The sequence below is a fragment of the Vidua chalybeata genome, chromosome 5 (assembly GCF_026979565.1).
Source record: "Vidua chalybeata isolate OUT-0048 chromosome 5, bVidCha1 merged haplotype, whole genome shotgun sequence".
Classification (NCBI taxonomy): domain Eukaryota; kingdom Metazoa; phylum Chordata; class Aves; order Passeriformes; family Viduidae; genus Vidua; species Vidua chalybeata.
Window position 1 is genome coordinate 51,088,502 of NC_071534.1, and position 72,089 is coordinate 51,160,590.

The 72,089-nt window shown below is 38.1% G+C and overlaps 1 protein-coding gene across 1 annotated transcript; it reads right to left on the reverse strand.

The window, feature by feature from the left end:
* Nucleotides 1-3,565: 3,565 nt before the first annotated feature.
* WASL (WASP like actin nucleation promoting factor) lies at nucleotides 3,566-54,138 on the reverse strand. The gene is made up of 11 exons (XM_053943320.1): nucleotides 53,717-54,138; nucleotides 28,283-28,417; nucleotides 27,108-27,194; nucleotides 26,481-26,577; nucleotides 21,509-21,532; nucleotides 16,546-16,714; nucleotides 13,454-13,496; nucleotides 12,933-13,086; nucleotides 9,346-9,866; nucleotides 7,748-7,856; nucleotides 3,566-6,335 (listed from the first exon to the last, which is right to left on the reverse strand). Exons 1-11 carry the CDS (start codon nucleotides 53,828-53,830, stop codon nucleotides 6,274-6,276), a joined length of 1,515 nt encoding a protein of 504 aa, XP_053799295.1. The 5' UTR covers nucleotides 53,831-54,138; the 3' UTR covers nucleotides 3,566-6,273.
* Between the last annotated feature and the right edge of the window lie 17,951 nt (nucleotides 54,139-72,089).

Sequence of the window (72,089 nt, forward strand, 5' to 3'; positions counted from 1 at the left end):
GGTGGAAAGTCAGGAACTAGAAAGATCTGTAGTAATTTCATAGCTAAATGATTTCATATTGCATCACTCTTCTGGAGGATTTTAGGACCAACAGAAAGGCTGTTCTGACTGAACACACAAGGGATGGAACTAACAACTTGATCTACCACAGCATTTCATTTCAGTCAGCAGGTTGAAATTACAGCCTTTCAGAAAACAAAAATACCTTGTGTCTACAAGTAACACTGTGACAATTCACTTCTGCTTGGCAGAATACACAGGTCTCACCAAATCCTCCCCCACTGCAGCATAGCTGAAGTTAACTCAGGTAAAACTTATCATCCAGGGCACAAAGTACAAGGAATCTGCTCTGAGGTCATTCCCAATCCAGGTATCATCTCTAGACTGGACAGGCAGCTTGACTGAGGATGCATATCCTATATATAAAATGTCGGAATGATGATGATCAGCCTGACTGGTTGCTGCCCAATGTGTGGATGGTTTCCTGACGTTCATAGTCAGGAGAGTGAGCACACACAATGAACCAGGTAATGTGCCCACTACCAAAGAAAGACTTTGGTATTGTTTTTTTTTTTGTTTTCTATGCCAGCAGCAATCTATGTTGGGTTGCTTCCTTGAAGAATGCTTCTTGGATTACACCTATCCTTTAATCAGCCACCCACCTCTCTCAGTGCTCTTGAGAGCAACCAGCATGGTTTTTTTCCCAACTGGTCATTTAGGATCTGTTGTTCTTCACCTTGGTATATAGGTAAGACCATTATTTTCTCAAAGAGAAAATCAGAACAACTTCTGTTCCCTTGAAATGTGCTAAACAACAGCTGTGTGCTGTAAGCTGCTGAAGGTATTTGTGCTAACTGTATTGCGCTAACTTGTATTTCTACCAGGTTTAGGGGCATTATTAGTGAAGACAAAAATTGTCAAGTAGTAAGGGCTGAGATGTGGTAACATCTGAGTTATCCAGGACATTAGTGCAGTAAGAGTCAGAAGAGTATCCCAGCTCCTGTAAGGCAAGCACAGAAGATACTACAGTACAAAAGAGATCCTTTAAATTACAGAATGATTTCATACTATTTTTCTTCTAACAACTGCAGGCCTGAGCACTGTGAACACAACTGAGAGCAGAGAGGTTTGCTCTCCAAAAACTCCTACACTTCTTACCAGACACAGCAGGTGAGTTCAGTAACATATTCTCTAGGGATTAGATACTAGTAGCTACTACAGGCAAAAAAAGACTACTACTAACTAGCAGATTTCTGCTTTAACCATAGGCCTTTCACATTCATACCCAGGAGATGAACCACAGAAAACATGTTTTATGTTAGTTTGGTGTAGTCTGCCTTTTCCATTTCATTTTGAATTTAAAAAAAGCACCAGATTCTCTGCTGACAGTTGGAGAGCCGTAATTCTTAGTGACTATATTCTGAGGATTACTTCTCTTGATTATTAAATAAGCACTATTTTGGTCCAAAGGACTACTACTCCATTGTATTAGCCAGAAAAGAAAGAGAACAGAAAATGTGCAAGATTCTCAACAGTTTGTCAGGCCATGCGTCTTATATCCTGAGCATCTGGGAATGACCCATCTACCAACAAAGTGCTCCAAATCTAGCTCAGATGCTCCAGCAGATCCCTGGTTTTTGGCATCAACATCCAGAAGAGCCAATTCCCAATTCTGTGTTCCTGCCAATGTCATTTAAGCAAATACTTTGTGCCTGATATATGATACAACCATCACCCTATTTCTTAAGCTTTAAACATCAGATTTCATTGTGTTCCCAAAGTGGTGCATACAAAAATATAGTAGCTGGTAATGGCTCATTTTTAAACAAGAAAAAAAACAGCCGGTAATGGCTGTTTTTCAAGCAAAACTTGCACTCCCTCATCTAGTCCTTAAGTAATAAATTTAGAATTCATACTGCACAAGTAACCAAACTCAAGATGATGAAGCTTCAGGGAGGAAAAAGCACACACATTAAGTAATGGCTCAAGAATTTCACTCCAGAGAAACTCCAAAACCCCTTTAGAACACAAGGAAAAAACCCTTAAAGTATATTTGTTGATACTAATAGATCAAAAAAAAAAAAAACAACTCCACAATAAATGTAACATATCAAACTTCCTATTATCAGGCACTGTTTATAGATGGGTAAGTCCTGCAGTTATTACTTAAAAGTATGTAAGATAAAAATTTGAGTAACTGGTAAATTACTAGTCTAATTCTTTTTAGCAGGTTACACCTGTAAATACTGTAAAATTCAGGATAAAATAAAATATGTCAGAAAAACATCCCACTAATTATATTTTGGCAATGATTCTATTCCTCAACATGTATCTGAATTGTTTTCAAACCTGAGATTTCAAACAACCAATGTTTTATTTTTTTTCAAGTACAGTACAGCAGACAAGCCATAGCAATTTGGCAATTAAAAAAAAAGAAAAAACCAAAAAGGCTCCTTCACAACTGGATCAACATCCTTAAACTTTCAAAGACTGTCTTAGACTTGTCAGGCTAGAGTCACTGACAAGGTAGTTAAAACACAGTATTAAACCTCCCCAGCTCACATTCTAGTTCTTACTACCCCATCCTTTCCATCTTCTCACTCACAAGAAAATTCCAGGCAGTAAACAAATACATAGCAACAGGAGTCCCCACTGCAGTGCTAGAGGATAACACTGGTCCTTTGAGAGACAAAGGCTGAGTATCATCTAAGCTTCCCTAAACCATTTTCACTTTTCTATAAATAAAGCTGCTTATCACTGTACTTAAGCTTCAGGAACTTTAATTAGACCAAGAATTCCTCTAATGATTAGATAAAGGCTGTTGCAGTGGACTGCTAACAGTCTTAAAAGCAATAGGATCTTTCCTCCTTTTTCCTCCTTACAAGAATCTTAATTTGGAAAGTAACCACTGTTGAATAAAAAAAGCCTCCTTTCAAAAGCATATTTTAACCTTCTGCTTCTGAAGTGGAAATGATTATAAACCTCAGCTCATCCTGCAATTAACAATTCCAACTTTGCCCCATGCTTAAGGCTGAGAAATCAGATAAGCACTAAACCCCAAAACAAAGCGTACACCAGGTAACAGTTTGAAATGCTGGACTCTTCAGATGCTTTAGGAGAGAGAAGCAAACTTCTGAAGTATCCTGATCTCCCCTTTGCAGGACAAAGATTTACATCTGTATAATCCAGGTTAAATCAGAGCATTCACTAACAAGAGTTAATTATTTAGAACTTCTTCTAGAATGTTTATTAATGATCCCATGTTTGTTTGACCTTGAAATGTTGCTGGTTTATTGCACTTGCCTGCAGCCGTAGCTGTTTCCAAGGAGGCTGCTTAGCAGCGGTGAGATCTGCCAGGAGGACAGGGTGTCACATTCTTACTCATTGTGTTTATTCAACAGCACAATCCAACTTTCCAGAGACATGAAACTACTGCGATTTGACAGTGGCTTTGTGAACTTGGCCAGGTGGCCAAAGTCACTTTTAAAGTGTGTAATCAATCTAGAGATCTATTTTTAAACCTGTGCCACAATCAGCACTTAAAAACCACACAGTTTTACACTAGTCGGGTCAAATTAATTTTATTATGCTTCATGATGAATTGCCACCAGTGCAACATCCTATTCACTGTACATTTCAAAAATTCACATACTAAAAATTTCAGTTTGATAAATGGAAAACTGAATGATTGAGAAGTTCTTACGAATTCCATACGTACAAGTGGCTAGCTGATATTGTCTATGCACATAGAGTGTTGAGATACAAAAGCCTCATGCTAGTTTGTTAATTTCTAAGGCTATCTGGACAGTCAATTAACCAGAATATATAAGAGGCCTTCATTACAATGTTTAGCAACAATGCACCAGTATCATGAATTGATGTCTTCTGCTTGGACTGCAAGTGGCAGAGTGCTGAAGCATGCAGCTATGACTAACTTAACTGCCATCACAGTCTGGATGCCTGAAATTTATCATGAACAAACACTACTTGAAAGTAAATATTAACCTGGACACCACAGGTGTGAGTGTACTTTTTGTATGAAGAAATAGAAAACCCAAAAACTTTCTTTGGCCAGTATCTACAAATAAAAGTTTTATTCAATAATGCAACTTCAGAGCTCCCAAAATCCAGAACAGAAATTTGATTAGTGAACTGTGATGCTTAATTATTAACTATATTACAGAAATTCCAATTCTGGGAACATAACAGCTAAACATATCTAGTAAGTAGCATGTTAGGAAAACCTCTAGGCCTCATCTGCTTAATTTTAAAATGCCCTATATGCAATAAAAGTAAGAGTGCAGTGCTGAAGTTATATGAAAGCCATACAAATATTTTCCTTATACACAAGTTGCTAACTCCACTGCCATTAGCTACACCAGGCTGCACTTGCACTTGATCCAAAGCTCAAGCCATTACAGCAGCAAAGCTAGCAGAAGTGTTTCCAGCAGCAGAGGCCAATGAGAAAGTTACTGCAAGAAAGTGAGACCACTTGGCAATTTTTTTTCCTCAAGTTATGTGCTTAAATTACTCTTGGAAGGAAGCTAGCATCCTCTGAATAATTTAACTACAACCTTACCTCTCCCACTACTTTTCAGCAACTTTCTTTTCTCCTCCTACGACTAAATTAATTCGCTAAAGACTAGGTTATAACTGGGTTAGAAATCCAAGCCATATCATGCAGGTCCAGCCTGTCAAGATCAGGTCAACACTGGGTTTCAGTCAATACTTTTCTGATAACTTAAATTTCATTTGTTACCCTGACTACAGTCAAAGACCCAGGACACTATGTATTAAGTACACTCCAAATGTAACTGACTTAACTAAACATTCTGCGTCAGATAATGTGGTTTTTAAAAAGATTTTCTACCTGAAAATTACAGTAAGTACAGTAATTAATGCTGCAGATATTAAATACCCACTTAGCATAGATTAGTATTTCATAATAGGCAGATGTGCCAATATTTACTGCACTACAAAGTACAATGTATATAAATGTGCAAGCTGTGAAATGAAAATCCCACTTTCTGTCCACTTATTCAAATACTGTTCTTGTGAATCAAGTTCTTGATCTTCATCACAACCCTTGGTCTTAAAGCCAACATATGAAGACAAAATACTGCCATAAAATTCAGTACTTATCCATAGTGTTTAATTCTGAGTTAATGACTTTCCAACCTACAGGATGTAGGACTGGTGTTTCAGCATCTGCTGTGTACCATAAAGCAAAGACTGCAAAGTAATACCACTTGTATTTATTAGTACACCAATGTCCTACAAATTTTAAAAAGTAATTAAATGCTATTGAAGCAAGCCTTAAATGCAGCCCTTCAGCCTAAAAACCACAAAAAATTGATTTTAAAAATAGATCAAGCTGTAGCGACTGCCAGCCTCCAGTACAGCCCCTAGTAATTTAGATATCTTCACTCTGAAAGAAAGAGCAGGGAAGAAAAAAAAAATCCCAACCAACAAAATCCAACCCCCCAAAATCCCCCAGAAACCCTCCCCAAAACCCCAAACCAAAACAAACCAACCAAAGTTGAACTTGTTTGAATCAAAGTTGCCTTTACCACTATGACAATACAGAGCCACCCTGTTTAAGTTCAGATAGAGGTCCCCCGTTGAAGAATTTAATTACTACTGCTGTTCAATAGCAGTCAGTACTATAGTTAGGGCAAGGTAATTTTCACAACTAGCTGTGCATTTCTGCAGTGCTTTTCTGTTATGTAAAGCATACTGCTAAGATTTGAACTGCAATGTTTTGATGTATTTGAAACCATGCAATAGTATAAACCAGCCTCAACATTCATATAACATTTCATTTGAAATCAAGGGGCTAAATAAACTAAGAGCTGCATCACTTAAAGAACATAGTGCTATACTAGGCTTTAATAAGAAAATTTAGATACAGAAAAAGTAGGGTATGAAAATAGTGTTTTCCTTCTTGCATTATAACTAAATTACATTAAGGTTTTTGTCAGTCTCACATATTATATTTAAACTCCCTTATTGATGGAATGGAAAGTATTCACATGTACATGATCATCCAGGTGTAAACTTGCACACATTAACAGGGAGTAGCTTTGTAGAGGATTATGACAAACCTTTATAGATTAAATGAGGTATTGCACAGATTAATAAAAAAGCAAAAGGCAACAAAAATATACAGCAAATTGGTAGAACATTTACATGATAATTTTACAGAATCCATAGACAGAAAGCAGTGTTTAGTATATCATTCACCTTAAAAAATATATATATAATAATATACGATCAATCATCCCATTCGTCATCATCCTCAAAGTCTTCTTCATCATCTTCATCCTCATCTTCATCTGTAAGATAGGAAAAGCAAGTTATTGCAAACACAGAATTAACATGATAAAAGTATTACTAATTTCTATCACAATTTTCTGAAAAGAGAACAATCAGTTCAAGGTCGCCATGACAATACATTTAGTAATATTCTATTTTAAGACTGCTAGACATGACATCCAGTTCAGATAGTTACTAGCTGGAAGTTAAATCTAATTTGTTTCTTTACTCACTCTTTTCTTCACAGAGGAAAAATGTGTTTTGTTCTAAAGAATAAGAATCAGAAGTTCTCATTTAACAGTTACTATTTATTACTGCTTCTTAAAGAATGTGCAAGTTGCCAGCTTGTTCCAGACTGGGTGTTAAACTTCAGGAACATATTAATTTCTGGAATATAACAACTGCTTCCCCAGGTTTGTTACATGACGGAATTTGTTTACTATACAAGCGGATAAAAAACCAGCCCTCCAAAAAAGATCTGGTGAGCTAAAGTCCATTGTGGATACAGGAATATTCAAAGCTGTGTAATGAACATCAACTTCAAAGTCAATGCTTGTTGACTTTATTCAGCCTTCCACTTTTTTTATACGCATCATACTTTAAAAATGTACCCTGATAAAATTAAACTACTTACTTGTTGGACAAGAGCATTTCCTTCCCATAGGAAAAAACTATAAGGGAGCATTTAGCTCCCTTTAGGTATTTAATTTATATTAAGTACTAAAATTGGCTATTATCACATAGGGCAGCATATCAACAAACCATACTGCACTTGGTCAGATGCTCTGTAGACTGCATATCCAGCTATCAAGGCAAGCTCTAGAAATGTATCAAAGCCTAAGCAGAACAGATGTACCCAAACAGCTGCACTGCGGCTACTGAACTACATTTATTACAAGCTGGCATTTGAGAAATGCAAATCCTCTTGCAGCCCTAATTTTTCCCAGCACTTAAGCACGGAAAGTTGATTCAGTCCTGGTAGAAGCCTAGTCAAGTAACACTGCTCCTTATCCAGGAGGTGGCAGCCAAAGCCCAAAGGAACTGACAGTGCAGGAGCTGAATAATGTGAGAGATTCAGTGTCAACAAACAGAAAGCATTGAAAACTTTCTTCCAAAATATTGTGACCCCTTATTTAATCAGACAGCTAGTAAACAAAAATAAGTCAGTTGCAACAACAACAACAAAGTTTTTCTAAGGATATGAACCTTGCTTAGTAACTTAGTCAAGGATTCCTGTGAGTTGCTAGACCCCAGTAATTTCAAGCAGCGTGAAGGAACCATTCGCCCCATCACCAGGGCACCACCGAGAGCAGTCTACTCTGCACTATTTGCTGGAATCTATGTTTTTCTCCAGCAGCATTTTACAATAAACAGAAGTGTTAACTCTTGAAAACCTGACACTGTGAGGTCAGAAAAATTTCATCAGACGCACCTGAAGAATGAATGGCTTTGCTCCTTTTCTGCATAACTTCCATTAAAGCACCCACAATCCCTGAGGTGGGTGCAGGTGTAGGTGGTGCACTCTCCTGACCATCAGATACCTTGGAAAAAGGGTTACAATAGAAAGATGCAATTAGCAAAACAGAACCTCTGTATTTTGAGACAAACTTCCTTGTACAATTAATGAGTTTATTTTCCACCAGAAGAAAGTATGGAACAGCTTGTTCCTGTAGCTCAAACTGCAAAATCTTTACTAAAAAAAGTCAACTTTTCAACCATGTAACAGAACTGTAGTTAGTCATACACAAATTTAAATATTTAAGCTCTGATGAAGTGAGCACTCATCTAAAAGAAAGCTTCTTAATATGATTGTACAAGCATGACTTGTGTGGCTGCATAACCATTATTTATTATCTTTGGAATATACCACAAAATATTTTTCATTGTTTGGGTTTGTAAACTGAGTCTGCTTTGGGTTGATAATCCCTTCTGAAGTAATTAACTTTGATAATGCCTACCTCTAATGGCAAATAAATAGGAACACACCCTTACACTTCTTACAGCAGAAGCCTCAAGTGCAGAGGACTGGCAAAAAATAAGCATCAACAGGCAAAATAGTTTTTAAGAAATTATTTTTAAGATAATCATTGGCATCAGTAAGAAACAGTAATAGCCTGTTCTGCAGCAGGGAAAGCTACAGCAACTCTTGTGGGCAGCACTTGTCAAAACACAGGCAGCTATAGTAAAAAAGGTACCCCCAACTGGGAAGAAATGATGATGTTTGGTTCTAGATTAGAAGGTTGAAGGATAGCTTTATTAAAACTATATTATATTACATTAATATATTATTTAAAGAGATTATTTTATTCTATATACATATTTCTTGTTTACTTATTAACTAACAACTCATGACTTCTCTGCTGAGAGTCTGAGACACAGCTGGATTCAATTGGTTATTGAATGTAAATAATTTTTACTAGAATCTAATGAAGTAATTACTTCAGGTAAACAATCTCTATACTAAATTCTACATGGAGAAAACAAAGGAGTAGCTAAAGATTGTTTTCTCTTCTTCTCTCTGTGCTTCTCCTGAGAGGCAGAATTATGTCTCTCTGTCCAGAGAATGTGAATGTCACAGGCAGCCACCTTCTTACAAGCCTCAACATTTGCGGGACACAGGTTCATTTTAAGATGAAAATAAACTAATAAAATCTAGTGTTTGTCTTCCACTACCATTACTCCTAAACTCATCCCCTGCAGTTTAGATTATTTAACTTAACAGTCAGGAAACCAGCGATCTTTAATAATCCTTGCAAAAGTTCTGTACAGCCATGATACTATGGCATCTTCATTGTAGGATTTACAGATTTTACTCAAAAGTGAGAAATGAATTTGAAAAGGTAATTTAATGCACCAAAACTCATCTGTAGCAAATGTGTGTTCTTCGCGTTTTCTTAGTACTACTGTTTAGTCATCGCTTCAGAAACTCTAAAACTTACAATCCAGCCCCCAAAGCAGAGCCACATTTTACTGTTCATACTGCATTTGCAAGTCCCAAGGGGACCTGGATGAGAAGCAGCTTTTACTCACAGATTTCAACTGTATACCCTGTCGTATCTGGTCTAGCAGTGCATCTCTTCCTGAGCAGGACACTGGTCGACTGTTCTGTTCTACCTTCTTTAACTGAGCTCCTTCTCTGATTTGATCCAAGAGAGCTGCTTTGTTTCCCGCAGGAACCGGAAGCTGGTGATCAACCTCTGAAGGAAGGCCTGGCGGCGGAGGAGGACCAGGAGGGGGTGGAGGAGGTGGAGGGGGCGGAGGAACAGATGACCCACTTGCTGGTGGAGGTGGGGGCGGAGGAGGGCCGGATGGTGCAGATGAGGAATGCACTGGTGGTGGTGGAGGATACATCCGGTTGGGAGGAGGTGGGGGCACTGTTGCACCAGGTCTAGATGGAGGTGGGGGTGGAGGTGCTGCTGTGGGAGCCCTTGAAGGAGGTGGAGGTGGTGCCCCTCGGCCCCTAGCAGGGGGAGGAGGAGGGCCCGAGCTATGGGGAGGGGGAGGTGGAGGGGGAGGGGGTCCTCCTCTGCACGGTGGTGGCGGAGGTGGAGCTGAAATGAAACAAAACAACTTCGAATTACCTGCTACTCAATACCTGTAAGTCCTTCAGAGACCAGCAGAAAAAGAACACAGGCTGTGCCTTGCCTTTTGCAAGGATCTCTGTGCCTGTGCAAATTTTACCAGTTCTGGATTAAAATGGATACAGCTGAATATAAGCCATGTCTATAGGGCAAACCAAGCTAAACATAGCCTATGTCAGTTTTGTATTTTGTAAGAGTCAACCACCACAGGAAGCAGGTACAAGACTTAGAATGACTGATTAAAGTTCAGAAGAATTCTGTAAACTTTTGTTGAGCTAGGACAGAACAAAAGAGAAAAACTCTTCAGAAAATACACTTGAAGTGAAATACAGAATTTCCACTTTCTAATCTATCCATTATTTTATTAAGTAATTACAGAAGGAAGCATTTTTTAAAGCAATATCTTCTAGTAACACCCCCCCCCCACTAATGCATTATAATGCAGCATAAACAGACTCTTAGTCTCTTTTACTGAAAATTACTTCTAACAGTATCTTTATGGCAGGGTCTGTCAAAAGGAACCAACTTTAGGACTACACACTGGATAATTTCTCTGTGAAGTGGCCTTGAAATGTACTTATTCTGCTAATGACATTTAAAGTAGCACTGTTTCATCTCCTCTTCCATTAAGCATCTAATGGCTCATGGTACTTTAGGTTGTGTGGTTGCTATACCTAACTACTTAATAATCCCGTTGCCATCATATAACTAGGAAAATTCATGTTTGATTTCACATGCCTTTAAAACAAAAAGGGTATTACACTCAAGAAGATACTTCTTTACCTCTTCTATTATCCCCTTCATGTTACTGGCAAAGAAAGCAGACTGACTGCACTGGCATAGAGAAGGGAACATCCATAAAAACGGGATTTTGGGGAAGCAGGAGTCACTAGTACCTCAATGCCTCCTTCCCTGCTTATCTTTATAAAAAAATACAATTCTTAAAAGCATGTATTATGTTCTTAAGTTCCACGAGCTGCTGTTTTTTTCCTACCCCTTCAAAAGAACAACACAGAGAGAATTGCATCTGAAATACCATGTATTTTCGAAGAGACACACTGCTAACATTCTGGATTTTAAAAACTGCCATTTTTGGCTGATATGACTGTAGTTCCGCTTAGGGCCACTGGAGGGCGGTAATACCAAGCGTAACAACCCGCCAAGCACTACAGACGGGTTTTTGCAATCCTGAGGAGATAATCGGCACACTCATGGCCCCAGAGTCTGTAGTCACCCTAGATTTCTAACACGAGAATTAGGTATTCCTGTGGGGAAATGGTTTATTCGCATTATAACTAGAGAGATATGCCACATTGAATCTGTGGGAACAGCATGCTGCCTGTCTGCACTCAGCTGTAGTGAATTGAGGGAGGAACAGCAAGGTGAGAACATTATTAAGTTATCCTCTCTCTCCCCCCTCAAACAGATGGTACAAGCAAAGCAACAAAATCATCTTAGGTTTTTTTATAAATGTACATTAATCTGTACACTGATATTAACAATAAAATTTGTGTAATCATCTATAGATGGTACTGTCACCAAAAAAATAACCACCTGTACCAGAACTAGGGAAAGAGCAGGGAAAACAGAAAAATAATTTCTATCTCAGCAGAATGGCTTTTCTGCAACTCTCTAGTCAGCATGCTAGCAGGGTGAATATGTAAGCACAGAAATTCTTGCAATAAACACAGAAAAATGTTTTTCAGTTGAGAAAGAACACTTCAAACAGCAGTCAAGCCCATACATCAAATAACACAATTGTGGATAAACACAATGAAATACTGAAATATTTTATCTACCTCTACAAAAAGGCACAGAAGGTAGATTATCATCATGCATATTAGAGATGAGGCAGTTTTTCTTTTAATTGCATACATGCAAATGGCCATAATGTGAAGTTAACACATACAAAATAGAAAAACAGGCATTTAAAAAATATTTTAAGCTAGTCATAAGACTCCAAGGCAAGTCTCCTCAAACTAGTTTTAAAGTTAGCAATATGGAATCAACAACATTGTAAGCATTTAAACAGAATTAAGATTCTATAGAGAAATTGACAGATTTCTTGCTGAGAAAAAAAATCATAATTGGGAATTCTGTTTGCAATTTAACTAAGAAGTTCAAACATAATTTTTAATATTGCATTCAAACAGGTGCAGACTAAGGTATCATCTAGGAAAGAAATCACACAATAGCATGAATACTTTGAAGCATATGCTCAGATGCCAGCTCAAGTACATACCGCTCCATGGAGGGGGACCTAAGAAATAAATGTAACAAGTCACTGTATCCTGATTCTCTATCTCTTCAGTAACTGAACAACTCATTAACTGCTTTCAAACCACTATAATTTCACCTTAGATAATTCTTGAGAAGAGCTCTAAGTAAATTTTTGAAAGTTTGACACTGGCAGTGTTATTTTAAACTGACTTGCTATCTTCCACTAGATAATGCATCAGCTGAGGTCACATTTAAAGGTTAGGCAGGCAGCACTTATTTGAGAATTTTTTCCCAGCAGAAGAATCTCAAAACTAGTATTTTTAATTTCAAATTAGAAAAAAACTAACTTCAAAAAAATATAAAAATTGCAGGTCCATAGCTGTTGCAAGGCTCTCTACAAAGTGTTGCCAGTGTAAACAGGCAGCATACACACCTGCTAGCCATCTACTACCACTACAGCATTATGTCTTCCAACATTTTCATTTACTTATAAGACTAAGATTATAAATAAACATTTAACGTACACAGTCTGAAAAGACTGTATCAAACATACTGTGTAGCTTTGCATTCAGACTAAGTGCTACTGGAAATTATTTAATTGGCATAAATATCCTTATTCCTCAGGGACAAGGTACTATCATGGGTCATGGCTGAACATTTTTACATAGTGTATGGAAACATGATCCCGTGCAACTGTAGTGACACGAAGCCCAGAAAAGAGAATCAAGAATTGCTCACCATCAACAGTTTCTACTCTAATCCTTAAGGCAAAAAACCACCCTGTTAATTTTTACATGGAAATAAAAGGAATCCCACCTTGTCTGCGCAGTTCATTTTTAACAGCTTCCACACCTCCTGTTTTTTCAATGAAATCATATATGACCTTTGAAGTTTCTTTGTCTTTTAGTTGAGCCTCTGAAATTCCACACAGATCAAATAGATTTTTCAGTTCTGGGTCTAAGTTGTTCACCTGCAAGTCAGATACATTAGTTTTAAGTAGCTTGGAATGTGCAGATATTTTTAAGACATCATTTGTATTAGGGAAAAAAAAAATACCCACAAGCCATATCATTAAAAGGAACAGCAAGGTGATACGTGTGTCTCTGAGTTGGAAAGTATGACTTTAGCAGAAATAAGTACCCTGCATGAAAAGCTGAAGGTTTTGACTACTTCCCCCCCACAGTCTCCCTTGCATATTTCCCTTCTACTCCAACTGTTTATATCACATTATAAAATCCCAATTTACAACTATTTAATGGTACAGTTAACTTGTTCTTTAATGCAAAAAGTCTCTAAAGATTAAATCATAGTCTTCAGCAACTTATTAAATTACTTACATCAAAACCTGTGTTTGGATCCCAACCAACATGTCCAATGTGTCTAAAAAAGAAGAGAAGTCCATTTAATCAGCATAAAAAGGATCTTGTTAACTAAAATAGGAGAACACCAAGATAAATGGAGATACCATCTTCTAAGCAATTCTTATTCCTCAGTGCCCCACCTGAGAATGGAATAGTAAAACATCTTTACTTTCACTTTTTGTCTCATGTCTAGAAGACCAAGTGGAGAATTTCTCTCCTTAGGTTACAATGTGGCAAAATATGAAGGCTTCATGCCACCCTGTGGTGCATACAGATAATGATGGAAGCACTGCACAGAGATCAAGGAAAAGTTTAGCCTTTACACAGCCACTGGACCTTGAGCTATTGCCAAAATTTTCAGTGCCATGCAGCTGGAAAATCTCCTCCTCCCTGTCACCACTGTGTGTATCGCCCCTTTTCCATTCATATCTTTCAAAGATAAGTCAGGACTGTTTTCAGCTGCCATCTTCCTAAGTTTCTAGCAGCCATCTCATGTGGCTAGTAAAGTATTATTTTATGTGATGCTGTAACCAGTTAGAACACAGACAAGTTTTGTGCCCCTCCAAGCTTTTTTTGCCCCTCACAATACTGCTATTGGATATGGAAAAGAGAACCAGGACTCCATGTTTTGTGATTCTTTTCACAAACAGTGACTTCTAGAAGCAAGATGCAGTTTTCAGGAAGTTCAACTCAGAGTTATAAAAAATACCAAGTGAGCAGTTTGTAGCCAATGCAGTCTAAGCTAAACTTGATAAATTACTAAGACTGTTTGGCTGCTGTTAAACAGTGCCTTGCACAAAGGACCTTGCAGTCTTGCTTGAGTCTCTTTTTATCAGCAGCACATGTTTTCTTCATTAAAATACTGAAGTACAATGATCAGTTTTGGTTTTGGTATAACTATGACTAGTTAACTACTTATTTTAAGAAGCAAGAAAAGTAAAAGGTTTGGTTTATAGTGAAATTATGCCATAAAAAAAAAGAAAACCAATGAAGTCCCTGTTTTGCCTAATTATTTAAATGCCTTTAACTAACTACCAAAATATGGGATGATTTGTTTACAGAATTTCAGAATGCTAAAATACAGCTTGCTTCACATAAATTAGACATGCATTTCCTAACAGCTCAGAATTGATCACAATGTATTAACCTGGCATATGTAATCGATATTAGTTTACCACTAATATAATCTTAACCACATATTTGTGCACATCTGTGTGACTTGGGATGCTCTTTTAAGAGGTTGTGAGCATACAACTCAATTTAGTGCACTTAATTGACACTGAAGTTTTATATGACATAGTTTTAGCATTATTGTTTATTTTTCACCCTTCAGAGTAAGACAGATTACTTGTACACATTGACTATAACACACATTTTTCAGATCTTTTCAATGCAAATACATACTTATCGGGTAACCCCAAGTCTTATGCTACTTAGAAGAATGTATACAATAATAAGTTACCATTCATTGAGTACACATTGTTGGTTTTTTTTTTTTTTCAAAATACTGAAACTCCACATCTGTCTAACAGGAGACATTCAAAAATTTTATCTACTGATTGCAACTTTGACCTGGCATAAACAGTGACCCTGTTGATCTTCAAAAGTATCATAGGACAAATGATACAAGTTATCCTACTGGCTTATTTGCCTAACAATACCAAATGCCAGTTTCCAGATGTTTGTAAAGAGTCAGCAGTTAAAGTAAGATGACATATAGCTGTTGCAGTCTACAGGATATGATACTGGAACATATCTTTTGTTTAAATGTCATTAAATATTTTATCACCTTACTCTCAGCTTCTCTAAGTCACAATGATAGACATCATAAACAAAGTCTCAGAGCAATTTTATATCTATGCTGGTGCACATCCCCTTCCACAAGTTCCAAACAGAGGCCTGACAAGATAATGCAAATTTTGTCCACATATGCTCAAGTCTTCATCAGTACAGTCACAACAGTGACCAGCTACTAAGCACTCTTCATTTTTGTTTTCCTCTTCCTTCTTTTCTGTATTTTTCCATTCAAGTGACACTAACAGATGCAGCACTTAAGTAATACTCAGATCAATAAGAACACCTCTTTTATGTTCCATCCACTATCTATTACACAGAACACTGTCCCAAAACACTGTGCAGTAATGTTACTGTAGCTAGTAATACCAACATTACTTTAATGGAATTATATTCTGGGAAAACACATCAGGGTAATGATGCAACATACCACTTCAAAAGAATAAGACATTCTTGGCATGTAAACATCACACTGGTTTTCTCATGCTTCACAGAAACCGATCCTTCCTGTAACTAACTCAAGCTCTAAGTTCCTGTTGCTTCAGCAAATAAAGTACATTTATTTTAAAAGGGAGAAGATTACAACAATTAATGTTCAGGAAAGCAACAGTTAATTCAGTAAAGTGACCAAAACCAAGTTTCATGGAAGTGAAGCTCAAAGTGGTACATCATAACTACTCCAAAAGATTAAAGATACGTAAGAAATGACAATAGGAAAAATTTCTGAAGGATGCATGCTGTACTTTCATCACAAGATACAGGTCTTTAGCCTACACAACAGAAAGTTTGTAAACAGAAAGCCAAAGATGAAATCATGGCAAGTAATTTCTGCAGTTATGACAAGTCAGGACCCAAACGTATATTTCACATGACAACACACAGCTAAGTATGTGCAGGTGTAGGAATCACAGTGTTAAAGAGTTGACCACTGAGCCTGAATATGAGTCTTCACTGAGCTGACAACTTCAATAAGGTACCTCTATGCAGCTTAAGTCCTTTTTAAGCTGATTTTCGATAGCAAGTTACTTTTTGTTTACAGCTGCAGGAAAATCCTCATCTGTGTATAAGCTAACCTTCTTTTAAACCCCAAGAATTCCAGCTAGCATTTGCTTAGTTCAGGTTACACAGATTCCAGAGTTGGCCATTTTCAAGTGTAACTGGCACCAAAAAAAAAAAAAATCAGAAAAGCAAAATGTCAACATCTCTCCCTACCACCCCAAGCAACAAAACTCCCACCCATCCAAAACCAAACTCAAACTCAAGAACATACTTACTGGAAATTAGATGGAGTTCCAATATCTGCCTTTGTCAATCTTCTCTTTTTAGGTTTTCCTTTCTTCTTTTCTTTGGTATATGAAATATTGTTGACTTGTGGAGTATAAAATCTGTTAGTTGTAATTTCTGGGTTTTTGATATCAACAGTTGCCATTGGTAGATTTGGGCCTGTGAAAGTAAAGTATAGGATTTTTACTACTGTGTTTCACCAATGCCATATTCAAACCACAGACTCTGGGAGCTGTTTTTGACCTGTAGAATACTTGTACTCTAGCTGTAGCTCCACATGCATCCAGATGGGTTCTGGATGTCTAACTAAGATATTTGATTAAAAAAAAAAAAGTTGCTAGAGCAGAGCAACAGGAATATTTTCTGAATTACAAGTTATTTTTTGCAATATGCACAGAACACATGGAATGATGAGACACATTAGGATGCAACATAGCTAGAATCCCAGATAAGATCAAAAACGTGACTTTCATAAACAGTTAGACCCAAAGAGCCAAGAGGCTGTTACCTGGGCAGCACACTAAACTGATCTTTCAGGAGATAGAACCATCATTTAATAAATGGGAATGCTTTCTGCCATCACACACACAACCTGAACATCGCTTCAGAAGGCTGCTCTGGACACACTACTGTCTTCAAATATAGGACAATGCCTGTCGAACTATTCAGGATTTCTTATGCCTTACTCTTTGACAGGTTTTCAAAACAGTGAAGTCCCAGATAAGAAACAGCTTGCAGAGACAGTAAAAGAGCACTAGAAATACTATTTGTAATTTTTGTGTTTCATTTACATTTTCAAACTTTGCTCTTAATTAGAAATCATTCTGAATTATTATTCTAGTTATTTAAAATGCATCTGAATTATACTCCTGCCAATTTAAACATTTTAAGTTACTTTTGTAATACTAGCAAACAAACATACCTAGTGTATGCTCCACGCAGGTTTTTTAGCTTTGACAGAAGGTAATTCCTGACATAAGCAAGTGATAGCAGTACTTAAATACTGAGGCAATTTATGCATTTATCATATAGGTACATATGTATACATACATATATACACAGATGTATTTTTAAAGAAACCTACAAAAATGGTAAGTAATTTCAGTTTTGGAAGAATGAGATTAAGCAGGTAATTTAAAACCAGTTTGGCCAAAAAGAGTTTGAAAACATTTCCTGCTTCCTACTGTTAAGTTAGAACCCAGTAGTTAACAAATGAACTAAAGTAAGACACAGTCTTACTGGGCAGATGATAAAAAAAGTATAATTAGACTTTGATAAATTTGAACCTTGTTTTGACACTATTTTTTCATAACTGCATTCAGAAAGAACCAACAAGCCTTATGTTCACAGTGCAATATAAAAATCAGAAAGGACAAATAGACAACACAACAGGTAACATAGCTGACACTTGCATTTAATCACCTCAGTGGGAGGCAACCAGTACTGGCCAGGACGAAAAAACAAAACCAGAAACATGACAGTGGGCTAGACAAAACTCATCTAAAACATACGACAACTCCAACACTCCTGTAGGAGTCTTAAAGGACAAGATTAAAAACTGCATGGAAAAAATTCTAAAATGTTTTCTGCTAAGCAGAAATGCTCTTATCTAGAAGTGTTTTGATCTAGACAACTGTCCATTGAGAAGACCAAAACATAAACTGACCACTTAAGACTACACAAAACAATTTGCATTATTAAGAGTTTCACTTAAAATTAGCACTGAATTGACTAATCATCAAATATTATCAACTCTAAACTTAACAACAAGTTCAGTAAAATCTTCAGAATGAATTGAAAATTAGTCTTAACTTCCTTGGTACAAAACAAAAAACACTAGGAGTTAACCTTCACTTTAATCACCTATTACATTTTTTGTTATATTCTGCCCATTTTCACCTATTATATTGGTATTTACAGTTTCAGTAGCTGTACTGACATTCAAAAATGAAACAGGTACCTCTACAATGCTAGTAAGTTGGTGATATTCTTCTCTCAATTTCTAGCAGTCTTTGACATGCATTTTTCTGTATATAAAATCCTGAACTAACCAAACATGGGCAGTTGTATGTAAAGCAGCAGCGATTTGCAAATGGAAGCTTAATTCATCTGAGCTAAAATCAAGGACTGATAGCCTGATTCCTTGACAATAATATTCATACAAGAGGTTAGAGTAAAATTAAAGATAAAAATTCTTCTTACCGTCTAGTTTAGACCTTAGATGTCCACGAGGGATAAAAGAACCTTGGAAAGAATTGTACTCTTCTAGAACTGCCATATTTATATCCAGTAAAATTTTTCCCATCATTACACATGCACCTTCCCCAGCAGGTGTAGACAGCTCAATAAATGAAGATGAGAGTGGCATATAGAGCTCATCATTAGGAAGCACTTGACAGTACAGTGGCCTTAAGCATCCACTGTTATCAATACCTGTGACATCTTCAGAAGTAGCTCCAGAGAAAGTTGTACAGAACATTTTTAAATGTTAATTCTAGTCTGTATTTTATTTAGATCCTCTCTAGGTACCTGTCCCAGACTACAAACAGCCCTACAAGAAATGCAAACTGTTCTAGTTAATAGCTGAAACAAAATTCCACCACATGGTTCCTCAAGATTCCCTCAAAACCTAATACTCTGACAAATCCGTCCAGTACTTCACTACGAGGTCAGTTCAACCACAGTAACTCCTCTTTATTTGCATAAAGAGAGCTAGCAATTACAAATGAGTAGAACACAAATCCCAGGAAATTACAGACTAATACATTTTACATAACTGTTAATGCCAATTTGAGTTTAATCCTTCAATTCTACCAAAAAAACCCCACCAAACCTTAAATCCCTATCATTGAAAATGTCATACACCAAGTGCTTTTTCCATGCAGCTTCAATGTATGCAGAAAATCCAGACTAACAAGCCCCAGTGAAACAAAATTCCTCTCAGTATTTCAACCATGGGTCATGTGAGTACAGAAATGTGACTGTTCTCATTTTTCAGTTTTAGAGCTAATAATGCATTAATACCCAGCACAAAAAAAGCAGGTGTTTCATCTTTTCTCCCCAACAGAATTTCTGAAAAGAAACTGCATATAAAAATAAAACCAAGCAGTTATTACAATAGGTGGGTTTTTTTTTTTTTTCATACAGTTACATGCTGATAGTATGTATCTGCTCTAGTCTTAATTCCAAATACTGAAATGTGAAGTCTGTGTAGGGTGTAACAACCTGAGGCTATAATCCATGCCTTGACCACATCTTATCTGTGACTACTGAGGACATGACCACACAACTTCTCACCAGCAGAGAAGCCAGGCATTACAGAATTTGATAAAATCAGGAAGAGAAAAGGTTTTGACAGATTTTGAAATAGTATGTGCATGTCCCAAGGAAACAGTTTATTAAAAAGCAGATCTGAAACTTGTATATAACCTGAAGTGATTGTAACTCTGAAACACTGAGCATAAATGCTATGTCTTCTACAGAACACTCAGGATAAATTCAGCATAGGGATAATGACTGCAAGTTTAGTATGAGAGAATTTTTCTCAGAAAAATATTGTTCCCAAGGTCTTACAGCACAAGTTATGTAGAGTATTTTAAGCAAAAAAATTTTTGCAGGCTTAGTTTTCTTAAATCTTGCTCTATTCAAGGATAGCAAACTAGACCAATACATTGTTTGTGTTATAACAGAGACAAAAGCTAAATATTTTTTGCGGAGGTGTTACTACATGATCACCACTGCTGCTGTAATTCCCATTTGCTCTGCATCAGGGATGTGCTGTGTAAGTAATAAGCAGAGCAGTTAAAACCTTTTGAAAGCTCAGAAAAGCTGGCAAGACCATCAAACATGGTATTACTGTGAGTGTTTCAAAACTTAACAGCCCAGTCAAAGTTTAATCTATACTAAAAATGCCTGACTTAAACTGATGATTGCCTGAATTTCCTCAAAACGTAACGTTTATGAAAAAAGAAAAAGCAATTTTTGAGAAGTATTCCATATGAGGGAGGTTTTATCTGGGTATATAAAAGGAATCATTAGTCCCCATAAATCAGTCTTAGTTATGAATTACCTATTTTGGTGACCTACAGAGAAATGCTTGAATTTGACTTGGCTAGAACAAATTTTAAGGTTACCACCTCAAACCATAAGCAGATTTCAGAAGAGCAATTGACTCTACCCTTGCTCAAGCAGCAAACTCATAGATACATGCTATGACCTATATGATCTGGATCACCGACAGAAATACGACAGGAGAAATCCCTTTGTAATTTCAGTGTGAATTCAGAAATCAAAACCACCAAACTTGATATTCATTGATGTGGCTTTTTCATGATTTTAGAATGGAGGGTAAAAAAGTTCTGTATCAGACTGATACACAGTTTGATTCTTTCCATCCATTTAGTAAGATCTCCTGAGGAATCTGTATCTTCATGCTAGTGAGACATGTTCCTGAGGGGCAAGGAGATTCAAATAATTCTTCATTCAAAAGGACTTTAATATTGACAAACATATGATATAAACACAAAAGACTATGTTATATGGTTAGCCAGATATGCTGAAATTAAAATATTATATTAAATCCATCAATATTATGCCTGTCATTAAAACAAATGGACTAACTTTGTACTGTGATCCTATACATGCATATTCTGAAGATCAATCAGCAAGTGCATGCTACAAAGTTTTCTCAGTTTAAGCTGAAGGGCCCTTTCTCCTACTTGCATCAAAACATGCTTCTCCAGAAACATTCTTTACAAATGCCAGCTAAGCCACAAAGTTTTCAAGCCACAACAAATACCAAAGAACAGAGACAAAAAGAATACTGTAACCTCCAGTGTACTGCTTTTGTCACTACATGACTATCCTGAACAAATCTGAAACAAAGCTATACATAAAGAGCAAATGACAGCAGAAGGAAAAAATAAAATGCAGTGATTCATACAAAAAGCTTACCATTTGGTGGGTCTCGTCTTTTTTCTGTTGAAAAAGAAAAAGAGCCATTTAATCATAGGTATCACAGGAAAAATGATTTCAAATTTTAGTGTCTAATAAAGTTTTCAGTGACCTTGACTCAAACTTGGAATCTATTAATATCCTTAAAGTCCACTTGTGCATTTGAAAAAAATTATTACAGAACAAAAAAACCCCAATCTTAGATAATAAGCACTGATTTCAAGTGTGCAAACTGAGCAGGAGCATAAGGCAATAGCTACTGACTTAGTTTCAGACATTTCAACTATAAATTAGAGTGAAATATTCAAAAAGTTATGTGTTTTAAATACAACTTAAGTAAGATTTTTGAAGCATTATGCTTTCTGATGTCCACTGAAAGAAACTGTTCTTTCATTTTTATCTAAAATGTAACTAGCACTTTGTAAAAGTATATAAGTATAAAAGTATATGAGTATTATTCCCTAAAATTTAAATAAGTTTTAAGTAAGAACCTAAAATTTAAATAAGTTTTGCTTTATGCCTAAAAAATAGGACGCGCAAGGATATCACTTCACCCATGTTATCCAACAGGTAACGGAACAATATAGAAAGAACTAGAATGTCCTTGATACTGATACAATATTCTATTCACAGCACCAGTGTTTCACAGACTATGAAGAATCTAGCTTGATGATTTAAAATGTAAAGTTTTTACATCTCAATATTCTCAGCCTGTAGTAATAAGTTCCCCTTTAAAGGAGATTTCCCTCACTTACTATTAATTCCTATCCAGCCCCTGGTACATATTTACACTATTTATGTATCTATACACACACTCTTAAGAAATTTGGATTTAGCAGCACCCATAAAGGCAAGCAGTTTATCATCTCACTACAACAAAAGCCACAGCTCTGTAAGGATCTAGAGTATCTGTAGTCTAACAGGGGCTCCCAAGAGTTGTATAATAAGAATTTGTAATAGGCACTTTACTTTCCAGAAAGACCCAGAAAAACTGTTAACTTGTTATATTCGTCCAGACTCACAAACATAAGAAGGGAGAGGGTACCTCCACAGATGATGCTTACCTTGTCCTAGGAATACTTAAAATCCCAAAAATATACAATCCTAAGTATGCAAGGCTGCTGATCTTCAGGTAGGAATAAAGGAATCTGTCAAGATCATCAAACCTTCATGGGAAGGTGACCAAAACCCATTGAGAGTCAACTTTTGATGGACAAGCCTTCCAAAGACAATTGATTTTTAGGTCATAGCAGGTTAGTTTCAGGCATAGAGCTGGAGAACCTCTGCAAGGGTGCCTCAGCATAAGGTATTAGGTCTGAGGTGAGGAAAAAAAAAATGGCTCTTTGGCTAAGTACTGTGCTCTCTCTTCCTACAACATTCAGCTTAAGCAACCATATCTTGTACTGTCCCCTAAAAATAAATTTAAAAAAAAAAAAAAAAAAAAAAAAAAAAAAAAAAAAAAAAAAAAAAAATCAACCTCCAACTCAATCTTTGGACCATAATCAGAGTTCTAGTCAGCAACTCAGAGACAGCAAGGGAGAGTGCAGGACTGGTTGCAAGTCATCTGTCACAGGATGGGAAGATGGCAAAAACAAGAAGTATTCATAGGAAGCGTTAGGTGGCCTTGAGTCAAATCATGGGAATCCTTTACAAATTTCATAATAATAAATAGTTCAAGAGAAAAAATAGTGGGAAACAACCCAAAACATTATATACACTTCCTGTAATTTTTACTGGCTAGATTAATTTGTTGCCCAAAGAGACTAGCTCTGTTTTCCTGTGGTTACCACTGCTGACAAGGAAGCATGAACTTTTGCTCTTGAAGTGCAGATGATCTGACAAGAGTGGCAGATTTTCCAGTTTTTGAAGATGAACATGTCTACTGATCTAAAACAGATGAATATCAGCAGCTGCCTATGTACAAAAAACACAGCTCCCTTCAATGAGCATTCCTGAAAATTAGAATAATCTCTGCCAAGACTTGAATCCAATGCAAGCCAAGCAGGTTAGAGATGCCCTTGTCACCCAGGCAGCAAAAACAAAAGCTGTGACCAAAGATGAAAGAAAAAAAACCAAAGCAAATTAAAAAATCCTTCTCTATATGAAGTATCTACCTTGAAACTTATGAAATCCATTATGAAGGTACTCAGGAGGTAAAAGCTTGTGAAGGAAAAAAGCACTTTCATGGAAGGTTAACAGAGCTCCCACACATGAGCTACAAGCAGTACATAAAAATTAGTCAAGAAGCCTCCTACTTCAGAAAGAACTATTTGCAGTTAAGAACAAGTGTCTGTTTCCCTTTTAGGGATGAGTGCTCAGCATGTGGAGAAGGCACTTGTGTGTGTACACACATTAACATTTCCAAGACAAGATAATAAAAATAAAAACTAATAGTATCTATGTGCCCGAAGTGAGAGTGTACTACAGTGACAAGCACTGAGAAGAGACACACTGTGTTCACCCTGTTTACTGGGGGAACTGTTTGGGATTGGTTTAAGAATTAAATTAAGAGATTATTTAAGTAAATCTACAGACTAATGAATTATGGAAATTTCTTTCTAATCTCTGGTTAAGAATTTATTTGACTAAAAAAAAAAAACCAACCCAAAACCAAAAACCTCAAACCCCAAAGCAAAAAGGCAAACCCGAAACAGAGTTTAGTTAGATGAAACTCTGCACTATTACAAAGATTAAGACACAACAGATCAAGAATTCTTTCTCTACCTTTGTCCCTCATCTATTCTCTACTTGGTATTTTGTACATTTGCAAGCTTTTGTACATTCTGTTTGGAGTCAAGCTTTCACCTCTCTGGAACTCCAGATGCACTTACTCAGGGGTTGTCTGTATACTGGAGTGCATTTCATGCTGAGTGAGGAAGAGCAGAACACTGTTGTGTCTTCTCTTGGCTGTCAGACAGTATTTTGTGTACTAACCTCAGCACCAAGCCATTGCATTGTGAGCCAGAACTGCTGTTACTGCTACCTTTCAACAACATTAGTTTTCCCTAAGATGCCTGGAGAAGTCTAGCAAGCCCTGAATGGCATAATAGGCAGCTAAATAATCACATGGAGTACTTAGTTGAGTTTAAAGCATCTCAAGTGGCACTGCTATGAAATGAAACATAGTTTGGAAGGTATGAAAGTAAAAATCCCGTTAAAACAGAAAAGCATTAAAATTATCAGACTGTTACCTCTGTGATTGAGAAATTAATATGTATAAATATTATAAATGATATACAACTCTTGTATCATTTGTATCTATATATAAATCTATATGTAAACTAATACACATTTCTTATAAGCATTTATAAATAAATAAAAACAAACACCAACAGCAAATCAGCTTTCATTTGAACAGTGCAAAGTTTGTTATTTTAGAAGCACAATTAAATAGTCACAAGGACAAATATAGAACTCCATCTGGTGGCTTGACTAAGGAATCTCGTAACTGTTTTAAATTCTTGGTTTGCAGCTCTTAACAAGTAAAAACCTGAAGTGATTTGTTTTGAGGGTTATTTTTTGTTTTTCATTTAATTTTCTTTTTTAAATAAAAGATGTCTTGAAGTTGCAAGTGTTTGGGGAGGGGGAGTTGTTTGTTAAAATAATATACAAAGTAACATGAGCTTTAGCATAAAAACAGAGGTATTAGTTCAGAGAGTAAACAAGAAAAACTTACTCTGGTCCTATGAAAAAAAAATCACTACGTGGAAGAAAAACTCTGTGAACAGAAGGTTTGACTAAACCACTATTTTCAAACAAAGTTTGCTATGGCTAATAATGCAAACATACTTCTTCCCACGTCATGTCTGTGCATTGTAGCATCGCATTTCAGATGTAATAGAGTGAAACTTCAGGAACAGTAGATGCAAAATTGCTTTTGCAATGTGAGCATGAGAAACTTTACAATTGCTACTTCTTAATGATCACACTTCTTCTCATGAAACCTTACGACCTTATTCTGAGCTGAGGGAATCTTAAAGAAGTCATTTAAGCTCCTGGAGTAAGTGCTCTGCTCCTGAGTCACCATGCCTTGGTGAAATCCAAGTGAATACATATAGACAATGCACATTTGCAAGAGCACTTGCAAGGGCAGCTCTCCAGGATGAAGGCTTCCTCCTTCTACAGAAGCCTACACTGCATTGCTAGAGCGATTCCAGAACGTATTACAAAAACGCATCCTGTAGCTTGCACACAAGTCCACACTGCATCTTACAGCAAGCCTGAACACATCTACTTGTTCCAAGCTTGTATTCTGTATTACTTTATCCTTCACAGACATATGGCTGTCAAGACAGAAAAGTTGTTTATGGGATCCCTGGAAAATGACCAAGACAAGATCTGTAGGAAGCCTGAGCTGCCTTTAAAGCAGTAACCACGTTCCCAAGGCATCTTGCAGCTGGCAAAAAGCATGCTGTGCTTCACTGGCTGTCCTGTGCTCCTAAGGATAGTATAGGCACATTATGTCTTCTGTTCTTGGCCTGAGCCAAGATCACTAGTTCTGAATAAAAGATATTTCTCTATTAACTGCTGGATCAATGCCAAAAATTCATGAACTACTGAACATGCCAGATGGTAAAATTTTTGTTACAACCCACTTGGGCAGAATTTAACAAATCAGTTATAAACAGCCCAGGGCTAAAAGAGGGTTTATTCAAATATGAAAACAACTTAGAAAAAGATTTCTAGTTTTCTCAATGTCAGCTTACAAATTTTGTTTCCCTCAATCTGTATTTTCAAATCACAACCTCGAGGTCTCAGCTTACACTCATAGAACAGAACACCAAGGTGAGTTGTTTCAGGAAAGTACTAAGTTCTGCACACTAGAGAAAGAAGCAGTTTTACAGCATAATTATTTCAAAATATAAATATGGCAGTAGTGCCTCCAGTGGCTTTCAGACATAGCAGTAGCTTCCTATCCCCCCCCTCAACTAACATAAACAAGCCTGAATTTAAGATTCATTTGAATATTTACCAGATTTTCTCTGCCGTCGTCCAAGTAATTCTGTTACTGTTTTGCGGAATAGTTTAGCTTCTTCTTCATTAGCAAAATTAAGACCAACTTGACATGTCTGAAAAACATAAATATTTCCCCCTCCATGACTAAGAAAATATTTTAAAGACTTTCTTAAATATTCTTACACCTTAAATATTTCTTGCACCTTTATAAAGGTATAACAAGAAAAAAATCACTGCAAATTAGGAACCAAGTCTTAGTGAAACATTGTATCTTAGGAATGTCTGTCTACTAATCAAGTTTCTAAACATCACGGCTTACAGATATGAGCAAAATCTTGCAGCTTCAAATCACAGAGGGGAGGGGAAAGAAAAATTTGTGCTTTAAGAATACATGATATGTCATAAATATCATCTGCAAGTCAAAATGCAATTTCATTAAAGAAAGTTGAAAATAAAGAACCACATTTTATGCTTCTGTGCTATATATTAAATTTTCTAGTTGAGATACCACAAAAATTCCTTTAATAAATAAGCTTTTACAAATAAATAACAGAATTAATTAATAACTTCAGTTACATTAAAAGAAAATACTGTTCAAACCAAAGGTATTTTAAAATAGGTATTCAAAGACATTGAGACTCACATCTCCAGCAAAGGTATGAAAATATCCTCTAGGACTATTATATACAAAGTTATTGTACAGCTCCTGCTCCCACAATAATTTCCCATCCTGAAAAGAAGAAAACAAATAAAAAAGAAGACTATAAAACTTCAGATGAAATGGCAGAGTTTAACTTCTTTTACAATATAACCTATTAAGAATTGGACACAGCATAGCATTAAACATCTGCCTTGCTATTAACCCAATGGATAAGCTCAATCAAAATCAAAGTACACCAGTACTTCCAGTCTCCTGTTCTTATCTCAGGCTTGACTTGAAAACAGTTAACTAAAGAGAACAAAAATCTCATCTTTTTAGAAAGTCTCATGTATTTAAATGACATAGTTCAGCACCCAAGGAAGAGGTTTCTGACAGAGTCTTAACAACCAAATGACCAAATCACAAAGTCAAATCCAAGTGCCAACTGGCAATCCTGAACAAATCTGAGAGACTTGAAGCACTGAATGCTGACAGATAAGGAGCTGTTGCCTGGCTGCAGAGATAATGGGAAACTTTCCAAAGTCTCAGCACAATCAGTAGGACTCTAGGTTTCTCACCATCATTTTTGTTATGAAAACACATTTGGACACTTTGTCTCTCATTTCCCACTCTCTTGAGTACAGTATTATAACAGGACAAAGATCTTCAGTATAAGTTTATTTTTTGTGGAGGGGGAATGAAAGAAAAAGCCACCCACCCCACCCCCCCCCCAGAAAGTCAGATCACACAAGTTGTTTGTCCTGCAGTTTTCACATGCACCACACTGGCCAAAAAGATTGTTTCCACCCATACATAAGACAGCATCTATTTCTTCAAACCATCCAAAGTTGTGACACCTTGATAGCTATCCAGATCAGTGACACTACTGATTTCCACTAATGTGACTAATCAGACCTGTAGAGGAGAGCTTTTGAAAGTCGTAAGAATAATTTATATTTATTTCATCCATTAAAGATGACATATATGAAATTGTTTAAATTTAGAGTACCTGAAAAAGTTGTAATTGCCTATTGATAACAACTGCAACTGCACAGGTTAAAGCACAACAATTCAAGAATTTCTATGAATGTGTAGCTACAACTTATACTCATTGAATTCAAAATGGAGAATGAATACAATTGAACTTAAAGGCTCTGAAAAAGAAAAAATATGCTTACCTTAATGTCAAATATTCTGATAAAATATGATCTCTGTGGATTGTCCTTTACAAGGCAAGCTACACCACAGCACTTCTTTGACCACATGGCATTGCGATCTGCTGCGTATATCTGAACAACTGCTGAAGACATCGTCTAAAAAGAAGACATAGCTATTACTTTTAAGGAAAAAAAATCATAAATTCTATAATTGATCCTTTCCCAAAGCATCTCTTAGTTTTGCTCCTTGTTCTAGGCAGCAACTTTGCTGATTTCCCAGGTAGTTAATACCATAAGGTTCAAATGACCCCAAATCATTCCTGTGCTTTAGATTTTCACTTCAATGCAAGATTTAGACACCTCAAGAACCCAAATGAACTTCTCATTCTTCTTCATGAAAAACAGCAAAGAAATTTTGCCTGTAAGAAGCAGATCAGTAACTATGGTGGTCACATAGAGCAGCCCTACTGTGCAAGGAAATGTCTGTTTAGTACTTCGAACTGAAAACAAACACAATACTCAAGATGAAACTGTAAATTGCACAGTGCCTGGACACACTCCTGGCTACTGCAATGCAGCTGGAAGACATTGCTTAATTGCTTAAGTGGTCTCTGGCACAATTTTAACCTATGCCAACTGGTGAACTCCAAAAATTCCGGGGCACGGTTTGAGAATTCACATGACTTAGGCTCATTCTCAGCTGGCAAAGAGAAACTGTCCTGTTTTCAAACTGAGAGGTTTTAGTAAGAGATGAAGATTATTCCACACCAGTTTGCTTCAGTCACTAGAACATTCTTGAGCATATTTTCTAATATATGTGTGTCTTACCTTACGAGTCCCATAAGGAAAGGAAAATGGAAGCCCTCAAAGAATATTTATTTAGCAGCCAAGTCATTAAGGACATAGAGCTTAAATGATCTGTAATGGGCCAGACCAGAGGCTATCTAGCCCAGGATCTATGCTTCAGCAGCACCAGATGCCAAAAGAAGGTAAGAATACAAGAATATACCATTACAACTATGGAAGCATATTCCCAGGAACTGCCAGGTTGGAGCTCAAAACTCCCCAAGCCAGCAGCACAATACTGCATTTTTCCTTTGCGAATTTGTCTATTCACTCTTCAGACCCATGTGAAATTCTGAGCATGATAACACCGGACAGGATGGTGTTTCACAGTTTTCTTATGCACTCCGTGAATAATTAGCTCCTTTTATCTCGACTTTTGCCACCTGCTAGTTTTAGTTGATTGTCCCTCCTTACTCTTATGCTAAGAGATGGTGTTGATGGCTTCATATTTGTTCCTTTATGCTGCACATCCTTTTATAGATATTTGCTTCATTGGCCTCTACGCTCTCTTTAGGAAGTTTAAGAAGCTACACTAGTTTTTATGTCATTCTTGTACCAAGAAAAAAAAATCATACTACACATTATCCTTGTCACTTTTACATGGATATTAACTAGTCCTACTATGTCCTTCTTTGCATAGGGGTAAGACGATATATGAATCCAGTTTGTTAGCCCTTTGAACATAGGGCATAGGGTCACAATAGTAGTTTTCTGCTGTGCTCTCTACTTATTTCACTATCAGTCAAAAAGCTGCATTTCCTTTATCACTATGAAATATTAGGCAGATGTTATTTTAGATCTGTTATAGTTCCAAGACCTTTCTGGATTACTTATACCTAATCTGAGTACTGGGCTCCGTCTTAGGTTTTCCCCACCTGCTCCACAAGGTTGCCTTCATCAACACTGACTACTTGCTGAAACAGCAGACATCTAGAATGTAGGCACGTCTTCTTGCATTGCAAGATTATCTATTAAATATCGTTGTCACCATGGCCATACTTTTCAAATGGCTTAAAACCTCAAAAGAATAGCCTAAATTTCAGTGGATTTTTTTTATCAAAAAACTTCAGTTTTGTTAAAATCGAGTCAACATAATATAGCCAGACTGACAGCTACAACTTAGGGAAGCCTATATAACCTTTGCCCAAGCACTGTGATGCCAACTTTCACAAGCCAAGATATATTTCTGTTTCTCTTTGCAGCCACCTCGTCAGAAGTTGTCAGACTGACTAATAATCTTGCTGGTAACCTAAAGAAGAAGTTAAAGCATGATTAGCTGATGAAAAGAGTGCTTTGTAGTTGCTTCCTCAAATGCTCTACAACTAAGTGTGGAGTAAAACTTCTCTCCCTATAATCCGCAGAATAATATGAGTAATTTAACCATAACTGCACTTGTCAGAAAAGTAAAAAGGTACCTAAGAATTACCCATACTACCACAACAGAACAGTTATATCTGCAACTAAATACCATCTAAGAGATGCCATTTTCCCCTCTATGTTGGAAACAGGCAATGACCTGATTTAGGACACAGCTACGCAGATTTTGTTCAAAACCTTTGCTTCTCTAACAGCCTCTCCCACTCATTTCTCCAATATTGTCTACTTGTTAAATTGATAACCTTATAGACACAAGACAACACACTGGAGCAAAATGGGCCATTCTACAGTTCACATTTAAACACAGCAACTATCTCTCTACCCCTGCAAGAAACCTTCTCAATACTCCAAGACAAGTCCATTTTCACTAACCTCTACCCAACAGGACTTCTCACAGAAGTGGGTGGTCTTGGCAGGAATTATACAACTTAAATTCAAGGAACAGGAGACAGTAACCTGTGTCAAGACATGGCTCCCTATGCATTGCTTATTAGCATATCTAACAGCAAAAGCACCAACTGGAGTATCTGGGTAAACCAGTAACTGTCGTAACTTGACAACTGCTTGTAAAACCTTGAACCAACGCCTACCTCATGAGTACAAAGAAGATTATTACACAGAGTGTGTGTCCTTATTCTGCATAATAATAATAATATATTTAATATATACTTGGTTACTCTGTGAGTAGAGCTTGATTTAGAAGATAGAAAACAATTTCACTGAATCTAAAGTAGGTTTTGTTTTGAGGGCTACCAAGTTTAGAGTTCAACTGCATTTCAACTTACTCATTAGCACTGTACAAATTCCTAGCGTTGACAAGCTGAAATTAGGCTTTTGCATATTAGAATATAAAGTTACAAAAATCTGCTGTCATACCACTCAGGTTTTTGTATTAAAGGGCAATAAAGGAAAAAAATAGAAAGTATATTTTGGGGGGCAGGGGGAGGAGGACAATCAAATCCAACTCCTTTTACTTCATCCCCTGTTCATTTTCATTATGTAGAGCAGTGGTGCCAAGTTTTCTGCTACTCAGCTTCTGGAACAAAGACAGTAAAAGTAATGATCCACACCATTTGGAAATTTACACACACTCATGGTGAAATTTAAAACTTGAGAAAATAAAACTTCATCTACTGCTATTCAATACAAATTCTAGCCACATAAATTCAATTTAAAAAGTTCAAATTTGAATTGCATAATTGTAGCATCTGAGAACATTTACACAAATATATCTGAATATTCTACTGCATTTACTGAGTAATTACTGTCTATTTTGAAGCCAATTAATGTAGCTAATTGTTTCATTTTCTCACAGCATTCTTGAAAATAATCTTGAATTTAAAAGTATGGGTTCTTTTATATGCAAATATTTCTTCAGAGTAGGTCAGATCATTGATTCAACATAATGATTGTATTTTTTTCTGACGTGTAGTAGGTTTACTTTGTTACTACTGTATTTTCAGGAGGAGGATTTTGAAGTTGTCACTACTGCTTTTTTTAAGAGCTTTGGTGAGGACCTTGTCCTTTTTATATAGCTGTATATCCAGAAAAGATAGGGGGAAAGAAATAAGCTAGTCCACCAAAAACTGATGGGCCATGGAGGTGAAAACCAACCCTGCTCAGCTCCCTCTACTTTTTCCACAGTCAACTGCCAGCTGGAGGACATACCATTGATTCCAGGAACCTGTCACACCCTTCAAGCTGATGAGCTATGAAGCAGCAAGTCTGTGTTGTCAGCTGTACACTGGCTGTCTCACTGGAAGAGCTGGTCCTACCCTCTGACCCATACTGCAGGATATGCGGTATCAACAAAAGGCTCATGAAAACACCTTCTGCCTGCAAAACTTAGCCACAACCAGTCATCACTCATTTGCAGAATGTGATCACAACAGCCACTGACAGTTTCCGACTGGGCAGCAGATAGATGTGCACTTTGATCGGCTTCTGGTGTGAACATTTGCTGCAGTGGCCTGTCAAATTAATGACTTGCTGTAACTCAAGTATTTCTCAAAAAACAGTGAAGCAAGCCAACCCAGATGGTGGCACATCTCATTACAAAAAAGAATCATTACAATGCATGGCTTATGGCTGACAGACATTAAAACATAGTGGGCCAAAAGTCACAACAAAGAGTGGCAGCAAGATTAAAGCTGCAAGACATTCAGCCACCTCAGTATACAGCAGAACAGAAAGCAAGACCCATTTGAATAGTTTTTTCCAGTGTTTACATACAGCTGACAAGAGGTTGTGATGCAAAGATCAAAGGCTCATAAAATGACTTTGGTTGGATGCGACCTCTTTAAGTCTTCCAGGCCAAGCTCTTGCTCACAAAAAGGGTAATTAAAAGCCTAGAGTTTATTTGCTCAGGGTTCTGTCCAGTTAGATTTAAGGGCTACAAAATCACTTCTGTACTTAATAACTCCTGTTTTGGTGCTTGTACAAAGGTTTCATGTATTTCTCTAATGGTGCAGTATTGTTATGTGTTACATGTTGACAGCACTACTGAGAGTGATGGGCTTTTTCCCATAAAGGGGCACAACCATGCATACACACAGAAGTTAATCACACGACAGGCTGGCTTTTCTCAAGTTATCCTTCCCAAGCCCTGAAAGTATCTTACAAATAAAACCAGGAAAAAAAGATTAAAAAAAAAAAGACATTACTTTGTCCTGTAATGCAAGAATGCAAATAGTAGCAGTTGCTTTAAAGCACAGTAACCTCTTGAAAAAACCCATGTTTATACATACAATGGCCGTAGCTTCTTCATCAAGTCAGTCTGAGGACTTTCGGCTCAATTAGCTACTTTTACATTTCTGGGGGGAAAAAAGCAAGCTATGGTGAATAGTCGTGTGCAATCCAAACCCTGCAAGAATAGAAATCAGTACATCTCTTTTCCATAAAACAGGTATCTGGAAACATTGTCCTAATCAATAATAGAGCTGGTGAGAAGATACCTATGGCAGGTATTTTTAAGACATGCTATGGTGGAAATCTTCATTATAGTTAAGCCAACATGTTGACTTCACAACAGCTAAGCCAACAGCCTGACCAGATGATGCTGGGTGCTCCTGGGTAACACATTTGTTCTTTGATACAAGACCAGGAAGACAGCCCACAGCTTGCTTCTAGTGTGACTGTTCAAGAATGAAGAGCTGTTGCTATTCTCTGACACTACAACAGATGTAAGTTTTGCTCAGAGAGCAGGCTTCAGGAACACAGACATGCTATCAAGTACCATTTCACTGTAGAAATGCTTAGTAAGGCATAACTTTAATCTTGACCAGAACAGCAGGAAGCTTCAGTACCAAAGCAATCTCTAATAGCCTAGCATTAGCTGAGTCAGGAAAGAACATACAGAAACAATATCATTAAGACTTGTGAATGAGAAAGACAAGAAGCAGAAGTGAGACCATGCTCTATAGAAAATTGACCTTCATTCACAGAAAATTAGGCAATTAGATAGAATTCAGTGACTGACATTTTTTTCTCCAGATGCCAAATATTCTGAAGGAAAAAAACAACCAAAATATAGCACTGACTAATCAAGCAGAGACAGCACTTGAAATCTTAGGTGTTCTTCTAAAATAAGCTTAGGTTTTAGCAATTACACTTTAAAATGTTGGTACTTAATGTAATTCAATGCAAATGCAATTGTAATTAGACAGTGATAATAACTCCCTGTTGTTTTGCAATTGCCTTATCTTTAGTGTCATAAATACATGGAGCTTCCAAAAATGTTTCTGTAGTGCTCAGTACAGCTATGCATTTTATCTCATCATTCAATACAGAAACATAAAACCTGCTGCAGGGACAAGGCACCAGAACTTCCATCCCTTTCTCAAGGGAAAATTTCGGTGCCCTACACAAGCAAGCTCTACTTGCTCTTTCTGGCAGTTTAATTTTCCTTCTGCACAATGGTCCTGTTTCAAGAAAAAAAATGTAGCTTTTTTTTCTTGGCATTGTGGAGTCTCCTGTCATGTGGGAACAGTATGTTCCCTTCCTGCGAGGAAGGGCAGATAACCCACTTCCAGGGGGAATGTTTTCTCCACCATGCACTCCTACAGAAGACAGGCACTGCAACCTCTCCCAAAAGTAATTTTAAACAGATTGACTAAGCCTGCCACTATTGAAATGACCCCTAAGTAATTAAGCCACATAAAAAACATGCAAGTACGCTTCCCTAACAATTACAACATTTTAAGTAGCAGAGGCATTTGCTAGAGTAGACAAAAAGACTTCCTAGCACTTTTGCCGAAACTTAGAAGAGTTTAATTAGGTACAGAATCCTGCAATATTTAGAAGCCCTGAAGAGCAGGTAAGCCAACCTTCTTAAGCATGGGTGTCTAGTATGATGGTATAGGTGCAACTCAGGCCTAACAGCGAGAAATGTGAACACAAATTAACATCACCAAATTTTAAAAAGCTCAGGAAGCATTCACAATTGTCAACTTATAATTGCTTTTCAGTTACAGATGGGAAAGGATTGAGATGGGAAGAAACTGGAGCGAGAAAGGACTGGTGATGCTGAAGGCAGACTACTCTTGCTTACTGCTGACACCTTTATCTGAAGGACTACAGGATGAGGTCCCAGATGACAGAATAAGTACAATAGATGCATCTGTCTTCTTAGGCTTTTCCTCTCTAAAAACAGTGTATTAGGCTACTTATGGTTACTGCATCTTGTACAAGAAGTGTGATGATACTGTCTTGATAGCATGCACACACATGCGTGTGCTAAAAATACTCTTCAAAGACTCCACAATATTTTTACTACAAAATTAGATTTTCAGCAGTCAGATTTTGCAACTCTCAGACTGCTTTATAATTTATTTTCACACCAGGTTGCCTCCAGAATCTTCACAAATGAGTCTAAATGTGACAGCATTCATCCACTGGGGGTTTGACTACTACTTTATTTTAAATTTGGACAAACTGTGATTACTTCAATTTTTAAAGCTACTACAGCTTCTGAAGATATGTTTAGCAAATTCTTAAGAATCTCGACTTTAAAGACAATTGTGTATTGCAAAAAAGCTAGCTTCAGATGTTACCAACATGATTTTAAACTAGTTTCTCATAGAAAGAAGACATACAGAACTTCAGATGTTTGCTGGCAGATTTCAGTAAGTTAAGCAGCTAGAAACAATCTTCTAATTTTTATGCTCTTTACAGGACATTGTTTTCCAAAGACCAACTGATTGCTCGAAAGACAGGAACACTAAAGCAAGGCTTCATTTTATTTGACAGAACTGACAAAAGAAAGCCTTTTCTAAATATCCAATCACATGAATAAAACTTTATTTTGTACAAATTGAGAAATTACTCAGCTGAAAACTGAGGCCTCACCAGTTCTACTGCTTATGAAATTATTTGCTACAATTACCAAGTATTGAATTTTAAGCTTAAAGCTTACTTTTAATTTAATTAATTTCCCATGATTACCCACTGATTTAAAAATGCCACGTATATAGACACCAAGAAAATAGTATTTTTTTCCACCTATACACAAAGTTAGGCTATTAGAAATAAAGCTACTGCATAAGAGATGCTGCTTTTTCTTATTTGAAGGCAGAAGGAAGAAATAAATTTTTTCAGAAACAGTAAAGCCACTTCAGGTATTTCCTATCACTTCTGAAACATGAGAGAAGACAAGTCCACATAACGCATAGTGTTATGTGGAAACATTGAAGGAATTAAGAGACCAAAAATTTAACATAACAGATTCCCTGTCTTGCCTGTGCCCTAGTAAGTACACAGACAAGTGCCCTGTGCCCAGCAAGTCAGTTACAATATCTTTACTGAAGATATTTTATTGATGTGAAGAAGGTACCAGTGATCATTAAGTGGTGTTATAACAAAAAATGGACAAAACAAGGGACTGCTGTTTGACAAATCTAAGCCATGAAAGTGCTTGTCTGAACTTAAGTCTGCTGTTGTCCAGTAAAGAGATCCTTCACTCATAATCCTCAGTCAGCCAGTTACAGACAGCTCACATTTTAATGAGTGTCTTCAGATAAAAATTCATTTGCCTTTCCAGTACCTCCCACAACCCTCCAGTTCAGTCAGAGCTGGCCAACTCCTTTTCAAAACATTGCTCAATGGTAGATCACAGAAAACCAACAATTAAGGTGTGGGCAAACAGCATAGCATATAAGGCCTAATCAAACAGCACATGATTAAGAGAGACGTTCTTTTACCAGACACAGCATGAAGATATTTTTAAATCCTACAAACTCCATTCAGGACAGCACATGGAAGACTTCAGCCTTCCATGAGATATGACATAACCATAACCACAAGCATGCTACAGATTATAATATTCCAAGCTATCTCAATCTAGCAGATCATTTACCAGCTGACATACACAACCTCGAGTTTCCACTGATGAGCCAATCAAACACTGTCACTTCCTGTTTACTTGCACAGCATCACTCACTGAGCTGCACCTCACTGCTTAATGCTGCTGAAACCTTGGCTGCCCACTCAACAGCACACACAGCAAAACAGTCACCTGTGTTCTGGAATTGCAGTTGTTCATATAGTTACTTTCAGAAACACATAATATGCTGCATACAGGCTTTCCATAAATTTGTCACTGTCTACTGCCGTGGAACAGAAATTCTCACTAAAGACATTTTGTCTTGTAGTTCCACTCCCTCTCCAGCCTCCCAAGAAACACTCAGATTCAAATCATGTAAGACTGTTCTTGCCAAAGCTTAGGGAATTTTTAGATGAAATGCTGAAGTCTACCTTTCAATTTTGATCCATTTTAAATTTATCAAGACTCCTAAGACTAGGATGAACCTTACATAACCATGTAAGAGATTGTACAGATACATAGATTAACCAGTTCTCAAAACTATGTTTCATGGTCATACACAGAAATTGCAGATTCAAGTCAAGAATCACAAGTTTCATGCAATGCACAGGATAAAATTTGAGTTCTCCTCTGTTTTGTCCTGTTCCACTGCCCATCCAGCTATAAGAAAACCAGCCTCTTGCCCTCAACATTCCCTTCTCTTCTACAGCAACTCACTAACTTCATGAGCTAAGATCCTCTTCCTTCAGCCTTCAACCATTCCATTCTCTGCACAGTAACACTTCTGTAGATCCTACATACTAGTTGCATATTAAATGCACATTCTTATAAGCAAATCCTCATACCCACTTTGAAGATATGAGAGTGCTTTGAGAAAAAAAAATCAGAATTCAGGCCCATTTTTTAAAGTCAGATCCATGCAGTTCCTTTATCAACCCACTCAGTGATATAGGTATCATGAAGTTTACAAGTAAAAATCTGCAGAACAACAGTAAATTGAGTAAGGAAAGGATGTGAAGCATAAACTTCAGGAATTAATGAATTATCCCATCTCTGGAACGCTCATTAATGAGCCCTTGGTACTCTGAGGCCCAGATTTAAAAAACAGATTAAAAAGAAATGAGTATTTGCTTTGCAGACATGATGTTTAGGTGAACTTCTCTTATGATCTTTACACTTGAAGACAGAAAATAATATGGAATTTTGACTTTTGATACTTAGGGAAGATTGAAATAAAGCAGCTTCAATTGTTTTAAAAGAACTCTCTTATAAGAGTGCATTAATTACATGCCAACATAAAACAAAGAACTCCCTTGAAAATATTAAGAAATATGAGAAAAGGCTATTAAAAGTAAAACCTCTTTGAATAATAGCCAGCAACTGGCTATTGTGTATACAACTTGCGTCCTGTCCTGTAAAGCAGACTCAATCCACTTACATAAAGGTACTTAGAGATGCAACCCCCACCTCACACTTTGACCGTGCCACAATTCAACATGTATTCATTACTCTTTGAGCAGTTCACATTTAAACAGAATAGTTATGGCAATTCAAGTCAGGTACAAGAAAACATAACTGCATGTAAGATTTTTTTTTTAAATATATACCAGCAACTGAATTTGCTATGAATAGTTATTCCCAGTGACAAGTCTTAAAAGGTTGATATACAATGGGGGAAAAAAAGGCATGAAGATGTGTGAGTTCTATGATCCTTTGCCATATTCAAAGTTTGCTGCAGAATAAAACATTAGACCCCAGCTGAATGCCCAGGAAACTGCTGGTTTTCATTTCATTCTGGCAATAAGAAGTTGCATGCTAGTGTTTGTCTCCCGTGCCTCAGTTTCCTCATCTGTAACATGCAAGGGAGACACTGACCTCTATCACTGTAAGGTGCTTTGAGAACTACTGATGAAGAAGCATTATGCTGTCACAGACAGAAATTATTCTTGGAGGGTGTGGGATATGCATCAACATGATCATCTCTGCTAATAGCAAAGGTTAAGACAGGTTAATTTCCACATCTGTTTTAGGTAAAATGGAGATATTCTTTCACCATGGGGGGGATGCCCCTTGAGTCTAGTGACATTTATTACAGCTAACAGTTTCAATTATCACTGCCCAAAGGGGCTCCTTCTTTGCAGGTACCAGCACTACATTTACCAATATGCTGTGGAGGCCAAAAGCCACCTAAATACACCCACCTGTAAACAAACTTTAGTTTTGAAGCAGTGTCACAGAACGGTGGTCTTAGATGGCTGAATGTACACAGATCTCAGGCTTACGATTTAAATCACCTATTTCTATTCTAGACCAATCATGGCTGCAAATTCTTTTTAACAAATTTACTAATGTTTTTCTAAGTCACCACCACACTTATTTTTTACACAGTACATTTAACTTGTGATTCTTAAGATGGAAGACTGAAGAGCACAATGCAAATGACTTAAAACTTCCCATGTACCTGGAATGTCTCAGTGGTCTATTCCATTAAAACCCCTGAGCAATAATAATCTGTGAAGTCTCAGTATGTAGGCACTGAAAAAAAATACGACAATGCACCAAAAAAAAAAAAAATGGAGTTTTGAAAACTAGGTACTCTAGACTAGTTCTGACACAACCCTTCAATAAGGGCAATCTCATCATCCCCATATATCTAGGTTCCTTTACAAAGGATTCAGGCTACATTGAAAAATGCTAGGGAGAGCTTACTTTAGGTTTTGGCATTGCTACTTGCTTCCTGAAACTCCTCCAGGAGCTGAAAACTCCACTGTAGCATGGCCTTTGCAACTCAAGATTTGTGTTTAAACTCTCAGGTCAGGTGTTAGTAAACCTCCAATTTCTACTACTAAAGAAAAGCCCCCACCAAAAAATAATTTGTGTTTTTGTTACACTCTCCCCCTTGACTGTCTAAATGAGTAGTACAAAGGTAATTTAGTTTAGTTTATTGAAGGGAAAAACACCCAACCTTAAGGAAAGAATTGCTGAGTTTGCAATATTCAATCCCCAGGGTGAGAAAAGAAGTACAGCTGAGCTCTGCCAAGCTGGGTTTTAATAAAAAGTTTAGAATTATTTTGAAATTCAGATATTAACAATAGACTTGATAATTTCCTTTCTGAACTTACTACCCACTATCTGAAAATAAATGCAGAGGGCTGCTGAATGGGAAAGTTCCTTCCCTGAAGCCAAAATTCTACTGTAATTCCTTATGGTGACAGAATATTTCTTATAATAGCTACTTTATAATAATTTCTTATAATTTCTTATAATGCCTACTTTACTGAACACACCTAGAAGAGTGAAAATGGTAAAGAATCTACTATTTAAAGTTAATGAAAAAGTGTTTATTTATATAAGTAAAAAGTTGCAGAAAGCAGGCAGCAGGATGTTATTTTTCCACTGCACTTAACACTTCAGTGTCCATATCCAGTTACCAGTTTCCAGTTTAAGAAAAAAATTAAAATATCATGCAATACTTATTTTTTCTTTCAGTGCAGAGCTGGTAGTACAAGTTCACATAGCAAAGGGGAGGAACAGATACAGTGATACTGTTCTCAATCTTCATTCTTAAATATTAATGTCTCGATGATCCGAACAAAATCACCCTCATCTTTATTTGAAGATAGTTAGCTCCCCATAACTGCTGTGTTCCTGTTTGTAACTTGTGAACATTGTTCAACAGCAGTAGCATATATGCTACATGAAAAGTTATGTGTTTACCTGAATTTACAAGTAATATAAAAAATATTTCACTCTACATACAACAGTACTAGTAGTACTACACTCATGTGAGAAACAAAGCTTACAATAAAGAAAATCAGTATTTATTAGACCAATAAAAGATTTTAGAACCCACAAAGTCATGCCAATATAATTAACATGGACACAGTAAAGATATTTTAACAACTCTTAGGACAGAAAACATTTGTTTCAAAGAACAGCAAAAAGAAACATCTGGTCTGAAACAGACCTTTAAGCTTTTTGGTATTGTCTGAATTAATAAAATACAGCAAGTCGAGCCAAATATTAACTTAAATGAAAAAGATCTTAAGATAGCTTTGCTTGTGATCACAGTGAAGTTGTAACACTACCGATCTGTATTGCACTGCAGTTCAATTAATCAGTATTATTATCCTAATCAAGCATAAGATTTGAAGCATTACATGCTTCAGTTTCTGAACTACCTTTCTGCAAGTCTCCAAGTCTGTTCTGGACCTGAAAGAGGCTAACGTGCTCAATGTTACTGGTTTCTGCTGCTTGGGAGAACTGGCAACTGCTTTCTTGTAAGGTCAAGTGAAAACCTCCACTTATGCAATAAATTACAGTGCTTTTATGACAGTATAAAATCAGCAGGTTAATTGTTACACTATACTAACATAAAAATGTACATAATAAATGTTATGCTAGTTACAATCACTGAACAGATAAAAGTTATTTGTGACATAATGATTGTTTTTTTCAGATGTGTAACACTTTTGGAAACAAGATATTCCTCTGTAAGGGCACTGATGTACTTTAAATCCTAATGGCTGAAAGAAGGTATCCCTTGTCAAAGGAGACTTTGGATCTCCAGTTTTTGCGTGGATATTCCCTTCCTTTGTGATCAACTAACCACTTCAGTTGCTCTGAGCACCTGAACAGCCTCAATCTGTTAGTATAGAAACAGAAAACTCTTGATGTTGAGTGTATGAAAGGTAATACCACTCCCATGAGTATACAGTTTAGACAAAAAAACAAGTTGGTAACCTCACTAAGACAGAATTCAAGAAAAATTACACCCTCCTCAAGAGACTTTACACGAATATAGAAATAGGATACCTCTCCCAGTCTCCGCAATAAAAAACAGGTGTGGGACCCACATAACAGCAATACGTTGCTAGAAGTTTGGTATGGTTGACTGTATGGTTGATATGTATCAGATTTAAGTCTGTATAACTGGGTCCTCAGAAGACCTAGGAGATAAATTGCCAGAAGCTTTAAGACTGTGGTACAAACACTTCCTATAGGAAGATGGTGATAGAGAGTGCCAGTAACACAGCCAGATCCTGAGAAAGCCTTGCAGGGGGATGAGGTCTTTGGGGTAAATAAAAAAATAATCTTGATTTCCTGATAGTCTAGTATCCATTCCTGGGCACACAGAGCAGATTTACAGAATAAATTGAAAGCTAGTCAGCTTTACCAATGGAAGTGTCCCATTGAACATCTGTTACTCAAAAGTGCATCCTTCAGAATGCCACTGCCATCCATCAGGTGCAATATGATACACAGCTTGAGAGTTTTTTACTAGATTATGTGGAACTAACATCTCTAAATCTGCCAATCCTACATAAAAGCTTTGGTTCTGCAACAAATGCGACAGTCCTCTGCAGAATTCCAGACTCCAAGAAGTAACATGTCAGTCACCTCATTCCAAGACTAGGTTACTCTCACAAACCAGACACCATGCGGCATTTAAAGTGCCCAGAGCACCTGAATTGAAAAACAGCTTTGATGATGCATGGCAGACATCCATATTCAAGGCTGATTTGTTTATCTGGAATAAGCCAACTATGTAACATCCTTTGCTAATTCACACTTGTATCATAGTAATATTTTTTGTATGTGGTGTCCTCAGAGAAGTTATTTCCAGTCAAATGGATATTAATACTGCATCAATTCATCGCTAAAACAATTATCGCAGCCAGAATTGACATGCAAGTCACCATCCTGAAATAAAGCCTAAAAACACTCAACTGCTCTGAACCAAATGCTACCTGCTGTAGGAGAAAACTGCTTGCACAGCACCAAGCCTCACCAGGGGACCAGTTCCTGCCAGTGCTGACTTATAAAAGTGACATTGGGAAAAAAAATACGGCCTGAAGGGAGACAGGGAATAACCAGACACTCAAGGGGAAAAAATGATAAAATAAAAACTTGAGACAAGTGTTTACAGAACTGAGGCATGCAAACACTATCTAGCAGATCTTGTGGATATATAAGACAGAACAAACTGAAAAGTTTCCCAAAGCTTTATACCCCAGACAGAACCAATGATTAAGGTGAGATACCGGAACAGACAGAGTATGTGATGATTAAACTATCACTAATTACACTAATTGACACCCTAGAACAGTCTCTGGAGCTCAATCAGGAAACAAATTACTGCATCTGAGCTGATGGGAAACTGCTACAACACTCCAAAATGCAGTTAAAATTCTAAGAGAATTAAGCACATCCTGGGAGGCTCTGAAGATGCACAGAACTTTTCTTAAATTACTTACAAACTACTCATCAGAAAAGAAACCTTCAGACAGGATACATTTTCTTAGGCCATTGCTCTGCAAACAAGAAGTGAAAGAAATGCAGCATCCTCTAAGGTCATCCTTGCTGCACTTCATTCACTCTGTACCAGCACAGCTACAAGTCAGCTACATCTCCTTACCAGAAGGCAAAATCTTTTTTTTCCTCCTGGAATCAGAGATCAGAAACCTGATGAGCTTGTGTTCACAGTATCAGTATCAAATAGACTTGATAATTTGTCCAGTGGAGCAGGTGATTATGTGCACAGGCACACTTTCGTCTGCTGTAAACTTCTACATTTTCTCAGGTTTCCAAAAGCAATTTCCAGGAGCAGAAAGACAATATAGAATTTTGCTGCTGGCAGGAAAAACAGGTTTGACTTGAACTTAATGTCAAAGCAGACAGTTTTGTGCATAGCAGCAGAGCTGACACTTATTCTGTGATCTACATGCTACTGACAATGCTAGAAGAGACAGTTTACATCTCCCCATCCCCAGAACTGCTTTTGTCTCCTAGCAGATTTCCCTGTTTGTGCAAATATGAGTTACTAAGATGTGGGCCACTTTCTGGATATGATGGGAAATGATGAAGAATGCATATATGCATAGAGGAACAAACTCTCTTCCCAACACAACACAAATTAGGTAATGATGGCCCTACCTCATATGATGTACCAGGAGCTGTTTACACCACTCAAATCTCAAAACTACACTCATACTAATTTGAGCAACTACTAGGCTAGCACTCAAAACTGCGCCAGGAAGTGTGCCAACAAATTGAACACCATGGACGGTCACGGAACAGTGCCTGAGTTCATGCTACTGCCCCGCTTAAGTTTGTTAGCACAGCCAGCTGACAAACCACAGGTGAGAAAAAGGACAAGATGCATCCTTCTGCCACCAAACTTGAATGTTATCAGCAACTTAAAGGTATGGTCCAGACAGGTACGGTCAGCGTGAGAGATGGACTCCTTGGTAACACTGTGAAGCCTGGAGCAGCAGCATGAACACTTCTTCAATAAACAGAATTTCCATAAACAATATGAAAAGAGGACAGAGAAACAAACAGGATTTTTTCCGTCATTTACAGGCAGAAAAGACCAGAGGTGTTCAAAGAGGCTGTTAAGGAAAAGCCTCAATAACAAACTGAAGCATTCAAAGCAAAACCTTCTAAATAACACAAAAAGAGGAAGTTAAAACCATGACATGGAGTGAGATCTACATATCCTAGCAAAACATTTAGCACCAAATCCCTCTCCATGCATCCTATCAAACAAAACTATAGGTATATTGCATCTAGATGCTTGAACTGAGACAAGGAAGGTCATGACCTTAGCAGAGACAACAGCTGTATTACCAGCCTCTCAGGTATTTCTATAATACCTGAATATGATATGGACAAATCTCTTAAGGACAGAACTATTTTTTAAAACAAAGAAATGGTGTATTGAATAGTTACTGAGTTCTAGACATCAAGCGCAACCAGCATTTTCTGTCGCAATCACACTTTAAATTCAAAGCTATACAAGATTTGAAAGTTCCAGCTACACAAACTGAGCACAGTGCTAACAGTAGAGTGTAACACAAAGAGGCCAACATTGTTTAAGAAAGGTCAAAACTACCACACTATTGTATGGCTAAAAAATATTGGCTCACATAACATCGCACAAAATTGAGCCCAAACCTGAATTTTTAAAGGCTGTTAATTATCAGGTTGTAAAAATATAAATGCTAATAAATGCATATCCAGTTATAAAAATTAATTTCATACCTGAGACACTCTTAACTAAAACCTAAAGCAAACAAAGAAAAAAATATCCCTGCATTTAATTTGTTAGAAACTAATGCTTCCTTCTCTGCAAATGCAAGGGGAAGTTTTTGCCTGTGGTATTGCACAAAACACACACCACTACAGGATGTTCATAGTTTTCTTCCTCTTTTCAGTTAACCACAAAAATCAAGTGCAGTCTTACAGAGAGGAGCTTATTTGGATGCCTTTGTGTATATTTAGTGTCATAAGCCAAGTGATGTTTCTGTTTGCTTTGGCTGACTGAGGGGGAGTAAAGGGAAAAAATGTCTACTTAGAAAGAATGACCACATCTTAGCTGTGCTCAGAGAGAGCTGTCACATGGTTAGAGGAGCAGGAAATAACTTACAGTTTGGTCGAAGCAGGACTAAGCAATTCTGTGGTTTCAAATCTGAGCCTGTAGAGTTGCTGTATACAGATTCCCAATATAGCAGCTTACAAACTGGAGAGTCCGGTCCTGCCTGGAGAAGCAGTGAAGGGTGGAGCAGTGCAAGAAGCCTGAGGAATACCATACTCCTGTTTTTGTGTACCCTTCTCATATCCATTAAAAGTTCTCTTCCCTATAACAACATTAACAATGACTTTGGCCAGTGAAGACAAATATAGGTGAGAAATGTGTAATGGCCAGATCTGAGGCTCAAGTGCACTCCTTGTTTGCAGCAGCAAAAGCTGCCTAGCATAAATATTGCCTCCCTCCCCTCCTCATGACTTTCCTTATGCAGTGCTCTGCTGAGCTACAATAATGCCATGTCTATCCCAGCACTGTGTATGGGTAGGACTACACATCTGATGAGACACAAATCAGATCCTTCCTTGATCATCCTTAAGAACAAAGGTGCTGAGGAACTGAGGAGGGGGAATAAGGCAGTGGAGGGGAGAATGGTGAGGAAGAGTCAGTCCCACCTGGAGATCTTTGCGCAGATTATGGATGCAGGAGCTGAAGAGAAAAAGGAAAATTCTGGAAGCACTTGAGGGGCAAGAGGAAAACAGAAAAGGAGGAAACAGTTACTGTGACAGGACAGAAGACTTACTAAAAGCATAAAAAGAGCATGTGTGTTAAGAATACAAGGAGAACATGATGAAAGCAGAGTCACGAGATTTGGAGGGCAGAGGTCACTATGCAGAACTTCAAGGTACATCAGCAGGATGGGGCTTACAAAAGAAATAGTGGTTAAATCGATTCCTAAAATAGAAAATTCTTTTAAAGTCAATAAATTACTGCTTCTAATGTACTAGGGAGGTTGTAAAAAAAATCTCTCATTTTTCTTTATCCCCAAGACAGAAAAATATTAATACAACAAATTAATACTAAATTCTTATCCACAAATCACACACAAGGAAATTGGCTGTCACCTTGAGAGGGGAGAAAACATTTAAAATTTACTGCCAAATTCCCACTTCCAAATATTCTTGTTCTTCAGCCTAGACATCAAGACAAGTACTAGGGCTCATTACTTAATCTCAGCAAGTGCTGGCTAACTTTTGGGAAAGCCATTATCATCAGTAATACTTGAAGTAAATGCATTTTTTAAAGTATTTGCAACCTCAGAGGCAAGAGTAATCTTTGTATAACTGAGAGTTCAAATAATGAAAAACCATTTTCTAAGCTGTTCAAAAAGGCTGAAGTCACACTTTCTTTTGCTAGATTGGTGTTTTTCAAATTGCAGGTACAGCACCTTCACATATAAAACATGCTTATATGGGAGCATATCTGTGCTCACTAAATACACCACCCTGATGCATAGTGGCTAATGAACAAGGGGAGATAAAGGCAAAATAACACATTTGCATTGCAGGGAAATTCTGAATTACACAAAGTTCTGCAGGGGAAAATTATGTGTGAAACTGTCTTACAGAAATGGAAACACAACCTTAGTGTGATCTTTCAGCTTTAAGCTAGACACACTGGAGAACTGAAAAATGTATTAACACTGTTTCTCAGAAAATCTAAAAAGAAAATGCTGCCTTAAGAGTAAGGATTTTTAAGGAGAGCTAAATAAACAGTAGAGGGAAAACAGCATCACCAAGGTGGGGATGCATGTATGAAAGCAAGCGCCTAAAGTGAGAAGCAATCTGCAAATGTGTCATGGAGCTCTGCAGCAACAGTTTCTTTGCCAGCAATGATCATCTCCACAGAACATTGTGTCTACAAGACTTGAGTAATTCATTTAATGAACTTATTCCAGAATCATATATTCTTAACACAGACACTCTAATTTGAGATACCTAAAGTGTCATTTACTGCCCATAGAGGTGTCAGCAAAACTGTCTACCTTTAAATAAAGTGTCTGAGAAAACACTACTAAATTTTAAGAATTAAGCAAGTGAGCAGCCTTCTACGAAAGTGTCCCTATGATTGCTTGAACTGCATCTTTTGTTTTTGTATTTGGACCTTTGAGAACACTGCTCCTATCATGTGATGATCACAGTACACTTCAGGATCTTCAAATTTAACTACAGCTGACCCTGAAGGTAACTGCACACTGACCATTCCCTTTTTATTGGACATCCAGGCATCAACAACATGTCTGGAAACCACAAAAGATAATATGGCAGTGCACCCAAGCAAATACCCTGAGAAACTAAACTATCTTGTACAGCATTCGAGTCATGTCCCAGTAGAGCGGGCTGTTTAAAACCACCCATGAAGATACACTTCTAGTTCTACTAAATCCACTCTGCAATATTTACTGTTACAAGGAAAACAAACCAGCCAATTAAAAAAAAAAAAAAAAAATCCCTCTGTGCTAAGTAACACAATGTCAGCCTTTCTTCAAGAAACTGTACCCTAACCTACCAATAAGCAACTCTGTCTAGTGCCTGTGACACATTTTCATTACTTCCTGTATTTTATTATCTAGGTATTAGGTAATGAAACTGTAAGTCTCCTGTATACTAAGTTTTATTTCTGTACTACAAATATTCCTCAAGAGACAAGCCTATGAAACACACTCACTGGAGGAGAGGACACTATAAATCTTACCACACAGCTTCAAGTCAACAGCAAATTTTCTCAGCAAACTGAGCATTTAGAGCTCTACAAAACCCATGTACAGACAGTTCTGCCTATAAAAAGTCAATGACAGGATCAGGCCTTTTTTCATGTTGGTTAATGAACTAGTACAAAGTTCCCAGGTGGCACTCACTCATCACATACAACTACCTTCAATGCTTCCTTCACTCCATCCATTCCAGCACTAAGCTAGAAGCTGCCAGTGGCAATTGCTGCCACTGCTGGCACCTGCAGCCACTATCAATGAAAGCAGTAGATGAGTTCTTAATGCTGGCACAAAGAGCAATAAGGGTCATAGGAAGTTCTAAAGAAAAAACAGGTGAGTTTTTTCAGGCAGAAGTACCAGAACTCTTTCAAAAAAAGAAATTCAAGACCTAAAAATAGAGCATTCCCCATTTTCATGTTTTTAGCCCAAAACTGCATGGTTCTTACAAGATGGATCTTACACTCTTCACTTGTGACAAATTCAGCTAGTACTAAATCTTTCAGAACCCCCGAAGAAATAAGCAGAGAGAAAAACATTCTAGTGATAAAAAATTCAAAGCAATAATTACAAGCATATAATGCCAAGAAATCACATCAATTTTCCATTAAAGGAAGAACAAAGTAGTCTTTACATTTAAAAAATTTGCATGAAACAGCAAACTCAATCCTTCTAACAAGAACCTATCTCTTCCTTGGATGTTCTCCTAAGCAATGGCTATCTGGACATCTTGGTGAAAAACTTGCAGTCAAAACTTGACTGTTGATCTGAAGCCTACATTAAAACTTTGCCCTCTTCTAAATTCCTTAATATGATTCTTAACTGTGAAAAACCAGTAAGTTACAACACAACAGCTTGTGACTACAAATTGTTTTCATCCTGTTGTGTATGTATATCATAGGATTCCAGAGCACTTACCAGGAGCATAAGTGGCATACTTGACCATCTGATTAACCACAGAGATGCTGTGAGACTTTTGGCACTTGCCTGCCTCCAAAACAGATAAAATATATATACAAAGATGCTCAGAAGAGCTTAATACTGAAGCCTTAACAGAGTGAGGTACAGTTTCCAGGTCTGTCAAAGTAGATTACCCTTCACTCAGCAATACATAATGCTTCACAAGAGACACACAGTGACTGAAACTTGTAGCAGGACTCACTCCTCTTGTCAAGACACAATTTGTCTAGCACATGAGGTACAAGAACAGCCAGGAGAGATATAACCACTACCAGCACTGAAGATAAAAACTTCTGTTAGCTGAGTTTCTATCTTAAAGTCAGTTGAATAAGAGATTTAGGTAACGGACAGTGAGGTTTATTGACAATTATGGGATTTTAACACCTAAATTTCTGTCTTTTTCTCCTTAACCATACCCCACACTTTGTGAATTGATGCTTTGTCTCAAATACATACAGCTACAAGACGCAGTGCCTCCCAGACTGCTCCCAAGCAGTCTCAAAACATTTCTCATCCATGGGTAAATAAGCTAAGGCAGTGAACTGTACTGTAAAGACATTAATAGCAAGCTGTGAGGAAAACAAGCATGAGAAACACACAATATGTTAAGGACAATGGTTGTACCACTTGCTCTACAGAGTCTGATATGATCCATTACTGTGAAAATCAGTTTTGTAGGCACAGGTTTGTTTCAAAGGAATAGTCAAAACTCTATTGTCATTCCCTCTAGAATGGCAGATTATCACTGGTAAGCTGTTCAGGGAACTCACCCTAGTGGATGCTAGTGAGGTGTCTACGTGTCTTTTGTAGAACAGGACAAATCTCAAAAGAAATCCAGGCATAATCCTCAATACTCTCCTGTTCCACAAGACCCCATCCTTTACACTTTATCTTCTCCCTCCACATCTCATTTAAAAACAAATGCAAAGATGAGAGAATCACCACTGAATTAATTACTAAGTTCTCCCTACTTGTATAGGGGATACATCTTTTTTAAACTGCAGTGTCAGTGTTTTTTGGCTGTACAGACTGCAGCCTAAACTCAAACTGAGGAGTCCCAACACTTCTCAGACACATGAAGTTGCCTATTACTTAGACCTGTAGTCTACCTTCAAGTCCTAGTTCTTGCTGTTTTCATAGGCACAAGTAATCTTACAAGTCCCTTCCTGATAAAACATTTAATTCTTATCAATTAAGAGCTATAAGTGCCATTCAAGTTTTTATTTTCTTTCATCTCAACTATTACTGCAATTTACCTTTGGCTCTGATATACAAACTTATTCTGGTCACATGCACTTTTAAAAGCAGCCAAAACAGTTTTCTTAGCTTACTGCTGTGTCTCTTCTCTTTCTGCATCCTTCACCAGTTCCTGTTTACCATATGAACCATGGCAAGATCTTACAAAGAACAACATATTTCTAGCCTTTTCATTACACCTTATCCAAGTGTTGAGTCGCACTTCTAAGCAGCATAAAATATCCATACTCCATTCTACCTACTTCTAATGCTACCAAGTACATACTTCTCATCCTTTGTTTCCTAAGGCCTCTCAAAAATTATTTCTACAGAATAAAATAGTTTTTCATTACTGACATCTTTGACCAATATTAATCATGCAAATTATAAAAGTTACTTCTTTACTACAGATTATAAAATGGACACCTAGCATTTACTTTTTCTTACAAAACACATCATTATTTAAAGTAATGATTAGTAATTAACCAGAACTTCTGCAAAGACTTTTAAGCTGGGCATAACCACAAAAATTATTAATATGCACAAAACTAATCTCATAGCTCCACTTAGTGTAAGTGTACATAAAATTTTATTTCCACATTATTATTAAAAAGTTATTGAAAACTTTTTACAGGTAGCAAATTTTACATCTCACCTAGATAACAAAAGTCACAAACCTGAATGAAAATTAGTTACATGCCTAAACAATGGAAGTCCTAAAGGGCTTTACACTGCATACATTCTGTAAATAGTTCTACATCTGGATTCATATTTCAGCTAAATTAACTATAGCTACAGTTTTGACTATTAGCCAGTGGCTTGGTTTTGAAAGACTGATCTGTCATGGGCAAAGGTATTTTAATTGCTTATAGATCCAGATAAACATTTTACAGCTCAGCAAGTGAAGGGAAAAAAAAAAGAGTAGAGAAAAAAATCAATTACCCTCTGTATGTACACTTGCCTACTAGTGAGTTTCTCGAAGTACCAGTAGTAGTCTGCAGAATGGTATCAACCTCAGCAACACACAGAGCGACAGCTCTTCATCATTTCTCCCACTCACAGGAAATTTTTCTATCAGGTATCATTACCTAAGATGCCATTGGAACTATGTTCATTTCCAAGTTCACAAACTGGGAGTACTAAATTGAAGTTATACTACTTGATAGATTCCTTTGCTTTTCCATAGAACGAAAATCAGATAGTTGAATCCTTACTGTTATTTCAAATTATCTGCCTTGTTACCAGTCAGAAACAAAGGAAAGACTGAAATAAATCAGATTCAGAGCACCACATGCTTTCTTAACTAAGCCCTTCAGGCCTGATAGCAGCACTATGGCGTCCTTTAAGAGCTCTATAAATTATTACTACAAAGAGTATCTTAGGAGCATAGTTTAATGTCTCAACTTGCCTCTGGTGTTCATTGCAGTAGTGATCGAAACGCAAAGTCTAGGTCAAACAAAACCTAAAATTATGTCAATGTGGCTGATACACGTCACATCCAGTAGCTTCTCTATGCCCCAGAGTGACAGAAACTCCAACTGCAGCATCAAGGCAGCCCAGATACTTCAGGTAATTGCAAGAGCAAGCATTTAGCATCCTACAGAACTCACAAAATTTTCCTTTCTAAAAAAGCAGCACTTACAGTCTGAAACTTTACTAATGAGTAATTCAAACATGGATATTACGAGATCAAATATCACGAACGTTACAGCAGAACAGTATTTATCAGCATAGCATGTTGAGTCAAGCGAGAAGGTCAAGAGTACCAAGAGTCCTCTTGGGCTCCAAGAGATACTGTGGTTTCAAGTTAGACAGCCAAGGCCATTTCCATCTCCAGGTTCTCATTCCTGCTCTGCTTAAGACAATGCCCTCCAAGGGGCAGCATATTCAATCTGTTCACTTGTTTCTAAATTTCTGGCTCATGCCACACAGTAAGCCAAAAAAAGCCTGGTTAAATACCTCTAGATCTTCAGTGCTCAAGTCCTCAATATTGAGCAGAGAACCTCAACTGTACTAAAATAAGCCCACGATTAACTCAGAGAGCACAACAGGCTGAGGAAAAGAGGAAACAACAGACCACAATTTTAAGAACCTCAATTAGGAAGTCATCCCATATTCAGTGTAAATCAGAAGAACGTGTAATTTCAAGCAAGTCCTAAATCCCATAACACCCAGATCCTGTGAAGATATTTACCTCCAGTCTGCTTGCAACATACTATTTATGCAGAAAAATTGGGAGCTTAACTAGGTGAGTTTTACAGCTGAGTATAACAGAAATTAAAACACTTGTCAGTGTTCACCTGACAAGAAAAAAATCAAGTTATAGAAAAGCAAACTGAAAATCAATTTACACACGAATTTATGCACTATTTTTTTTATATTTAGAGAAAAGTTGATACTGGGTTTTTTTCTTTCTTAGCAAAGAAGCTGAAGATATGAAACGTTGCCTGAAATTAACTGAGGCATTTCTACAATTCTATACTTTTCAAAACGTATACTTTAGGGTCATACCTTCTGACACATAACTTAGTTACTGTGACAGCATCTTATCTAACCCACCCCAATATAAATATTCTCTACTTCCTGTTCTGTTGCTGCATCTTGTGTTTTCCTCGCAGCAGTTTGATCAACAATACCATTTCAAAGTCCAGAGTTATGTGGAATCAGTATGACTGCACGGATATCCTGCTTTAAGTCACAGTTTTAAGTTCATTAAACATCCTCCATAGCTTTACAGCAAGTACCCAACAGTATTTTAGGTAGTGGACACAATGCACCAGAACAGTCATTGTTTTGAAAAATATGATTTTTTTTTAAAAAGCAGCTTCTTTTCCAGTGAAAGTGGTTATCTTTTGAAGCTTTCAAATAGTTCTTTAATACAGATAAGTAGTTTTAGTACAGTTTTACATTACATGCAAAAAGGTATTCTGAAACAAAACTTACTGATAGAGAAATAGGAAAATATGCAGTATTTGAGTACACGAACTTGTTGTTTAGGCTAAGAAAAGTACAGACTAAATCCAAAGCAGGCCTAGCACCGATACGAGCCTTCCTACAACTTCGCCCAACACTGCTCTGTTGTACCGCTGGAGCACCTGGGGTCCGTCCCAGCCTCGTCGAGCAATGGAACTTTTACGCCCCTCGAGCCCCGCGGCTGCTCCTTTGCGGCCAGTTTCCCCTGCAGCGCACGGGTCGGCTGCAGGGCAGCGGAGTCTCGCCGGCCCCCGGGAGCTCCATATGCCGATGGACAGCGAAGCGCGGAAGGACGGCGCTCACACCGGTGCCCGAGGCGGTCTCGGAGCCGCCCGGCGCGCCTGGCTTTGAAGCGAGCGAGGCCGGGCCCGGCGCGCAGGGCCGGCAGCCCCGCCGGACCGGGCCGGCCGAGGGGCCGCTGCCGTTCATCGCTCCCCGCCCTGCGCTGCGGGTGAGCCGGGCGGGCAGCGAGGCCTGCGAGGGCCGCCCCCCTCCCGACGCCGGGACGGGGCAGCGGAGCAGGATGAAACTTCCGCAGCCGCAACTTCCCAGCGCCCGGCCGGGCTGTCCTCACACGCCCTCGCCCGCCCCGGGCCCCGACCCGCCGCGCCCTGGTGGGGCGGCTGGGGGTGCTCCAGTCCCCTCGCCCCCCGCGTCGGGACTTACCACGCATTTCTTGCCGAGGAAGCCGAAGAGGCTCTCATTCTCCTGCGGGGTGAGCAGCAGCGAGCCCACGTTAGTGACCCGCCGCTGGGGCTGCTGCTGCGGGGCGCCGCTCATGGCCGGGGCCGGCCCGGCGCTGCCCTCGCCGCCCTGCGACCGATGGCGCCCGCGGCCCCTTCCTCCCCTTCCTCCGCCGCCGCCGCCGGGGCCTCACAGCAGCCGCATCGCGGAGCCTCCCTCGCGGGGCCGGGGAAGGAGGGAGGAGAAGAGGGGCGGCGGGGAGGGTGCCGGGGAGGGGGGCGGTCGGGAAAGGGGGTGCCGGGCAGCGGTGCAGCCGCGCCGGAGCCGCTCCGCGCCGGGGCCGATCCCGATCGCTCCCGCCCCTAAACTTCCAACTCCGGCCCGGCCCCGGCGGCCGCGCGATCCAACATGGCAGCGGGGGCGGGCGAGACCACGGAGCGCGGCAGCCAAGGGGGAGCCCGGCGAGCGCGCGGCCGCCGCGACCATGCGCCGTGCGGGGGGAGGGGAGGGCGTCGCCTTCCGCGCCCGCCCCCTCGGTACCTGCCGGGCCGGGCGGTGCCGGGCATGGGCGGCTTGCGGGGGCGGGAGGAGGAGGAGAGGGGTGATCCGAGCACGAAGAAGACGACAAGAAGGTGACGAAAAGGAGGAGCGGTCGCCGCCGTAGGGACGCGGCCGCTGTCCCGGAGCCGTGGGAACCGCCGGGGCGCCGTGAGGGGCAGTGCCGCCCCGTGCTCCGGGCTGAGGTCGTGGAGAGCTCGGCTCCGTGGGAGGATCGCCCCGAGCGCGAAGGGGCCCCGACAACATCTCCTGACCGCGGGGTATCCGGGCTGCCCGCGGGGATGCGGGAACCAGCGTGTGCTGGGAGCTCTTCAGCTGTCAGTGGAACCCGGTGTAATTTGTAACCCAAAAGTCTTTTCTCGTTTTGCGGCAGAAAGGAAGCTTGTTGCCCGCGCAGGTTGCCCAGCCGGGGTGTCACTGTGCGCAGCCAGCGGGGAGGCCGGGCGGGGGTGTCACCCACCCCCGAACGCCACAGTCTGAGGAGAACAGTAGGTACTTCACGCTCTCCAGGGGCCAGCTGCTGAGGAGAAATCATGTATACAATCAACAGCCTTTGTCAACCAGATTTCTCTTCCCCCTGCTTCTCTCCATGTGACAGCGGTAACCAGCTGCGGTGAAGGTTGAAGACATTTCAAAAACCAAAGACCCAAAGCATTGCTGCTTATACTCAGCTTTCAGCTGCACAAAAGAAATGTTCACGTTTCTCACGTGCAAAGCTGAAAAACAGATATCAAATGAGCACCTTGCTAGTTTTCTGTGGTTTTAGGTGAAGAGTGTCTCATCCTCTGATAAATTGTGTGGAAGGTGCTAGGTGAAAGGGGGAAGGTCCCCCACTGTAATTACTATACATTGTACAGAAGAACTGAAGAAGTACAAGAGGAAACAAATCAGGGAAGACGGGAGAAAAACCTGGGAACACAAGTCTTCATATGATGCTGTGGTGACTTTGTATCTTCCTAAAGATTAGGCAGGGAGAAGATGGCAGCCCCTTCTGCTCTACTTACAGGCCCTTTTGCCTGAACTTAAGAGTTTGTAACTGTGTCCAAAAGTGTAAGGAAGGGAGAATATGGAAGAAAATCCTGATTTGTCACCATAAAAATAGTTTGAAATGTGTGCATATACAGGACTCCTCAATCTGCAGGCCTCTCGGAAGTGACTTGAGTCTTACTGTAAAGGAAAACCAGTAGGAACCAAGTGCTTCCAAAGTACTTATCAGTAATCCTAGGTTATTCAGTTCTACATACTTTCTGTAAAGTACACACTTTCTGTGTAAGTATGTGTGTATTTTAGTGGGAAATGCTTAAGCTATAAAATATTGGCAGCATTTCTTTCATTGTAAATGTATGTAAAAAAACACTTGGAAGCACTTTACAAGACAGTATTTTGTGGGATTTTTTGTGGGTTTTATTTTTTTGAGGTTTGTTTGGGTTTTTTTTTATTTCATAAACTAAACAATTATTGTCTAGCTGAAGCCATTTTGGGGAAATTTACATGCCTCCCTTGCTGGTGGTGTAAATAACAAATATAGTACACCTTCAATGGGTATATGCTGGTATTGTTCTCATCTTCTAATCACTTGTATTCCTTGATGATTTTTTTCTCTCTAAAAACTTTTGATGTTCCTTTGTAGATCTTGCCATACTGCCTGGGTGTTACAGGTGATGCATTTTGCTTCATACTGTTCTTTTCAGACCAGCTGACTGGTAGTTATTCTTAAGGACCTTTTAACCTTCAGGCTCTATTGTTAGGATTTTGTTTGTTTTTTTAATAAGGGGAGGCAGGAAAGGGAAGAAAATAGGTCTATTTTCAGTCCCTGTGCTTCATTAATTATTCAAAAGCTCTTTCTGTTTTCATATCATGGCTAAGCAGCGAGTCCTGAAGGGAAGGGGAAATACCAATATCTGTTGATATATCCATAGGATTCACTGAAAAATAGATTTTTGCCTTTAATATATATGTTTGTAGTAATTTCAGCAAAGACCTGCTGTTTCTGCATAAAACGTCCAATTTGAAGCAAAGTTCTCTCAAATAAATCAACCAAATAGAGTTACCTGTCTGTATTTTGAAGATGTAGGAGTGCTCGTGCTGACTTAGGGCAATTGCTGTTCACTGGAGGCTGTCCTCTGAATTTGTCACTGTGTTACTTAGGGTCCAAATTGTGTTACCTATTGCTGACGTCTATGAACTTCTTGGGAAGCTGCTCTTCTTTCATATTTTTTCATTTCAGTATACCAGCTCATAGCACCAAGGTACTGAAATACATTGGAAATTGCATAATGTGTATCAATATAAGTAAGTGTCTTGCTTTTAAAGATCTGTATTATAAATACGTTATTTAATAAATAGATTTTATTATCCTTGTCAGAGTTACCTTTGACAAAAAATTGAATTTTGTCTTTAAATGTGAACCTCTACAGTAATAGTTCATACTTTGAGTTTCACAGTTTAAATATTAACAGAATTTCAGAAGTAACATTCTACAATTGAAGATGGAGTAAGAATGTGAGGAAAACTTGCTACCTAATTTTTCTAGTACTATGAATCATACCTTAAAGATTTTATTAATGACTGAACTATATAAGTGAAAAAAATTAGTTTTCCAAGGATTTATTATTTTTAATAGAATCATTTCCCAAGTCTTGATCTTGTCACAGTCCTGGATTTAGGTCACGGTTTGGTTTTCTGGTTTTCCATAAAATAAAGGGATAGTTAATTACACCAAAGAACAAGCAAGGGTAACGGAGAATATGCCTTTCCATGGGAAAAAAAAATCCTATCATCTCTTCCATCTCATGTTACTTGCAGTGACAAGTGGTACCGTTTGGGACAAGTGCAAACCTTGCTGCACCACAAGAGTATGGCTGGGGGAGATCAGGAGTGAGAGCATAGGATTACTGTGACCACACAGGAGGGATATGTCAACAGGGCAACCTGGGAATGAACAGAAGTGAAGCAAGCTGCCTTTCCCTCAATACCCTTTTTGGTTGGGCCTGTAGAAAACACCAGTCTGCTCACTGCAAAACTGCTTGTGGTAACTGAAAATGAGGAACTGTCTTTGTGATTGGAAGTGGGTTTGCAGCTGTGAAGACACAAGTTCTCTTTTTTGGGTAAATAATGTTTTTATCAACAGAGACCCCATTGAAGAGGATTGGGTTTGCAGTTAGTGAATCAATGTCAAATAACATATTAGTTATTTTACTGATAATAGCCTCATTCACTTCTGCTCTCTGTGTTCTGAGCCTTTGAAGTTGAGGAATCGCAGCCCTGAGAAGTACCCCCCAGAGGTAACTGAATCATCTATTAAGTTAGGGTTCATTTCAGATTCAGTCACTGTATTTCCTTTCTCAGAAATTTTGCATTATCTGTTTCAGATGAGGAATAGTCTGGAACTCCTATGGTATTTTATTTTCTCTATATTGAATTTGTATGCTGTAGGTTTCAATAACAGAACGACATGATTTAGCAACAAAAGTTGCCAATGATGATGGTTAAGTTTTATTTTAATTGGTCAGTAAAGCCTCTGCTGATTCCATGTGGATGTGGAAGTGTGTCAGTAGGAAGCAGCTTCCCCCTTGGTGGGCAGGCTGTGCAGCAGAGTGTCCTTGCCGCAAGAGTGAGCAGGCTGCAGCCTGAGAACCAATGCTGTGGTACAATATGTTCTTTCATTTCTTGCACGAATCCTGTTTTAGGTGCCAGCTAGAACTTTTCTTTTCCTGTAGTGCCCATTGTGTATGTCATTTGTTTGTATGTTTTCTAGCCCTCATTTTTGACATTGGACTACTTACTTGAATAAAAGTAATTTGTGCCCTTCCATTTTACTCAACAAAGGATAAGATTGGTTTTGCTTTGGATATAGAATTGTACTTTCAAGTTATGGGGATATCTAGCTCTTTTCAAGAGCTCCTCAGCAATTCCTTTGTTGCCTGAAACATCAGATTATATTGCTCTCCTTTTCAAGGAGGAAGGTAGACCAAAAACATACTGGAATTTGAGGTGTCTCCCTCTCCTCTTATTGATCATTGCCTGGAGGAACTGTGCAACAGTTCTATAGCTGCTCTGCAAATTAGAGGAAAACCTTTTTCTTTCCCCAGCTCAGATAGCATCTAGCCTTGCATTAGAGCTCATCTTCAAAACTGTATGGCACAGTTTTTTGAAACACTATTCTCTTCTCTTGGTTTATAATTCAGCAAAGGTATGGCTTCTCGAATTTTACACTCAGCAATAACCATGAGTAGAGTAAATAAGTTAATCTTGGTTTATTTGCGGGTATTAAAGGGAATATTTATTCCTTCCTGGAAGTTTCCTGACAATTTTTGAATTCAATGTAATAAAATTCCCCTTCAGCCATTAGTCAACCACCATGGAGCTCAAGAACTTCACCAGTTGAAAAAAAGCAAAAGAGAAACATGTTCTTTCCTTACTGTGATCTGCAAATCTGTTATTAGAGCACATTTCCTTAACAACAAAAATCTTGCTCTGGCTTTGAAACATCAGTTCTTATTTGCAGCGTGACTGACCTCCCACCCTGATCAGCATGGTTCTGACCAGGAAGCCTCATCTTTACTGAGAGGAGGGAAGCACAGTCAAGTGCATTCAAAATGCACCCTTTTTACTGTAAGTGCTAAGAACAAAGAACATACTTGCCCTCTAAAATCTGCCTTGAGGTCAATAGTTTACTCCCAACAGGCCAATGAGCAACTGGCAAATATGTAATGCAAATCAGCAACAATTACTTTTTGGATCCCTTTGATGGATAACTTAATAACTTTTACATAGTTTTTATTTATTTTCTTTTTTTTTTTAAATTTTTTTCTTTAATTCTGTCTGGCACATAATAACCTTAACAGATTGGCATGAACTACACCTTTGTTCTTCATTGAGGTTGTGCTGGGTCTCATACCAGCAGATCCTTATTGCAGCCCTGTGGTGTGTCAGGGCTGGCCATGTCCTCCTGGCAGTCCTGCTCTGCTGCTGCTCTCCAGGAGGCCGAAGACTGAGACCCTGTCAAAGGGTAGATTTGGGTCCAGACCTCGGGCTTCTCTGTTCCATCATACTGTCTCTGGTACTTCTTTAATTGTTTTGCTTCTGTGCGGGTTTTGCCAGTTGATGCAAATATTTGGGAAGGAGGGGGAAAAGATGGAGCAGTCTTTATGCACCAGTGTTCTTGCAGGTGTATGGCTCCACCTCATAAAGCAAGACTGAGATTATGCATATCTTGATCAGCCTGATTTTTGTGTTTGGGGAGGTCACTTATATAAGCTGCAGGCCAACTAGAGCAACTGGTACAGTGAATGGTATTGTTTTTATAAGCAAAAGAGAATATATTTTAATAATCTAAAAACTTAACAAATGTATGCTGTAGGAGTTTTAACATATATAAACAAAACAAAATTGAACATGCTTCAAACTGACTTGAGAATATGGATGAAAAGTATTTTTTTTTTCAGAACAATTACGTTGCTTAGTGCATATGACTCATCAATAAGAAAATCTGTAGTCTGTGCAGTTGCTTCACCTCTGAGAGAACTAAATCTAAAAGTACTTTGTTTTTGATTGAGTTCTAGTAAGTAAAGACAGTTAAATTTCCTTAAGACCTTAGGAAGATCTGGAATTTAGCACAGACAGACAAGTTATTTTAATTGGTACATTTCTGGCTACTCTGTTATTATTTTCAATCAAGGACTCTTCCCATGGTATGTTAGGATGGCATATACAGATTATGTCAGTGCTTTATGTGGATATCTACTTTGCTCATGCTCACCAACTCTACCTGAAGGAGTAATTGTCCAATAAGCACATACCTACCTGACTTTTTATAACTAAAATGCTGGTATATGTGTAGCATAGCATTGCTTGAAGTCCTGTATAGTTTTGGTGCCCAGCTGCCTTTTAAGCATATATGAGAACCCAGTGGCTGATCTGGGGAGAAACAAACTTGGAGAACATCCACAGCAGTCCCCCTCCTAAAATGAACCAGCCTTTAATAAATACTAATTCTGTGCGCTACAGACTGAAGTAGTGAAATTTAGTTCAGTTTCTATAATTGACAAATAAATTTTGGAAGATGTGTAACTTCTTTATTTGTAGATATCATAGTTCTTCAAGCTTATCATAACAAGTGTTAAAATTTTATATATATATATATATATATATATATATATATATATATATATATAAATAAAATAGCTTTAGACCTACCAATTTGAAATGTAGATTTGGTTTTGTAATGTTTGCTGCAACAGCATAACATGTAACACCGACCTGTTTTGTCAGGTTAGCTTTCTTGACCTTGAATTTTCTTGTGTCTATTTAAAAAATGAAACCCAGCATTTTTATTTAATATACTGTCACAATAATTAAAGTACAACGAGTTTCTGTTCAATAGCTAGAAACCTACAGCACAGCTAATAAGGCTTTCTGAGAACATACTTGCTACTGCTATAGCAGCTCTTTCACAGAGGTCATGGCGGGGAGCCAGAGGAGGTTGGTAGACAGCTAGGCAACCAGAAAAGAACAAGTTTGTCAGCATGTACAGCTGATTAACATGAGGATAATTTTCCATAAGCATAGCCTGCAGTGTTTGCTTAAGGTGGGGGGTTTAATTTTTCACTAAAATTCCTAAAAGCTAAGCCATTTTTAACTGTGGTGGAAAGTAATTTGTTCAATTCAAATGGATAAGGTTCCATAAGTTTTTTATGCTATTTTAACTCTGCCTACACATTGCAGTAGGCTGAGGTATACTTAATGTATAGGTAATATAAGGTTATTCCCATGAAGACACATTATAACAGTTATTTTTGATAGGTGTTTTTTTTTTCTACTAGTTAGAGTGATCAGAACAAAAAAACATGAGAAACATTTAGTGACAGAAGAGGCAGCCTTTAAATATTACGTCCTCCTGCTTCTGAATGTCATCTAGATTGAAAACATGTAACAGGAAATAAATTACCTTGCATTTCTAGGTTGCTTATTGTTATAAATCACAGAATCATGAGGTTGGAAGAGACCTTCAAGATCATTGAGTCCAGCCCAGCCGTAACACCTCAACTAGACCATGGCAGCCAATGCCACATTTTTTAAACACATCCGGGAATGGTGACTCCACCACCTCCCTCGGCAGACTACTCCAGCGCTTTATCACCCTTTCTGTAAAAAACTTTTTCCTAATATCCAACCTCTATTTCCTTTGGCGCAGCTTAAGACTGTGTCCTCTTGTTCTGTCAGTTGTTATGTAAGTCTGTGGGAATATGAATGGTCTTCTAAGTTTTATGGTGTTCTGCAACCCAGAATCTCTGTTCAAGTATAACTTAATCATAGTTTCAATCTCCAAAGTAGGTTTAAGTGTATTCAACTGCTACACTGAATCTATGCTTCTCCTTTCTCTGGCTGTCTCCATGGGCAAGGTCAAGGCTGAAAAGAGAATATTACCCAGGCCTGTGTCATGCAGAGACTTCCTTCACACTGAGGTAATCCGGTGTTTGCCTAAGGAATGGTATAAAGCAGATGGACTGAAATAAATGCACAAACTCTAAATGTTCAAAAGAAAAGACAAAAATCAATTAATATTTACACTGTTGGGTTTTTAAAAAATGAAATAACAACTTACTCAATTCTTAATATTGTTCTTGAATATACAGGATATTTGCCAAAGTCTATAACCATCTGTGGTTTATTTCAAATATGATGCAACCTATAACCTGCATTCTGCTTAATTTTGAAGTATGAGCTGTCTTTATCCATTATTTATTGTGCTCAAATATGAGGAGGATCAGAATATTAGACAGAAATAGCACAGTGGCTTTGCAGATGAGTTGTAGAAATGAGATGAAACTGAATAGTAAAACCAGCAGTGCTTAAGTGCCTGGATTGAGAATGACTGAAGGGGAGATCCAGGAGTGGTTGGGAGTTGCCCTGGCAATGTGGCCTTAGAAAGATGAATGCAGGTCCCTGGGGCTTCTGCTAAGACATTCCCACTAAAGCCAGGGAGGCATTAGTGCCATTGTGCAAGGCCCTAAAGTACCTTATCAGGAATAATGTGTATGATTCTCTCTGTCCATTTTCCACAAGTGAATTTAGATTGGAACAGGTTCAAAGGACAGATAGCATGTCTGGGAAAATAGGAAAGAGGAGATGAGGTATCATGGCAAAAGAAAATGATAGAAGATCAACGAAAATATATAAAATATATATATACTTCCTGATCAACAAATAGGTATAATTTCTGTTGACTTCATATAATTTCTGTTCCTACATGTAATTTCTTAACAATCAACAGTGTCATTTTTCAGGTGGTGAGGGACTTCATGAGCAACAGGGAGGAAATATACTTTTTTAAAATAAAAGATGATGTTAGTTCCAGAAAAGTGTTTAGAAATTAATAACAGATACATTTCTAGAGGAATGTACCTATTCCTTATTCAAAAAGATTTTACTGCTTTAAAGCTGGAGCTTAAGACTAAGTGATTCTATACAGTGTTGCTTTTAATGCCAAAGGACAGGACTCAATTCAGAAAATCCCTTTAGTTTCTCTGTTCATCTTTGTCTTTTAGGTATCTTGCTATCAAAAAAGTAATAATAAACCAAATCACTGCTATGGAAGGAATTTAAAATCCTTCTCTCTGAAATTGTCTAAAACTAATAATGATTTTGGGGTCTTTTGAAGAATAGTATCTTCCAAACAAATCTGTCAAATATTAATTTAAGTCTCTGTTTAGTCTACAGCAGTGAAATTGCTTTGAATAGAAAATATGTGATAAAATATGTGTAATAGGTCTTGTCAAAAAGCTTTTTTATTCTAGTTCACATTTTCCAATAACAGACAATCTCCACTGCATTTAATAAAAAGTAATAAAACTTCTGAAGCCAGAACTGATTGCTGGTTAATTTAAAAGAAAGGAAAGTTTATTACTTCTCTTTGCAGTATACTGCTCATTCTCTGAATCTAGAAGTCAGTGGTTAGATAAAGTCTCTCTGGGAGGAATTTTCCATTGTGAGTCATAAGCATTGGATTGACAACCTTTATAGAAATTTAAATGCAACCCTATTAAATAATACACTTCTATAAAAGCTGAGGGATAAATTCCTTTCACTGGGTGCGGAGGCACTAAGGTGCAGTATCTGAGAGAATGACCTACAGAGAGTTTATGTAGCTATGAGAAGCCATAAGGTTGGTATCTGCCTGGCTGGAACAACTATCAGGAGGACAGGATATCTAATGGTACAGAGCCCATCAACCAGCAGCAATTATCTAAATGGTGTTTGCCCACAGGAATAAAGCAACAGCCACATAAATAAAAAATTGTTAGGTTTCTTTCAATATCACATTAGAGCTGGATATTGCTCTTGCAAACATCACTTGAAACAAGTATTTCAATAAAATGAAAATAACTATCACAATACTTCCAGGCCTGTATTTTGAATGTACAAAATTTAGGCAAAACAAAATATCCTCTAAACTTATTTTGTGTTTTCATAACTTTGTCTCTCATAACTATCAGTTTGGCTTAATTTTGAGTTTTTCCCTGTAAAATGTGGTAAACATTTACCTATAAATGAAAAATATAAATGTGTGCAAAATTGTGAAAAATTTCAAACACCACTCCTGTCAGAAAAAAAAAATGTATAGGGGAAATTGCAGTTTCCCATATTTAAAACAATTGGCAAATGAAATGCCAGTCAACCCACTTTGGATGCTGAGCATACACATGAATCAGAAAATTAGAGAGATCACAGATGATATTGTAATGATGCACAGGAAGAATGCTGAGAAGAGGATATGTGAAGATGCTGGACAGCTTTCTGGAACAACAGAGAAGGCATCACCAGCAGCTATTTTGAGAATGCATAACATCCCTGTTCTGATTGAATCTGAGCACTCATAAATGCCAGTGTGTGGCCACAATTTTGTGAAGCTGCCCCTGGTTGCTGGGCTGGGCTCAGGGTGAAGTTTTTGGACACGGATGCTTGGTGGTGGCAATTCTCAGAGCAGTTCTCAAAGTCTACACAGCTACATGAGCTTAAAAAACACCACTCCTAATATAATCCCTTCTGACATCAGGTCAGGCACATGGTGCTGCGCAAGTTATTTCTTGTTTTCACCCTTCTGCTATCACCACCTCTAGATTGCTTAAGATCTGCACTGGTGGTAGCTTCCTGGGAAAGGGCTTTGCAAGGTGATTGCAAGCTATGTGTGTGGATGCAAACCCCATGCAGCTCGGCACTGTGCTTCTCAGAGTGCAGGAGTGCCAAAAGAGAAATGCAGTGAGGGCCTGCCACTGTTCACGAGTGTTACTATTAACATTTTCTGTCTTGTAGCAATAATTTTTGTCAACATCCACTTCTACATGATATTTCTTGTTTCTTAAAGCAAATTACTGTTTACTGCTAGTGATCAGCTGCTCTAATTTTCTCTTCTCACTCAAAGCCAGCTACTAATAAAACATCAAAGTTTGTGCTTTGCTGTACTTATGTTTTTCTCTTGGTAAAACTGAATAGCTAAAGTTATGCCTAGTGTTTGAACAAGCAAATGAACAAAACCTAGTAAAGAATCTACACAAGTGAGTTGTGTTTCTACACATTCTTCTGAGCCAGCAATCAGAGATTTAAAGTATTTGGAAACAAAACAATCAATTAACCAATGTAGTCCATAAAATTAATCAGCCATAATATACTCCCTAAGATTAACAGTCATTTCCCACCAGCCATAACCTCTCTCCCTCCAGCAAAACAGTCACTTTATGGGTCTGTATCACTCCATGGCTCATGCCAGCCCACAATCCCAAGAGCAGCACAGCCATTTACAGCTGGTTTCATTAAAATTGCCTTTTATTGCAGAGATGGGAGCATTTGTGCATGTGTATGTATCTATGTATTTTATGTATCTATGTATTATTTGTACATATATAATAACTGAGGTTTTTTGTCCTGCACTTCTATTCCAGCAGGGATGCATCCTGTCCACTTGGGTAAAGGTCAACTCTGATGAGAGAAGAACCCTTTACTTTCAACAATCTTGTAGAGCATCACTTGTCTTTGACCTTTCCAATGCATTTTATACTGGCACTTCTGCAGCAGCAAAGCCTGTAACTGGACTTCTAATGTGGCTTTCCTGTCTGGATGAGGTTTTATAGCCTGGGGCCTCAGGACAGGCAGAATTTCCAAGATGCAATTTATAGGAAGCTTTGAATAGCTCTGCTTCTTCACATATAGTTTTGAAATAACTGCAGGTCATGCATGATAATTTGGATCCAAAGTAATGTGGAAAACCTCTCACTCTCAAAGTCCTGATGTATTTGTGAGTTTTGTAAGCAGTTGCCCTATAAATGTAAATCTCTTCCTATGGTAAACATTTACATTGAATCAAAGAGATCCGTAGTGGGTGCATGTTGAGTTCAACAGATATATGTGGCTTCAAAGGCTCATAGACTAGTATATATATATACTGCAAACATGACTGGTTCTCCAGTGTGTAGTTTCACCTGAAGTAAGGTAGATGATATTTTTACTAAGAAAAGGTGTGGGAATTTTTCCAGACCTGAAAACAGCCATAGCTCAGTATGCAACTCTTTTGTATTCTCTTTTCAGATACTGCTGACTTAAAATTCTAAATTATTCTATGAAATCTCTTTTTAGTTTGTTAGCAAGAAGACATATGCCTCTCTTGAGTTTAATTATAGACAGAGAAGGTACAGAGACTTTATCATCAGTATTAAGATTTTTTAAATATGTTATTATTAAATGAAGAAATTTCAAATTATTCTGCTTTGTTTGTGCCATATTTTTTTCAGAATGTTAACAAAAACTTTTTTGATTGATAAATATTGATAAAAATAAATCTGGGTAAATCTTCTGATGGCTTCCATTTCACAATAATATGTTTGTTTCCAGTGTTTCTAGTGATCTCTCACTTTGCCCCACCAAAAGTACCGAAAAAGAGAAACTATAATAAGTGTTGCTCATTCTAGTTCAGGCACATCAAGGAAGTGCAGAGAACATGACAATTAGCATGGCAATCAGTATTCCAACTGATTTTTGCAGTTACAGTGTACTAATGCTTTTTGCAATTACAGACCTGGCTCTGGGTTCTCTCAGGCTTCCTCAAAATTCTGTTCAAATTGATGAGGCAAAGTTTAATGTTCAGAGGATTTCCCACTGAACTTATGCCCTTGTCTTAATTCTGTGAGGATGGGATGCCAATGGCAAGAGCAGAGATTTGGCGAAAGGCATCACACTTGCTGTCAGGCCCAGGATAGTGCAGGAACAGTTTCTAATCTTGGTGACATTTTCTACCGAAGAAGCACAGCAGGAGATAAAAAGGTGGGTGGAGTGGCTGGCATTTAGCTAAGCCAGACTGCTTCTAACATCAAAAGAGTTTCAGTTCAATAATTGGCCAAAGGGTCAACCAGATTCTTGCCTTGCCTAAGGCAATATTTCCATGCTTTTGGTCTGTGCAATTGCTTCCATACAAACGTGGAGTCAGGGAGCCTAGGCAAATTCCTTAATTCTTAGAGGGCTTTGTGCTAGGCTAGGAATTGTCATTGCCTTAAACACTGGACATGTAATTACACAGTTTAGCTTCCCAAATTATGTTTATTGTGCAGTTCTGGTATCTTTTCTTGTCGGTTGAATAATTGGGCTGGTTTGCAATAAGCACTTTTAATCTGTGTTGCCTACTTTCTAAGTAATTATGGTCTTGCTAAATAAGTTTTTGTGGAAGCATTTTCTTATGATTTGCCTTTACAACTTTATACATATATATATGTGTATCTGTATATCTATATGTATATCTCTTTATATTCTTTTCCTACCTAATTTTTAATTGGTGCCATTGTATTTCAGTGATTAAAAAGAACATTTATTGTTACTTCACACATTAATCTTTGTCAATGCCACTTTGTACATATACTTAGCAGTGGCTAAATGAACAGAAAGTGCTTCTAAATGTAAAGCAACTGCTGCTATAATATATAGTTCCCCTCATAGGTTCACCACAAAGGATAATGCTAACCTCCTGACACAGCATGTGTAGTCCTATATTAAGCTATTTTAATGGCTCTTAATTTGTTTTTATTTTTAGAGGTTGTTCTTGAAATATGTATTTAAGATTCTCTGTTTAAAGTCTTTTGGAGTTCTGAATTAAATATCATCCACAGGGCTAAAAAAACCTTGATGATGTTATTTCTATGAGGCACAAGGGGTAGGATTGATTTGACTGTGTGCAGTTATCTGCACCTATGTTAATCACATCATTTTCCCTTTATAGCCAAAGAAGAGAAATGAGTCAGCTGATCTACTTCTGATATCTGGTATAGGATGAGATGAACTGCTCCTTAAAAGCAGCTCTTACTCCCTAGAGACTTCAAACCAAGCTTTGGTGACCAGTTCCAGTATAGGCATTTGCACTGGTGATATCCAAAGAGAGGTGAATCTCTCTGAGGTGACTGCCAGTAATTATGAGCAGGCCTTTGAACAAGCTTGAGCTCTACGCATTTACTCTTAGCTGTACAGCTGTTTGCATATTAAAAAATCTAGTAGTACTCAGCTTCCACAATATCCTCTTTTTTCTGTCTTTACAGTAGATTACTGACAATTCTGACTAGTCCTTTAAAAGAAGAAATTTAGGTATTAAAAAAAAAAAAGTCTGCAACTTGTAAGTTCTAAGAGTGAAGGCAGGAGTATCAGTTTTTAAGTAAATTGCTACATAGCTATATTATTAGCTTTAAAGTTGCAGGAACTTTACTAATGGTCCTGAAAACTCATGAGTAAAGGCAAACCCACACATTATGCTTAATTCTAGTTTGGATAATTTAACTGAGGCTTAAATTATATGCTTAAATATATAAACAAATTTTCTGCATGTGGATTTGAAGAATTTTGACTCACTTATTGGAGTATGACATTGCCAATGAAAATGTAGGCATTCTTTTCTTGATGAACATGTTTTAGTAACCTTTTTTTCTAATTTTATGAAGCTGACCTCAAAAGAATTTTTCAAAAATCTTTCTATGACATTAGCCAATGTGTCAGAAATCTGTGTGGCAAAGTAGATATTCATAATATTGTGCATTTTTTGCATAATAGATCTCAGCTTTGTGCAAAAGTCTTCTGAAACAATGATGAGGTTTTAGACTCAAAGGGCTGTTCTGTACAATTATGAGAACCTAAAAAAAAAAAAGGGGGGGGAAATGAAAGAAAAGGAAAATGCTAAGGAAAATACACTTTCACTTTTAGCCACAAGATGGTGCCACTTCCTCAATTTAAAGTACAATTTGCCTTTGAAATCGGTGTAAAAATGACATTTACCAAATTAAAAATGGAAAGAGTTAAGGAGCAGAGGAGTCCTACTAGTGCCTTTAAAATAGCATTTAAGTGGCATTTAAATGACATATGGTTCTTGTGCTGTCCCTCTGCAGAAGACTAGGATACATCCTGCCTGAATTCAGGGACATATTTGCTAATTAGTGTGACAGAAATAGCCTTTTAGTGCATATGGTCACTGTCAGCTCTTAAGCAAATCATGGTGCTCCGTCTGAGTGGGTTTCTGTTTCTTTCTGTGTACCACAAAAACAATTATTTAGCAAATTTCAAAACTTTATGTCTGAGGAAGTGTAGTGAAGATTGGTGACCTGCACAGACACAACTGAAATTTAAGAAGAGTGGTGCTGCCAGTGTGTGGCTGAGAACCTATCTGACCCATTCACAATATTCTTTTTAGAGCCATTTCAGAAGAAGATCTTTTGGGATACTAGTCATGGTCTATTATTCTTTTCACCTTATGTGGGTGAAAACCTGAAAGAGAAAGAAAAAACAAAAAAACCTATGGTTTGTGCAGCACTTTGTCTATAAAATTATCTTGAAGTCAGATACTGAAAGAGTAGGAAATGGGAAAAGAGGCAGTCCCTTGGCAGCTGTCTGTCCCCATGCTTGGCTCCACTTTGCTCATCCCCACTGGTCCCTCTGGAGGCCCTGGCCTTTACCCTGACCTTCTCCAGGAATCTTCTCCCTGCTTCCCTGGTTCTTTGCTCTGTCTGCTTCCCCTCACACTCATTTGGTAGCTGCTTCCTCTGTGGTCACCCCAAAAAAGTACAGGGGAGCAAAAGAGCATGGAGTGTTTCCCTGCTTTTACTTGGGTGTGTTCAAAATAGGGTGTAATGATGCAAAAATGTTTGACAAACTTGACAATGTGCATCATTACTAGTACAACACGTGATGAGACTATATTTTACTTTACTAAGAATAGAGGTGTAACGTGTTTTAGCATGGAAATCCTAGTCTGTGTTTAAGGTGGAAAAATCAACCTTTCATTCAAATGAATTGCATGATGATTCCTACTGAAAGTCAAAACACGTAACTTCCTACATCCCTCAGGCAGACTGGTGAGGCTTATTTGAGAGTGTAACCTAAAACTGCTTCCCTTCACGCAGATAGGAACAGCAGTGTGAATAACTGAAATGCTTTCAAGCATTTTTCTTGCCCGACAAACTCTTCTGAAATGTAGAAACCCCAATACAGGCAGCCTGGTGATAAAGCATGAATCCACCTCCGAGCCAGGAAGCGAGTCATTGTGCCGGGGTAGTTCCGCACTCGCACCGTGTTCAGGTGATACAGTGTCACCGATGTGGTAACCCCACCTTCCGGAGGCTATTCACGGGTTATTCACCACTTGGGGCATGTCACCATCCCGGTGGGTGTCAGAAGAGATCCTGCAATTCAAATTGCACAAGTGTGGGATCCTGTGTGACTCACAGCAGCCTGATGACTCCGTACCTCATTTGTTTAGGCAAGCTGCAAGCCCAAGGATGGGTCCCAGCCTATGTCATGCAGGTTGTTTCTCCTGTTCCTCAGGGGAGTTCCCCACATGCATATGCTGCCTATGCTCGAAAAGCAAAATTTATATTAAAGATGAGACATGACATTTTATGGAAAATGACTGTACTACTTCCTTGAAATCTGGAGTTGATCTTATGTTACAAGACCTTTGGATTTTGCTAGTTATGTAAGAAGTAAACTGGCATTTATTTTTTACTAAAATGGCAACAAAGGGAAGGTAAATAGAGGAAAGGGAGAAAGAAAACAAAAAAAGCTTTGAAATCAAGATTTTTTAAAAGGGATATTTAATTCAGTTTAATTTGAGGTATTAAAACCCTCAGTACACCATATTTCTAAACAGTTCCATTTTATAATCTCATATTTTTTTATATTATACCGTATTTTAGAGGAAATAACCTCTCTTGGTATTCTTTAAAGTCATAATTAATGCTTCTTCTGTGAAAAAAAGTGTATTAGTTTGAGACATTTTCTTTTGTATTTCACAGTTAAAATTGAATCATGCTTCCTTGTAGATCAAAGTAAAGCCCTCTGTTAGGAAGGGAAAGGAGGAAGGCATAGCAAAGGCAGGAAAATATAGCTTCTGTATCTTCTGTATTCTGTAGCTTTAGGAGCACATGGTCCAAATGGTGATCTTCAAACCAGGAAACACACTTCCATTTTTACTCTTATTTTCCTCTCTAAAGTTCATGGAAATTTTTTTTTCCTTTGTAATCTAGATCTGATTATTTGGGACAAGTTTTTATCTTGCCACACTAAGCTAAATGGAGCAGGGTTAAGGTGATCTGCCTGGTGAAGATGGAATCTCAGTCAGACAGAAAGCAGAAAGGATTGGGAAAAAATACTGCAAAGAAGGAAAATAAGCTGGAAAGGCAGTTCATACATCAGAAGGATGGTTATTAGAAAGGCTTGTGTCAGAGGCTTGAAGTGGCATTTCCCCCACCGCTGATTGCTGCTGCCTCTTTGGAGCAAAGGGCTGCTGAGCCCTGCACCCTGCACAGACAGCACCCCCAGGCTGCCAGGAACATCACCAGTGTGCTCCCTGTTGTAGGGTGATGTAACAAAGGTGTGCAGTGCCAGTGGGGCCTGGGTGCTGGTTCTCTGTTCCTCCATCCCTGTTTCATCTTCAGCACTTTTTAGAATCCTTCCTCTTTCAGTTCTCCTACCCAGGGAGCTTTCGAAAGGTCAGGGGGCATGACCAAAGTGCAAGACTTCTGCAAATATCTATATTTAAGATATTTCTACTAGCTGGCAAACAAGTTTTTGACAAGGTTTCATGAAAATGAATGTTCAATAAGGGATGGAATAATTTCAAAAAAACAAAATTCTTGATTTTATCAGTGGCTTACTGTTACCCTCCCTATTTACCCAAGTTTTGGTTAACAGCAGAGACTTTAGAAAATGAGTTTAAAGTGTAAGGTGTGTTTTGTGCACAGTGCATTTCTGACTGTCACTCCTGTATGCCCACACACACACACACAAAAAGCAAACATTCTTCACAAAAAAGTTTGTCTCAACTGCTGTCTTATTATTTTCTATTAGCATTCAAAAGTACTTATTGTTGCAGATAAAAATCTTCTATTTCAATAAGAAGAAATAACTTGATCTCCTGAGGTTTTTTTAATGATCCCGCTTGCTTCCTTATCATGTGAGAAAATACATGAAAATTGATGAGATGTGATTTAGCCACAGGCCTCAGCTTCTGCATTCTGGCTATACAATAGAAACAGAAGAAAGCTGTCATGCCGAAGTATGTGGGTAGTCATGGCTGTTCTTTAGCTTCCTCTTTAGTCCATATAAATTGACATTTTTTTTTCTCCTTATTAATTCATCTCCTGCTGTTGCCTGAAAGAATCATCAGTTGCACAGGCCTATGAGTCAGCCACCTCTCTGCATGAAGCTGAACAATAAATTCCATTTCTTCCTCCTTGCACTTTAAATATAGCTTCGTTCCTCTGTTCTGCTGGGGCAA

Bases quoted from the DNA above. Each gene is read 5' to 3' on its own strand.
- WASL (XM_053943320.1), bottom strand. From the start codon at position 53,830: ATGAGCGGCGCCCCGCAGCAGCAGCCCCAGCGGCGGGTCACTAACGTG. The intron at 26,578-27,107 runs GTGAGTCTCAAT...TATGTTTTTCAG, and splicing joins TTCATACCTTTGCTGGAGAT to ACATGTCAAGTTGGTCTTAA. The intron at 7,857-9,345 runs GTGAGTAAAAGC...CCTTTTTCCAAG, and splicing joins AGGGTATACAGTTGAAATCT to GTATCTGATGGTCAGGAGAG.